Genomic DNA, 72,089 nt, shown 5'->3' with positions numbered 1-72,089 from the left:
CGGATGACCTTTCGTTGACCTCTGCAACAACAGAGACTTGGTGTGGTTGTGCAGGTTCCCGCTCCTCGTACTTCTTGAGCATATTTATATGAAAGATCTTGTTCTTTCCAGAAACTCCAATTACATAATCAACGTCATTTTTCCGTTCCTTAACCTGGAACGGTCCTTTCCATTGCATTAAAAGCTTGTTCGAGTCAGTTGGCAACAAAATTAGCACTTTGTCGCCTGGATATAATTTCCTAGGGCGACTTTTCCTGTCATAGTAAGTTTTTTGTTTGTCGCGAGCTTTCTCTAGCTGATCATGTGCAATCTGGCATGTTTCCTCCAGGCGATTGCGCAAATCAAAGACATAAGTGTATGTCGTTCGCGTTTCTCCATCCAATTCCTCGTTCGTCCACAGTTCTCGTAATACCGTCAACGGTCCTCGAACGTGCCGGCCGTAAATGAGCTGAAAGGGAGAGAATCCGAGGCTTGCCTGCGGCACTTCTCTATATGCAAAAAGCAGAGGAGCAAGGTATCTGTCCCAAGATCGCGGTCTCTCTTGGCACATTCTCTTTAGCATCATCTTTAGAGTGCCATTAAACTTCTCGACGAGACCATTCGCCATCGCATGGTAGGGTGTCGTCTTGAGTAGCTTCACTGAGAGTAATCGACTAACCTCTTTCATTAATTCTGAGGTAAAGCTTGCTCCTTGGTCCGTGACTATTTCTTTGGGCAAGCCGACGCGAGAAAAGATCTCGATCAGCGCTTCTGCAACATGAACTGCGTCGATTGCAGGGAGTGCCACAGCATCTGGATAACGAGTCGCAAAGTCGATTAACGTAAGAACGTATCGGTTCCCACGGTCCCACTTTGGTGAAAATGGCCCGATTAAATCAACAGCGACCCTTTCAAAAGGTGTATGGATCAAAGGCATGTTGCCCAGAGGAGCGACTCCTACTTTCCCTTTAGGGTTTGTCCTTTGGCATTGGTCGCACGACTTCACGAAGCGTTTGACGTCTCCGTGTACATCTGGCCAATAGAATTCTTGTAGGACGCGATCGGTTGTTCTCTTGATACCTTGGTGTCCTGCCATGATGCTCTCATGTGCCACTTCTAATATGCCAGATCTAAATGCTTTTGGTATGACCACCTGCTTAAAGGTTCTGCCAGTGGCCAGGCGGTAAAGGCGATATAGCAATCCTTTTTATTCGACGAATTCGTAGCTGTGCCCCTTTCCAGAGTGAAACGACTTGCTCACTTTGGCAAAACTATGTTTCAGCGTCGGGTCTTTGCGCTGTTCTTCAATGAGTTGGTGTTTTGTGACGCCACGTAAGACAATTGTCGGAACGCACAAGGGACGAATCTTGCCTTGTTCTTGTTCTTCAATTATTGCTTCAGCCACGCTCGATACATGGGGAGGCTTCCTAGGCGTCTTATTACGCTTCATCCCTATCGACGACGACTCCTCGTTGGGAGCATCGGGGGGTTTCCAGTCAGAGTCTGGATCATATGGTCCTCTGACGCCTGGAAGATTTCCCAGAACAAGGTCGTAGAGGGGCTCGTCCATACATGTCACTGTTAACTTGCCTGAAAAATACGGCGTGTTCACATGTACGACAGCTTCAGGCAGGTAACTTGTTGAGCCGTCCAGAAGAACAACGTTGTTCGTTCTTCCCGTCATATACATCTCGGGAACGAGTTCTCGTTTGACAATTGCGGTATTACAACCGGTGTCTCGCAGTACACGTACACTTCTTCCCAGCAGCCGGCCTTCAACCACTGGCATCCCGTCGATGAGGAAAGTTACAGCATTATCAGGTTTCTCGTCGTCGCTGTCACTTGATCGGCGAGTCTTCTTTCCTGGACGCTTTGATTCTTTCACTGGACGAGTCCGGACTGGTCGAGATTCGGTGAATGCACACGCAGAACTTGGTTTGTTGTCCCCGTACCGAGTTCGGCAATTTTCAGCTGTATGTCCCGTTCTGTCGCACAACTCACACTTCAGCATACGCTTAGGCGGGGCACGGCAGTCAGGAGCCAAATGTCCAAACCGGTGACAGAGGGTGCACATAAGTTGCGGTTTCCTGGGAGCTTCAATGTTTTTCCCACCAAAATCCTTTGTGTTGTCGGTACCTTTTCCTAAGTTTGTCCAGTTCTGCGCGTCAAGAAAGCGATCCGTCAAGCTAGCAAGTTCGTCAAGGGATTTGCACTCTCGCTCCTTCAAGAAAATGACTAGCTTGGGCTCACAACAATGTAGAAACTGCTCAGAGATCATGTGATCTCGTAGATCTTCATATGTTTTAGGCACATTAGCCATCTCAATCCAATGGTCGAAATATGCTGCAATTCTTGCTGCTAACTGTCTTCCAGTTTCGCCCTCTACTGCTCGTGCTTTCCGAAACTTCTCTTGGTAGCCTTGAGCCGTGAATTGAAACCTCTGTAGCAAAGCTTTCTTTACCTTCGGGTAATCTAATGAATCGGCGGCAGTCATCCGACCGATCACAGTTAACGCTTCACCAGTTAGACACATGCTCACAGCAAGAGCCCATTTTTCTTGTGGCCAGTCCTGTCCTGTTGCTACGCGCTCAAATCGCTGCAAATACGCGTGTAAGTCATCGCGTTTCTCGTCGAACAAAGGAAGTAACTTCTGTGGATTGAGGGATGCCGAGGACGTGCTGGGCGCTGTTAAAATTTCAGAAGCCGCTACCGGCACATTCCGAGCTCCTTCCTGAAGCTGCAGCTTTAGCTGGAGGATCTCACGCTGCCTCTCGTCAGCTAAGCGCGCTAATTCAGCAGCTTCCTTGGTTGCCTCTCGCTTCGCAGCTCTCTCGTCCCTTTGTTTTGCCTGTTCGGCCTCAATCCATCTGCGAAGTTCTGCGCCTGACAATCCTATTTGGAGTCGTATAGCCGTGATTTTCTCTAAATCCATGGTGCCGTCTACTAATGTGTGTCTGCGCTCAAGCGAAACTGCCCCTTTCACTGTATTTACGAGTGAATCCTGGCAGGCTCGCCAGTTTGTGATGTTATTGGGGCCGGATCACTCCAGAAAAGGGAGAAGCAGCACGCGAAAGCACGAACACACATCGGACTTGTATTCACGTACACGACACAGATAACGGCACACACACTTGACAATGCCTCATAGGCGACATGCACTATCTCTATGGATGGGTGGATTATGATTGGCCTACAGTTCCGGCGGAAGCGTGTGGCGCCTTGTCTGAGACCTCGCGGAACTGATGCTGGCCAGCGGGGTCGGACAGCAGTGTCGGCCGGCGGGTCGGACAGCCGTGTAGGACGTCCGGGTCGGACACCTGGGTCGGACAGCCGGGTCGGACGGCCGGGACGGACGGCTGGGTCGGACAGCCGGGTCGGACCGCGTCGCGGGGCTCAGGTAGCCGGCCGCAGTCACCGGGTCGCGTCCACAGCTGGCGGGGTAGCCCTGTGGCCGCTCACCCGAACGCTCGACCGCCCCGGTACAGGACCGCCAGCCTCCTGGACCAGTGCCCAGCGGAAGAGCGGGGCGAGGTAACCTCCCAGCAGTCACCGTGTTGCTTCGGGTGTGGCGTATTGGCGCGGGCGGCGATAGCTCCTCTGGGCCAGACGCCCAGCGAGGAAGCTGTTTTCCGTCGACCGCCGAACCTCGCGCACTGCTCACGCCACGGGCCACGGGCCACACTCTCGCGCCACGCTTTTTTGAGGCGCCACTGTCGACGCTCCCGAGTCGGCGTCGATGATGATGATGACTCTCTTGCGGGTATTTGCCCAGATTCGTCCTCTTCGCCCCCGCACGGCACACCGTATGTTTGCTTCGCACTCCCGCATAGCACATATTATAACAATACCCCCCATTTCGAGAAAGTTGATTGCAACTATTCTACACAAGGACGCGGGATGAAAAACAGAAAAGGAAAATTGTCACGCACGTTTGGCAAATTGTTCATATGGGCACATGACACATTGTTCACAGGGCATTGCGCTCAGTTAAAAAGCACAGGTCTGTTCGCTTTCAAATACGACTGAGCACTTGAGTGGTTGCATTGTCCAATCGCGTTTTGTTATAGAACATGTGATTACGCGCGACTCAAGTAGTCAGCTCCGACATTGTCACAACCTTTTATGTAGTGAACAGTGAAGGAATACTCCTGTAAAATGAGACTCCAACGCAACACTCTGTTGTTGACGTGCTTGGCGGAATTTAAGTACTGTAAGGGTTGGTGATCTGACTGAACAACAAAAGGCTTGCCATATAGGTAAATGTGAAATTTTTGTACAGCCCAAACGAGTGCTAAACATTCCCGTTCAATTGTCGAATACCGGGTTTCTCGGGGTAATAAGTTACGACTAGCGTAAGCAACAGGGTGCAGCACCTGGTCGTCTCCTATTTGGAGCAAGACTGCGCCCAGGCTTGTGTTGGAGGCGTCCGTGCGCAGTACGAACTCTTTCGAAAGGTTGGGAGCAAGGAGGATGGGAGCCTCACTGAGCTTGCTCTTTAGTGTCGTGAACGCTTCTTCTTGAGTTGGGCCCCAAACAACAGTACTGCTTTGTCCTTTCTTTGTAGGGTCCGTCAACGGCTTGGTCAGTTCGGCGTAGTTCGGGATAAACTTCCTGTAGTAGCCGGTCAGGCCAAGAAATGACTGCACTGCTTTCTTGTTGGTAGGACGCTTAGTGGCAAGAATCTTGTCTAGTGTTTTGAGAAGTGGTTCAACTTTAGACTTCCCAATCCGATGACCCAGGAATGCTATGCTGCTCTCTCCTATTTCGCATTTACTTGGCATGATTGTTAGGTTGGCTTGTTTGATTTTCTCAAAGACTTGTCTGAGGGTATCTATGTGTTCTTGCCATGTATCGGTGGCAACGACAACGTCATCGAAATAATGATGGACGTTCGCCAAGTCTCCCAGTACGGATCTCATGAGGCGCGCAAATACTGCAGGGGCCGTTTTAATACCAAACGGCATGTAGATGAAATGGTAGAGACCAGACGTGCTGGAGAAAGCAGTTTTTTCTCGACTTTCGGTAGACATGGGTACTTGCCAATATCCCTTAGTGAAGTCAAACTTGGAGAAAAACTTTTTTTGACCCACAAACGCAAGTACTACATCAATACGTGGTATTGGTTCGCAATCCGGGATGAGTATCTTATTTAGTTCCCTGAAGTCAACGCACAGCCGCATAGTGTTGTCCGGTTTCTTTACGACTACAATTGGCGCGTGGTACGGGGACTTTGATCTCTCAATGACACCCATTTTCAACATCTCTTGTACTTCTTTTTCGACACTTTCCTGCAAAGCAAGGGGTATAGGGTACTGCGGAACGTGCACTGGTTTATCAGTGGTTAGACGAAGCGAACATTCGAAGAGCGCAGTTTTCCCAGGTATGTCAGCAAAAATGTCTGTATACACTTCAAATAACTCCTGTATTTCCTGAATTTGTTCATCCGTAAGATTTGTTGCCAACTTAACGTCAGTAGAAAACTGTGTTCGATGAAGGCTTAAGACAGGCATTTGCTTCACTTCGTCCTCTTCCCTGGTGTCATCTTCGGATGACCTTTCGTTGACCTCTGCAACAACAGAGACTTGGTGTGGTTGTGCAGGTTCCCGCTCCTCGTACTTCTTGAGCATATTTATATGAAAGATCTTGTTCTTTCCAGAAACTCCAATTACATAATCAACGTCATTTTTCCGTTCCTTAACCTGGAACGGTCCTTTCCATTGCATTAAAAGCTTGTTCGAGTCAGTTGGCAACAAAATTAGCACTTTGTCGCCTGGATATAATTTCCTAGGGCGACTTTTCCTGTCATAGTAAGTTTTTTGTTTGTCGCGAGCTTTCTCTAGCTGATCATGTGCAATCTGGCATGTTTCCTCCAGGCGATTGCGCAAATCAAAGACATAAGTGTATGTCGTTCGCGTTTCTCCATCCAATTCCTCGTTCGTCCACAGTTCTCGTAATACCGTCAACGGTCCTCGAACGTGCCGGCCGTAAATGAGCTGAAAGGGAGAGAATCCGAGGCTTGCCTGCGGCACTTCTCTATATGCAAAAAGCAGAGGAGCAAGGTATCTGTCCCAAGATCGCGGTCTCTCTTGGCACATTCTCTTTAGCATCATCTTTAGAGTGCCATTAAACTTCTCGACGAGACCATTCGCCATCGCATGGTAGGGTGTCGTCTTGAGTAGCTTCACTGAGAGTAATCGACTAACCTCTTTCATTAATTCTGAGGTAAAGCTTGCTCCTTGGTCCGTGACTATTTCTTTGGGCAAGCCGACGCGAGAAAAGATCTCGATCAGCGCTTCTGCAACATGAACTGCGTCGATTGCAGGGAGTGCCACAGCATCTGGATAACGAGTCGCAAAGTCGATTAACGTAAGAACGTATCGGTTCCCACGGTCCCACTTTGGTGAAAATGGCCCGATTAAATCAACAGCGACCCTTTCAAAAGGTGTATGGATCAAAGGCATGTTGCCCAGAGGAGCGACTCCTACTTTCCCTTTAGGGTTTGTCCTTTGGCATTGGTCGCACGACTTCACGAAGCGTTTGACGTCTCCGTGTACATCTGGCCAATAGAATTCTTGTAGGACGCGATCGGTTGTTCTCTTGATACCTTGGTGTCCTGCCATGATGCTCTCATGTGCCACTTCTAATATGCCAGATCTAAATGCTTTTGGTATGACCACCTGCTTAAAGGTTCTGCCAGTGGCCAGGCGGTAAAGGCGATATAGCAATCCTTTTTATTCGACGAATTCGTAGCTGTGCCCCTTTCCAGAGTGAAACGACTTGCTCACTTTGGCAAAACTATGTTTCAGCGTCGGGTCTTTGCGCTGTTCTTCAATGAGTTGGTGTTTTGTGACGCCACGTAAGACAATTGTCGGAACGCACAAGGGACGAATCTTGCCTTGTTCTTGTTCTTCAATTATTGCTTCAGCCACGCTCGATACATGGGGAGGCTTCCTAGGCGTCTTATTACGCTTCATCCCTATCGACGACGACTCCTCGTTGGGAGCATCGGGGGGTTTCCAGTCAGAGTCTGGATCATATGGTCCTCTGACGCCTGGAAGATTTCCCAGAACAAGGTCGTAGAGGGGCTCGTCCATACATGTCACTGTTAACTTGCCTGAAAAATACGGCGTGTTCACATGTACGACAGCTTCAGGCAGGTAACTTGTTGAGCCGTCCAGAAGAACAACGTTGTTCGTTCTTCCCGTCATATACATCTCGGGAACGAGTTCTCGTTTGACAATTGCGGTATTACAACCGGTGTCTCGCAGTACACGTACACTTCTTCCCAGCAGCCGGCCTTCAACCACTGGCATCCCGTCGATGAGGAAAGTTACAGCATTATCAGGTTTCTCGTCGTCGCTGTCACTTGATCGGCGAGTCTTCTTTCCTGGACGCTTTGATTCTTTCACTGGACGAGTCCGGACTGGTCGAGATTCGGTGAATGCACACGCAGAACTTGGTTTGTTGTCCCCGTACCGAGTTCGGCAATTTTCAGCTGTATGTCCCGTTCTGTCGCACAACTCACACTTCAGCATACGCTTAGGCGGGGCACGGCAGTCAGGAGCCAAATGTCCAAACCGGTGACAGAGGGTGCACATAAGTTGCGGTTTCCTGGGAGCTTCAATGTTTTTCCCACCAAAATCCTTTGTGTTGTCGGTACCTTTTCCTAAGTTTGTCCAGTTCTGCGCGTCAAGAAAGCGATCCGTCAAGCTAGCAAGTTCGTCAAGGGATTTGCACTCTCGCTCCTTCAAGAAAATGACTAGCTTGGGCTCACAACAATGTAGAAACTGCTCAGAGATCATGTGATCTCGTAGATCTTCATATGTTTTAGGCACATTAGCCATCTCAATCCAATGGTCGAAATATGCTGCAATTCTTGCTGCTAACTGTCTTCCAGTTTCGCCCTCTACTGCTCGTGCTTTCCGAAACTTCTCTTGGTAGCCTTGAGCCGTGAATTGAAACCTCTGTAGCAAAGCTTTCTTTACCTTCGGGTAATCTAATGAATCGGCGGCAGTCATCCGACCGATCACAGTTAACGCTTCACCAGTTAGACACATGCTCACAGCAAGAGCCCATTTTTCTTGTGGCCAGTCCTGTCCTGTTGCTACGCGCTCAAATCGCTGCAAATACGCGTGTAAGTCATCGCGTTTCTCGTCGAACAAAGGAAGTAACTTCTGTGGATTGAGGGATGCCGAGGACGTGCTGGGCGCTGTTAAAATTTCAGAAGCCGCTACCGGCACATTCCGAGCTCCTTCCTGAAGCTGCAGCTTTAGCTGGAGGATCTCACGCTGCCTCTCGTCAGCTAAGCGCGCTAATTCAGCAGCTTCCTTGGTTGCCTCTCGCTTCGCAGCTCTCTCGTCCCTTTGTTTTGCCTGTTCGGCCTCAATCCATCTGCGAAGTTCTGCGCCTGACAATCCTATTTGGAGTCGTATAGCCGTGATTTTCTCTAAATCCATGGTGCCGTCTACTAATGTGTGTCTGCGCTCAAGCGAAACTGCCCCTTTCACTGTATTTACGAGTGAATCCTGGCAGGCTCGCCAGTTTGTGATGTTATTGGGGCCGGATCACTCCAGAAAAGGGAGAAGCAGCACGCGAAAGCACGAACACACATAGGACTTGTATTCACGTACACGACACAGATAACGGCACACACACTTGACAATGCCTCATAGGCGACATGCACTATCTCTATGGATGGGTGGATTATGATTGGCCTACAGTTCCGGCGGAAGCGTGTGGCGCCTTGTCTGAGACCTCGCGGAACTGATGCTGGCCAGCGGGGTCGGACAGCAGTGTCGGCCGGCGGGTCGGACAGCCGTGTAGGACGTCCGGGTCGGACACCTGGGTCGGACAGCCGGGTCGGACGGCCGGGACGGACGGCTGGGTCGGACAGCCGGGTCGGACCGCGTCGCGGGGCTCAGGTAGCCGGCCGCAGTCACCGGGTCGCGTCCACAGCTGGCGGGGTAGCCCTGTGGCCGCTCACCCGAACGCTCGACCGCCCCGGTTCAGGACCGCCAGCCTCCTGGACCAGTGCCCAGCGGAAGAGCGGGGCGAGGTAACCTCCCAGCAGTCACCGTGTTGCTTCGGGTGTGGCGTATTGGCGCGGGCGGCGATAGCTCCTCTGGGCCAGACGCCCAGCGAGGAAGCTGTTTTCCGTCGACCGCCGAACCTCGCGCACTGCTCACGCCACGGGCCACGGGCCACACTCTCGCGCCACGCTTTTTTGAGGCGCCACTGTCGACGCTCCCGAGTCGGCGTCGATGATGATGATGACTCTCTTGCGGGTATTTGCCCAGATTCGTCCTCTTCGCCCCCGCACGGCACACCGTATGTTTGCTTCGCACTCCCGCATAGCACATATTATAACACACAGAAGCCAAGTCACATCCATTCACGAAAAGGGAAACAACACTTTGATTAACATGATAAATTTAAATATTGAAGTTCTTGAGTAAAGTTGTAAAGTTGCCGCATGGTATGCTGCTCCACTGATCGAGCTGGAGCAGGTTGTTTTCCGGCGCAGTTGCAAAATATGAAGTTGTTGAATCATTAACATGGAGACGGTTCCCGTGTACCACTCGTCATCTTGCAATGGCTCACTCCATGGCGGTACAATCTTTCTTACTCCGCGATTGGTTTTGGATTTAGCTAGAATTTCAACGGAGCATCACATCGCTTTTCTCAACGCCTTTATTTGCTTTTTGCAGTTTACATAAATATCGGCAACATGGTGACTTCAGCATAATGGCTATAATTCATGTTAGTGCGAGGCTCTGCTGGTATTTATGAAATGTCGTGTGGAAGAGCACAAGTGCAAATTAAATTATACTGAGGACGTTTTCAATAAAACTAATGAATCGAATGGATTAAGTACTATTACCGAAGCTTGTCATATTGGCAACTTCTGTGTTGGTGCAGATTTGCATGGTTCCTTAAGATCACCGAGCAAAATTAACGAATAGGTTTTTTAAAGCACCCTCTTAGGGGCCCGTTCCTGGGTTGAGTGTCGGCATCCCTCAGTTTAATTAATAAAGGGAAAATGAGACATCCACCCAAGCGTAGCTAAGTGCTACAAAGGAAACTCACACGAGTTCCTCGAAAGAAAAGCTTCGCAGTTGAAGAAAAATTCGTCCTGGTCCGGGACCCTTCAGCGGTCACCGTCAGCGTAATCGCACAGACGCGTTGGTACCACCGCTCGCGCATTCGTTGTCGTCTTCTACCACAGCTGGCTCATACTACAGTTGTAAGCATGCCTACGAGTGAATAAATTTCCTTGTCAGCTGGCTGACTCTATCTTGAAAGCGATCGTCTTACGCGAAGGAGGGACGGGAGGGCAGTTTTGTCGTTGGGTAACCGTAGAAATGCTTGCACACTTAAAGAAGCGTCCGACGTTTACGATGCTCCCTAATGGGAACTTTGAGCACAGCTTGATACGTCTTTTCATTTCGCGATATATTGAGACCAATAATTTGATACAGAACAGGCATTTTTGTAAGGTCGACGGCGTCTGATGGGCTTGTCGAACCGATCGATGAACTTCTGCTTACGTACCTACCAGCTCCTAAGTTCCTGTTCGTGGTTGAGAAACCACACTTATGCCGGGCCCGCCAGGTAAAATATTATGATCGCTATGGCATCATGGTCGGGGCCCAGTTATTGCTAGTGCTCACCCGTTCGTACAGTTGAAGCCAATCTTCGACGTCTGTGTTGTCAGAGCCGGAAAAGGACCTGGGTCACGTGGTTGTGTGAAGACGACGTTGCGGTTGGCGGCAGATGGTTGAGGCACGGTTGCTGACCGGCCCGAAGCATTCTCGTCCCCGTCTTGCGCCGGCATTGTAGATGCTGCCAAGGAGCGCTCGTTGCGTAAATCCGTCTTGAAACTTGAAAACCCCGCACCTTCACCAAAATGTTACGGGGAGAAAAGACGCTTGACCACATATTTAGGAGACATATACAACGGGCAGAAGGCAGAAATGTAAGACGCAGATATAGGGCGCGCAATTATCGGAAATCGTAGTCTTCATCAGTCCTCTCATCATCGTTCGCTACAGCAGCGCATCGTAGCAATATTTAAATATGTTCTGTCTCTGCACGGTGTTTACGGAGGAAATAAAAAAAAAACTTATGTGCGCAAATACGAATGAGGTAGCGGCCGCTGGTGATTTTAATTCACTTTTCCTCCTATTGCCAGGATTTGTGGAAATTAAGGGTTGGTATGAATTAAAAGCCGTGCACATCCTCGCCAACAATGACGCAGTAATCTTTTAGCCGCAATGGAATATTAAGTGAAAAGGCAGAGGCAACTCAAAAGAAACCTTAAATTATGTGGGTAACAAAACTCCGGTAATGACACTTTAGTGGGAAGGCTACGGCAGCGCACGGAGAGGGGGGCTTGCGCCCCCCCCCCTGAAAAATTTGGGAGGGGTTCGGTCCCCGGAGCCCTTCCGTTGTCGTCTCCTATTCGCCCGAGCTATTCCTGGAAGTTCATTTACGTGAGGTACAAGGGTTCCCATGGCAGTGTCCACGGCACGTCGACAGCTTTTCTTCAACCCTTAGAGCAATCCCAAAAAACCGCATATTAAGTCAGTTTTAGTAATGTCCTGGTGAAGGTGGGTTCATATTTATTTATGTTCATGTCCACGCCACCGTACTGTGGTAATTGGAACGTGGGTGACAATAATTATAGAACAAATGTTTTTGCAGGTGCTGAATTTATTTGAAAGAAAAGGTAATTTATTGCATCAGAAGTAACCAATATGTTGGCATAAGAAAACAGCAGAAGATGAAACGTCAGAACAAGTTGAGCATAAGATGCAAAAAGAAATAAAAGTAGGAAATTCACATTATCTGCTGTCTCCATGTCACAGATATTGAATAAATATTGATTCGATAGCATTTGAGGGAGATAGAGATAAACTTTTACTTCTTGGAGCGGTAATTTGAGTTAGGACCAAGTTCACGCTAGGTCAGAGGATTCCATGAACCCTCTGGCTTGGGCGACGAGAAAGCGCTGGCCGTCCAGGTAGTCAGAGAAAAGCTTGGTCTCCCACGTTGGAGCGGTGGTGTATAGAAGTGCGTTGGGTTGAGGTGCTCTTGCGCTTCTATAGGAAGGAAACTGTGCAAATACGTGCGGATCTGTATTTTTCCGTATAGGCGGCGGAGGACGACTCCTCCCGCTTTCCTCAGGTTCCTGTGGGATGAAGTGTGTGTTCTTTTGCTTAGTCGGTGATGTTACACAAGGTTCGTATAGCTTAGGGCGATTCCATCAACGTTGGTGGGCGGCCTGGTCTTGGATGGCAGGAAATCCCGGCTGGTATAGTTGGGGGTAGCGTCGTGTTCAGCCTCATTCCCTGCCACGTACTGGTGTCCTGGAACCCAGTTGATGCGAGCGTCGGGGAGCGGGGCGCTTGCGATGAGATTCTTAAGTATTTTGAGTGTCTTTTCTGATACGCGTCTTCTTTGATAGTTGCGGGCTGCTGCTTGGGAGTGTGTGCGGACTACTGCTACTACTTCAGGGCAAGTTGTTATCGCCAGAGCGATTTCCGTTTCCTCTGCCGTCTCGTCGACTCAACTGCGAGCTCTTTGTCTTGGTGATCTTGGACACATATATCGCAAAGGCATTTCATTTAGTATACCGGGCAGCCCCCCATCGGTGCACCTCTTATCCGGGTGTTTCACGCATTTCTTGCTGAGCACGCGGCTGGGCCTTTTCCAGCGCTCCATGTGGCCAGTCGGATGTATACTGTGCGGGGTACGTGCAACGCAGTGCCGGTGTGATTCTTGCTTTCTTGTCTTTTTCGGTAACGTTGCTTTTACTGTAGGACGCGCAGAACTGCATGGCCGGTGGGTATGCGTCTGAGCCGCTCTGGTTCCTTGATTTTATGAGCCTCGGTGAGGTCTGTCCCCTTGTTGTGCACGCTGAGTTTGTGGAGCTTCTTCGTTGATGCCATGGGTGCGAGGGTCAAGGCGACTTTGATTGCCTTTCGAATGACGATATTTAGTTCCTCGATTTCTGCCGGCTTGAGTGTCAGGTAGACAGTTTCATAGGTTATACGGTCAATTAGAAGAGCTTAGATTGTCCTTAGCGTGTATTACTCCTTGTGCCCGCTCCATTGGCTTGTGATCCTCTTGACAAAGTGTGTAACTTGTGACGGTGCGCGCTGGAGACTCGGGGAATATAAAAATAAATTATTGGGTGCCACGTGCCAACACAACGATATGGTTATGAGACACGCCGTAGTGGTGGAGTCGGGAGTATTTTGACCACCTGGGAATCTTTAACGTGAGCCCTATGCACAGTACACGGGTGTTTTTGCATTTCGACTCCATCGAAATGAGGCTGCCGCGGCGGGGATTTGATCCCGCACCCTCGAGCTTAACAGCACAACGATGTGAGCGCCATGCCAACACGGCTGATTTGAAGAATATAAATTGCTGAGAGCATCATGAAGACTTTCACTTATCACTTTTAAGTGATCCCCGCTGCCCAGTGTCGTGGGCCGGGAACTAGCATCAAGCGCAAGGTGTGTTACCGGTTTGTCAAAGTAAATCAACAGCCGCCCAATTCTTGGCTGAAGCCACACGACGAGTATGTGTCATCTGTGCAGAAGAACAACAGATCAGCAGCCTTCGCCCCTTCAGCTTGCGGCGACAGAATAAATCGGGGAGCTTGTCTTGTCTTGTATCCTAAACAGTGGCGCATACCCACTATGGGAGGATTGGCCAAGAAGGAGGCGGTTTTTCGCATGCTTAGAAGTAAAGCGAAACTAGATTTGAATAGTGGAGCGTGGGACTACAGAACTGCCATTTAGAAGTGTAAGGAAAATTGGTGAGTGCTTGCCGCTGCGCGAAGACGAAGAAGTCGAAGGTGGGACTCGCGCAGCGCCGCGTGATGTCGACGGTTGAGGTTCCTGTTCGGCCGGGCTCCGACCGAGGCCGGGGTGACGGCGACCGCCAGCCGGAAGCACCGCAGGTGGCCGTCGTCGCCTCCTGGCGCAACCTGGTCCGCCTCGATCAAGAGCACGATGACGCTGCGAGGAACGAGCAGGTCAGCTGCGGCACTTACCGTTCTTGTGCGAGCCCTGTAATGCGCACCATTTCAATAGGGTCTGAATATTCGCGCACATTCCTCTTGTGCGTGTTTGAAGATGCAATGTGAAAACCTTATCGGATGCTTTGACCCCAATGTGTTTGCGATTGAAGAAAGCTAACTGGGCAGGGAAAATACAGCGATTCTATTCAGATTATTGTGCCATAATCGCATTTCGCCGGTGTTCCTAGCCACGCTCCTTATTACCGGGACTATTTGTTAGTTGGTCGGCAGCAGAGGTTCACAACTTAGTCGACCAGTTGTGCGCAACGACCCAGTTCCGCAATAGCGCTGCAGCTGTTCACGAAATGTCCAAAGAGAGACTTTCACTAACTTTTTTGTGACAGAAATACTGCATATGTAATGCAGATCATTACTGCCTGACTTGCGCTGACGTTGTGCTTCTCGCGCTTCATCTTGTCTAAATGAGCACCCGAAAATGTCCCTCTTACCGCATTGAGAACAGTTGCTGAGCCAGGAAACGGGGAAGAACAAAAGACGTGTCACGGCTCCACATTGACTTTCCCGCATTAACTACCTGTGACGAAACGGATTTAGACAGCGCCTACTCACAAGTAATTGAGATTGTGTCAATGAAGAATTGCACTACATAAGAAATAAGCTAAAGAGTGAACTTAGCGAGTTTCATTAATATTTTCTACGCAAGAACCGCACAAACATGAGACAATACTTTTAAGACTATGACACTAAAATACGGGTGCTGTATTATGCGTGCGACATCCAAAAGGAAAGACTATGGCCTTATTTTCTCTACTAAAAAGAATCGATCTTTATTTACTAAATATTGAAGTCAGTCTTGAAGAGATATACACGACAATTGTGAAACAATGTTGTGCTGTCATTAACGTGCCTTTCCCTAACCAGCTGGTTGTAGCGCTATACATGTTGTGCGTGAAAACAACCGCTAGGTAGTCGCACTGCTTTTTAAACTGCTACACTATCGAAGCTGTACTCCTGATGTGAAATAAAATGGCTGTTATTAACTAATATTAGTACCGTTATTCAAAATTTAAGGTGAATCTCTGCCAAATAGCGAAACGGGTAAAAAACTCCCGAATTAAGATGCGATCATCGCGAGAAGAAATTATCTGGTATACGACATGGCCGTACGTGTTAATATATGGTCTTGCTTTGACATTACAGGGTAGATATTAATTCGCCTGTAGTAATCGCTGCACTACAAGGCCTCATAGGTGTTTTTCTATACACCTATCATGAACAGTTCAACACCTATATGTAGAAGAATGGTGTTAGAAAGTTAGTCGATTCGGGGGTGACAATTGTGGGCTTTAAAGAATGCCTCGACGTCAAGCTGCTAGGTTGTCTCCGGATTAAAGCGGCCGCATACATGTGGTAAGTGTACCTAGAGAATATATTAACGTGAGATGTCAAGAAGACAAAGGGGGAGCTGGTGCCAATACGGTGCGCTTATAATTATAACTTCAACAGTCATTTCACTGGAAATGTGGACACGACATGCATATCTTATGTGCATTCGCACCCCTCCTGCTCAAAGCATCACACTGTTCCTCATGTCTTTATCAGATAAATTGACAGACGTTGCTCTCATGCATTTTTTACTTGTAAAAGCTTCGGTTCTTATTATTTCACATAATTACTAGTTTAGGTTTTTGTCTAGCTAGAATTACGCAACACTTAAACAAAGTACTAGTGATATTTAACACAGGATTGATCGTCGTGGTATTTCTTTACATTCAGAATAGGCTACCCCAGTTTTTAATACAACAGTCATCGCTTTGTCTCGTACCCGCCGTGGTTGCTCAGTGGCTATGGTGTTAGGCTGCTGAGCACGAGGTCGCGAGGTCGAATCGCGGCCACGCTGGCCGCATTTCGATGGAGGCGAAATGCGAAAAATCTCGTGTACTTAGATTGAGGTGCACGTTAAAAAAACCTCAAGTGGTCAAAATTTCTCGAGCCCTCCACTACGGCGTGCCTCATAATGAGAAAGTGCTTTTGGCACGTAAAACCGCATAATTTAATTTAATTTGTTTCATACCTTTGCTTTCATATAAGGTAATGGGAGATATCAGACAGCCGATTGCTCACATTCAAGAAAGTGATTGCGATGCTTGTACGACCAGGTAAGCACAATCTTGCGGTTTATGGGTCCATCAAATAACACCCCTTACTTAGCCTGTTACAGAAAAAGCTTTTGCGCCCACTGATCTAGAAATATTGAGACAATTTGTCGTTCAATGCAAATACGATCGATATATATCTCTTATCAGGCCCATATTCTCACTATCGCTAGTGTTAATTTCGGCACGAGTAAATAAAGCGAACGTGTCGGCTAGTCGGTTGAAGATCTTGAACTGGGGGACAGCGCTTTGTTTGACCGAGTGCCTCTTCTTCGCCCTCGTCTTTCGCGCTATTCCCTAGTTCAAGTCATCCCGTCTGAAGCTTTTTCAAGAAGACTTCTGCAGCCAAAGCTTGCAAGGCTTCCGGATACCGAGCTCCAGGCAACCATTCTTACTACTTCGTTAGGCTTCAGTGCGTTTTATTCCGGTACGAATTTTGGACATTGCTCAGAAACGAGTTAGCAACTTCTCTTTGAGTACGGTTCGCAATCGCAGCTCTGTGGTAACACGGGCTTATGGACTCTACGAGGATATGGTCGCGTTGTAGCGACGGCGAGAATGCAGACAGCAGCGAGAACTGTGATTTACGAAACTAACTCTTCAGTGAGCGCACTCGTGCCCCGAAAAACGAGGGACACTCAAAGCACAAAGATAACGATGAGTATACAGTCGGCGATGGATCTTAAGATTCGTTAGGCGGCTCAAGCACGTCAGCTATATTATACGCGACTCGTCAGAGATTACAACGTACAAATGGCTGGTGCTGACGTGCCTCTCAGAACGCACAGCACTGTCGCGTCGCGCATGCAATATGATCACACTAATCGCGGCGGCAGCAATTGAGCATGTTCTGATATATATGCCGGCGCGCTCTGCACTGACCGATAATATTAAAGGCCAAACTAAACGAAAACTTGCCGGCGCGCGAAAGCTCGCGTCCACAGGCCTATACGGGTGCGCAGACAGTGTGGGGCAGATAACACGCGTCAAAGTGCGGCGCGAGCACAGATACCTTCTGAAAATCAAAACGAAACAAAAAAGCTTTGTTGGATGATTGAGCTTCGCCTTTTAGAGTGGAACGCGATAGTATTCAGAGCTCCCTGACTGCTTCTCACGCTTCCATGCACTTGCAGTTTATGTAACCGTAATGTTTACCGGGAAACGCTGGCGGTGAACGCTATGCAGGAAGGCGAGCTTTCCGGTAGAAACGCGGACTCTTGCATGGGCTGATCCGGGAGGCAGTGCACAGCTGCATAAAAAATTACGTCATTTTCACGTTTCTGTTAGTGTTTCGCACTTTTAGTATTTAAGTCTGAGAGGATTTAACAGAAAAGGCATGAGCTGTCGGTGTTTTGTTCCACGAGGTTTATTTTGTGGGTTGTCATTCTGAAACTTCCGAGGAATAACTTCGTCAAGAATGTAAGACAAGGTATCAACAACTTTAGTGACAGAATGGCGTAGGAATATAAACCGCATATACCCCATGTGATATAACAAGGCGTGTCATAACATATACATAAATATACACGAAGATTTGTCGCTCACGGACAACTGCGCCGGCGCCGACACGAGATTTTCTGCGACACGCCACCGTTCACGCTATTGCGTTAAAATACGAAACGTTGTCTGCCACGATGAATACAGTGAAACAACTGAAGCAAGCGGGCGCGCGCTTGTAAGTTCAAAACGTCATTGTTCGCGAGGCGGGTGAATTCGCGCGCGCCGAATTCGAACTTTTGCGCGCTGGCAAGTGTACGCGGATTTGGACCTTAGCAGTTGTTAGCAGGTTGAAGAGCGGTCACCTGAAAAAGGATTAACAATGTCTGCGTGTAAATTTTTTCCAACAAACATGGCGATCACTGAAGTGAGGGCTGACACGTCGAAGATGAAGGCGAGGCGATTCAGCTTGCAATTCGAACTTCAGAGATAGAGGGTGAAGGGTTGCTGTATAAAGCTGTAAAAGGTCGTTCTCCCTGGTGCAAAAGTTCAGGCAGAATATAATCACAAGCGTTATTGGTACCTCAACATACTGAGAATGTTGAAGCCGTTCAATGTGTCTCCTAAGACTCTAGGATGGTGGAGTAAGAAACATAAGGCTAAGTAAAATCTTCAGAACAGGTTTCAACGCATGGCACTTGCTTTTGAATAAAAATGTCACTGTTCCATTCTACATATGGCAACTTAAAATATGAGCTAACGTGAAAACCCGCAAGAGTAAAAGCAACGCAGTTCTGAAGCTCAACTGCGCCGGTAATTCGGCAAGGCAAGGAATCGATTTTTTTTCCAGTGGGCTAGCGCGGACATTCCTCGCAAGCGTTCGCAGATAAACAGCAAAATGTAGCGAGTTCTCTAGGAAGAGGCAACATTGCCATGTATTGTAACGTGCACTTATTTATCCTATTCTCGAGGACTGCACTTCGTCCGCTAGCAAATTGAAGTAATCGCTTGGCGCAAGACGCGCCTGCATGATTTGGAACCTACTCGAACGTTATCGTTGAGTCTATCAGTAGCGTATGTTCGCGCCGCACCTTGTATAATCCGATTGTACGCGAGACACGAATTGTGTAGTACTCTCTGGGAGGCACGCGGACACCAGTGAATGCCTTAGAACCTTTGACGCGTCGTGTGTAAAAACCGACGCGCTAGACCGGCAGGTCAGATGTTCGACGATCGCCGACTGGGCTCGCCTTTATCGTTGTGGTTTTAGTGTAAGCTGTTTTATGGGCACAGATTCCCCCAACAAAGAGTTCGTGTCGTGATTCACAGTTTTTTGCTACTGTGCTTTTCACCGTCACTTCAACGTGACAACTTAGAGGCAGAGGTTTCTGTGTTCGCAGATGATGCCTGAAGCTGGATATGCGCTCCCGTTTGCGATTGCGAACAGAATGAGCACCGATATTGCAAGCAATTTTATCCCTTTGTAAAGTGGGAATAATGCGATTCTTAATTGGGAAGACCGATTTCTCTAGTAATTCAATTGAAGGCTTGGCGAAGCTATGTTCAAATTGCGTCAAGTAATTCCGGCACATTTTGACCAGTATGAAATAATACGCCACAGAACGTTCTTTGTAGGGGGCGTGAAAGTGCGCGAGGGGTTTCTAAACGTGTCAGCCTCTCTGCAAGTGATGTTTCAAAGAATATCACATTTTTTCTGACTTGAAAATGTGCAAATCGGTGTAGCAGAATTATGCATATCTGATTATTCAGCAGTCTAGTACAAGGAAACTTTACGTTGTCATTGCCCTGTAGGTAACGATGCAATGCTATGCGGGCAGCGCCGAAGAGTCAAAGGACAAAAGAAAACACACACACACACACACACACACACACACACACACACACACACACACACACACACACACACGCACGCACACACGCACACACGCACACACGCACACACGCACACGCACACACTCACACACACACACACACACACACACACACACACACACACACACACACACACACACGCTGCGAATTCCATCTCCTAGCCAATTTAGTTCCAATGGCGAAATACAACCGATTATTTACAAAACTTAGTTGCAAGTTGGCTGGCGTTCCTAGTTCGTATCTTCGTAAGTTTTGCCCGCCCGTAACCGCAGGAATTTCGTTATGTGCAGCCCGGTGAAAGGCTGCTGGACAGGATGGTGAACCACAGCATCACGCTGTTGCGGGGTGGTCGCAAGGCGGCCACATTTCTGGCCATCCTCTTGGGCGCCGCCATGTTGATCAAGTTGATGACTCTGGCCGACGAGACGGTCGCTGCACGTCGCAGCCTGGTGCGCGGCAATTACGACCTGCTGTCGACGTTGCGCGCAGTGTGCGACAGCCACGCCTGCCAGAAGTACGGCTGGGAGGTGCAGGCGTCGCTGGACGCGTCGCGCGATCCTTGCCGCAGCTTGTACGACTTCGTGTGCGGCGGCTGGCGACGAGGAGCCGCCGTCCCGTCCGTGCGCGAGATGGTCGAAGCAAGACTGCTCAAGGAGGCACTGAACACCATCCTCGCCACGAAGTCGGTCACGCCTTCGGTCAGACCGGACACCGTCTCCGACAGGGTGGCTGGCCTCGTCAGTTCCTGCTTGCGGGCCGAACGGGATCCGAGCGAACTGCGAACGTTCCTGACGAAGCGCGGCGTTCTGCCTCATCAGTGGCGTAGCAGCCCTCACGCGGTTCTCCGCACACTGGTAGACCTGTCTGCAAACTGGGACATTCACGTGTGGTTCCAATTGCGCATTGATTCGTACGAAAGCGAGTCGGCCACAGTTTTCATTGGGCGGAGCAAGAGCCTGCGAAAATGGGCAGATGTTTTCAGAAGGACCGGAAAAAACAAGAAATACAGAGCTGGCGTCGAGGGGGCCTTCAGAGTGCTAGGTCTGCTGGACAAAGAAGTAGCCGCGGACATGGCGCAGAAGGGGTCTATCGACGCGCTGGTGAGCACTCTTCTCAAGAACGCCGAGATGATCGCCGAAAGAGGGCCGCTAGACTTGCACCTTGAGACAATGGCAGAAACGTTGACGCCAGCAGTTTCTGCTAAGGCGTGGGTCGATGCGCTCCGTGCGGCCGTGCCTCCAGCAGTGAACATCTCGGAAAAGACATTTGTCCGTGTTGAGAGCACGAGGGTCCTCCGCACTTTGAACAGCCTGCTCGAATTTGGGGGTCGGAGGCCAAATGATGTGGCACAACACATCGCCTATCGGACATTCGCCAACCAGCATCGGCAGCCCTGCGGACGCGTCCGTGGAGCTGGGTGACCTTCCAGCCCCTCAGCACTCGTTCTTCGCCGAATGGGTGGCGTTCAAAGAGGCGAGGCGCCAGCTGACAGCTTCGGGACTCTACGACATCCTCGGAATAGACGGCGTGCAAGGTGACTTGTGGCATGGGGAGCGGAACCTGACGGTGGAGCCACTCGTCTTCTCTTACCCGTTCTTCCACTCCCAGCTGCATCCCGTGCTGAACTACGGCGGAGCTGGAAGGCTAATAGCGCGGGCTCTCCTCGGCCTCGTTTCGCCTAACGCCTCGGCGAAAGTGACCGAAGCGCTGGCCGTGTCAATGGCTCTGCGCGCCCTTCGGGGTGCTCTGGGTGGTCACGTGGGCACATTCACCAATAGCGCCGCAGTAGACCAGTTGTTTTTCATGGCTTCGTGCTATGCCGTCTGCGACGCAGAAGATGCAGCGGGAACGGCACGTCGCATGTGCGACGCTCCCGTCATGAAACTGCGGGCGTACCGCACAGCTTTCGGGTGTAGCCCTCCGCGAGGGAGAAAATCGCGGACTGCGCATAAAATGTTTATCGACTTCGGTCGCTAGACACCTCACCGCGTGCTTCTGTCCTTATGTTTATATCGCTAGCGTCACGTTTCCGTTTCTTAAAACGAAAAATGAACGCGTAATATATGTACGAGTAAAATTCGTAAAATGACTAAAAGATTCCTAAGGCACAGTTTTTGAAACTTCAAAGTTTACTTTCTCTTAGAAGTAGCACACAGGTACTATAGAGGAATGTTCCAAGTGTGCTAACGCAACGCATTTTTGTCGACTGTTTCGTGCCCCCACTGACGACGTACTCAAGTGTGATGTAGGTGACCAAGGCGCGACATTTCGCAGTAATAATGTCGTAACGCTAATTCTGGCCTTTTGAAAGTTGGCTTACAGGTGTTGTCTACGTAACAGGATTGAAGGCTGTACGCATCTTAACAACTAAAAATGCCGTAAGTCGATAAACAATGAGAAAGCATACAAAGGCGGAGTACAAAACTGAACTCGTTAGTAATTTTGCGTTTATCCGTAACGCAGTCGCACAGGCCGTGAAGAATGCGCGTCTTACAACTTCTATATAAAGAAGTTCAAAATCAAAACTTATTAGGATTGCCAAATTGGGCAAGTTGGAAGCATTCATCCCTTTTACAGACCCACTCTTTGACATGGACAGGTGAAGTGACACGGGGCGTGTGCTGACTACCAACTGAAGTTATTACGGTGAATATGAAATTTTTAAAGATAAAATTGTGGTAAATGCAAAACTAAATATATTCCGTTGGTAGTCAGCACATGGTTTGTATAACTTCGCCTATCCGTGTAAGAGAGTAGTCTGTAAACGTGAGCGGCGTGCAATAACAAGGTTGCTATGACTACCAACTGGGCTAGTGCAGAGTAGGGTATAACCCCGGGTCGACGCTTGGCCAGCGTCACGACGCGTTAAACCGTCGTTTGCCGGCAGTTCGTTCAAGTTATCCCTATCCTATCCTATGACTACCATTGCAAACTTCCACAGATTGCAGGAGAAAGCAGTGCGAATAACCGTAAATGTTCCTATCACTCCCACACTAAGCCTATTTTTGATTACCTGAGATTGCTTCCTGCATTTGATTTATATAAATTCATTCTTATGAAATGCTACAATGTAGGCGTTGAACACAATCTCCCATTTATCCTAGAACTTGCAAATTTAACTAAACGAACAAGTATGCATAATACACGCACCCTTGGGAACTGGAGAGCATATCCTTCTCAAGGACCACCTATAGTAAGCAAACGACAAAGTGCATGTTACCAACTAAACTAAACAATTTGTAATTCACGTAAGGAAAATTGATCACGTATTCGTCTAGTTTCTTGTTTATTAATGTGTGCTAATTTTCGTCTTTTTGAGTGGACTTCTTCCTTAATTTTTGTACTGTAAATGCTAAATGTACCAAAGATATATTCTACAGGAACTTAATTTGTGAGTAGATTGTAACCGGACAGTGTCACTTGCAGCATCCTGCTGCCGGTGTCCTTTAAATGGCGTCTAGGCCTCTGTCGATCCTTCTGTGGCCCTTCGCCTATACGGCGCTCAGCGTCGTTGTACTTTTTTAGTGCTGGGTGTTGAAAAAAAGTGAACTTGACTTTGTCCTAGTCGAGAATGTGTTGTAAGTGCGTGGAAGTGTGGCTGTAGTTGGAGATCGCCCTAGTGTGTGAGCCAACCAGCGGCCTAGATCATCCCACAACCAGGCATTAATAGCCGATAACTCAGCGCCACAAGAACTCTTAATACAAGACGCGCTTCCGTGGAAACCCGTATGGTGGAGGGAGTGTGATGAAAGGCAAAGTTGTCATCCACACAGGATGAAGGAGGAGGCTGCAAAACGCTAAGATGTGTGATCTGCTGTCCCTCTGGTTTGTTCAAAGGTAAAGTGAAGAATGCTGAAGGCTTAGCAGAACAATGTACAATCCCATAGACCAATATAGGGGACGCGGAACGGCACTGCGAGCGCTCTTCTGGCCACTGGTGCTTCGGTGGGAAATGGTGTGCCCATGCGCAGTAGTCGTGATGTGACACTCACGAAAGACGTGGTGGGCGGCATCCTTATTCACTTCCTGTTACGACTTTCTTGCACACTGACGCGTGCTCTGTGGCGAAGCGTCGAGATACATATCGCAATTTTAACTTTTTGTCTGGGCAGGTCTTTCGTAACGACAGCTTTCGGTAGTTACATTTTTCCTTGATAGCTTTTCTTTGCCAGCAATTTTCTGGTTCCGCCTGGGTCGGTCAGCCGCTGCTCGGGCTCTTGCTGCATAGATTCGCATTCACTTTAAAAAAGTAAACGCCTTCGTCGGCGCGTTTAGAACCTCGGCCTCACAGCGGAGCTACCTGATGCTGAAGCCGTTAGCCCACGATGACTACCTTGCTTCTCACGTTCCAAAGCCAGCCGGCTCTTTGAAACATTTGGCGCGTGTGCCCTGTGCCACTTGTCTTCCTTTTTTGTGTGCGTGAGAGCTTGCATTTTGAGGTGCCGCGTTAGATTTGCACTATCTTCGGGACAGGCGTGCTGTCCTCGTAGCCGCTTACGCTATCTAGAAACTGCGTCACATTGTACCGACTTCATGACCGCCCAAGGCCTTAACGTTTTTCCGGTGGAGTACAAATGCCGTCGTCGTTTTGACATAGACCACATGACATGGCTATAGGGACGTTCGATTGTATAACCCCTATAAGGTGTTCACATCCCAATTTGTTTTAATAAAGTCTTTACTGACCCACTCACTCACTCACTCACTCACTCATCACTCACTCACTCACTCACTCACTCCCTCACTCACTCACTCACTCACTCACTCTCGCTTACGCTGGTTCGCTACGTATGTAGAACGCAATGAGCACAATGTTGTAAGCTCGCGTCAAACGACCGCCGTAGAAATCACGCACAGGATATCAGTCCACAACCATCATACACCTTGTCGGAAACATCAAAAATAAGAAAATTCTCCTGAAATTTACATCGCGAGCAGCTACAACCATCCTCCAGAAGAAATCGGCTACATAAGGGAGCCATTGAAATGTGCCCATGTACCTACTTTTGGCACCTAGTAGGGAGAGACTTCAACACCGCACATACTGCTTGGGGGTACACAAAAAACACACCTCGGGAAAACTGCCTCCAAGAGCAGATACAAGACACAAAATTTCCAATATGTACTAAACAACCTCAACTTGTCAACCGTAGATAGCAACATGGTTGAAAAGGACACCAAACCCGACCTCATACTCAGCAAAGGGTCATTATCAGCTTCATGGCAAAATACGTGTGGCACGCTCACGAGCGACCGTACTCTATTCTGCATCATGCTCGACACGATATGGTTTGCCGAGAGGGTTAGAAAGCAGTGGGTCGCGGAATGGGACAAGGTGAGGCACGAGAGGTCGGCGGTCAGGGAGCACAGCTCCCAACAGGAGTGCATCGATATATGTTACACCAAAAAACGCAGAAATACATTTCACTCAAACAAGAAGACGCCAAGCAACCACACATGGATAAGCACCTGCTACATCTCTGGAATGCTAGGCATGGCCTTCTCAAAAGATTGAAACACCTTAAGATAAACAGCAGAAAACTCAGGAGTGATATCGACCAGATAAACACAGAAATATGTACTGCTCAGCACAATTCATGATACGGCAACCTATATGTAAGCCTCACCTCCATTTCACTCCTTCCGAAGGAGATGACTTTCCTATCTCATTGATTACAATTTATTGCACCGGCGCATGCTGAATTTCTGTCTCTTTAGTGTATTTTTGTTTTTTCTTCGCGATAGTGGTAGAGTACATGTGTGCTGACTGAAAAAAAGACACTTGGTTGTTAGTCAGCGCTGTGGTTTGTGTCCTTCTCTTTGTCCTGCGGTTTCGCATTGATTTTTGATCGTAATAAATGGATTACGATCCAACGGGCACTTCTTTCTTCGCAATAACAAATTCAATGCTCCAGACTGCATTTTGCCCGGTTTTCTTTTGAATTGTCAGCCGTAACTGCACTATAGCTACCAAAAGTAATTAAAATGGCATAGCAGAATCAACAGAAATGTCAGGACATCTCAGCTGTTATTTGGCAGGTCTCGTCAATGATTTTGGTTTTGACAATATTGCATGTTTGCTGCGCAGGTGAAAGTTGTTCGTTTCCAGTGACTTCTTAGGGCATCACAGCAGGCATGTCTTTGCATGTCTGTGTGCGCGGTGGGTGCATATTGTCTGGATCACTTGGCTGTCACTGTATCGTTGTGGAGGAAGCTACCTGTGCTCCAGGCATCAGCTGCGTTCAGGCCCAGTACCAGATTATTTTGGCTGTCTGATACATGTGTACTAAGCACAGTAGCATCACTGACTGCTGGCGTTTCAGAGCAATTGCGGCTTCATGTAAATTCTCCATGGCAAGCGCAAACTGTGGCGACAAATAAAGTCAGTCAGATAGAAAACTTGACTTTGTTTTGCTATTCTAAGCTATAAATAGCCAATATTGTGAATTTATGAAACTGTATAGGCTCTCTCTTTAGCTTTTGGGTGGTACTCCTGTTTGATTGTGAAGCAGTTTAGTGTGCATTAAAGAGAAAGCCAGGCTGCTACATGTATTTTATAAGAATTCCATAATGGTTGAGTTTGTGCTAGAATGCTGAATAAAAAACAACAGGTCAGTGTAACATATAAAACAGATAATTTTAGCACACACGTATCACTCGCACACCTAATTAAACATCGTAGAGAAAGTGCAGCTTAAAAGCATGAAAAATAAAGAAACACCAGCAGAATAGCACAATTTTAAGACCAAGAATGCAGGATCAGGAGTTCTTTAAATTTATCTTTGCTTGCAAGGCCATGCAGTCAAAAGTGAATTGAACAAGCGAATGACTTATGGTAACATCGAGAAATTAGACGCATCTGGGTTTCCAAACATGTGAGTAAACCTTAATTATTGAGTCTTAATATGCAACATGCATGTTGCGGCAGCAAGGTTACGACTTAATTTTATGAACATAATTATGGAGCACGGACTCAAGTGTCCAGTCACAATGACTGCTAAGTGTACGAAGCGCAAGGTCAAGTTTTACTTACGCCGGACTAAGGACTGAAGTTGCAGGAAATAGATTCACTAGCTTGATTTCGTATGGCTTCCAACATGCAGATTAAGTACTCATGATGACACGACCATTTTGAAGGTGCAAACTCAATGTGTGGACGGACAAATGTTAGGAATACTAATATGTGGAGTTATGCAAGTTACGATGAATGTCACCTAGTGATTTTGAAGCATTCGTTCATAAGGTTGGGATATGAGAGGCCCATACTGTAATGGGCATTTCAAGATAGTTATGGCATACTGTGGGAACGCAGTATGCCATACTTGTATTTTGTGCGAAAACAGCAGACCTAGTAGTTTCATAGGACTCACTGGTAATCTTTCATATTGGTGTGTAAGCACTGCAGACACGAGGATATATCACCACTTGTGAAAATTCTGGGTCTTTTGTTTTCGCATCTTCTAAATCCTTATACACATTTCAGTTGAGAGGATTGTTATCTGATTTATATTTATTGAGCCCAAATGATTAATTTCTTGGGCATAATTGAAGGCTTGGATATGCTTGGTACGCCAAACATGTAACAGCAATCCGGTCACTGTTTTGTTGAGGGTAGTGCTTTTCTCAGAAAGCTGAGAAATCACTATATACATCATTACTATAATATGGCACTTTTACATGTGGGGCCTGTTGATGTGCATCTGCCAGAAAACTGCCTTTACTTGTACAGGTTATCAGTGGTCCTTGTTTTTGCGATTGTATAATAATGAAGCAAGCGCTGTGTTCCAACTTCCCATGCATCATTCTTTTCTTCAGAATTCCCTATTTATTCGTGTTTGCTTCACTTGATAGTTGTGCATTTGGTGCATGCTCGTGACATTGCACGATCTTGCTTTGACCTCTACAGCACCACATTTGCTTGACAAACTTGTTTGCACATTTTGGTATCAAGTTGATGCGACTTTTTGTGATGTAGATGTACATTTTTGTTTACGCCTATATCTGCACATTGGCTGAATTCTGCAAATGTCTTGAGGCCACTCCTATCTGAACAAGGTTGTACCAGTTTATACATGCGACTGTCTTTACACGAAAGCATGTTTCCTTTGACACATTGCTTTTGTACCTTGTGGATGTAGTGCACGGATATTTAATAGCTGATGGTGCAGTAAGAATCCTAACATGTTGCTTCAGTTGTACACCTCAAGAAGGTCTTTTGACATGCTCCTCGTTTCACTCTCCTACACTGCTTGCTTGTTCACTGCTTCCAAAATGTCAATTAGAAAGTGCCATGCAGAAAATTTGTTGCTTCATTTGAACACCACGTAATTCTAAGCACACGTCCAGAAAGGCTAATATAGTTACTGGCCCAGCACATCTTTTGAAAGGAATAAAAGCTATGTACCAGGAGATAGCAGGAATATTTCAGTCGAGAATAAAAATAATAAGTCCAAGTGTTTTATATTATTTTAACACTGCTTTCAAGTTAGTTCAATAAGGTAATATCCTGCATCAATTATTGACTGGTTTTAAGTTCGACAACCGCAGAATCCTCGTATTACATAGTGCATGTCGATGTTAGACATTGCCTTCACAATAACAGCTTCCAGCAAGTTTTTAACTATTTGTGGCTGTAGTTGGTCTACCTTTTAATCGCAATGCCCGTATATATCAGCGTAGTAGGTTTTTCTTAGGAATTGGGTGTGGCTAAATTGAGGTTCACAGCCACTGATGTTCCGAGCCAGCCACTCTTGGATTGTGTTGGCCCTGCTGGAGCTAGCTAAGCGTTGTGCATGAAAACTTGGCTGTTGATTCTGGTACTTGAAGCTGCTCATACAGCTGCCAAAGAAACTCAACTGACTTGACATCTATCAGTGCTCTTTTCTGTGACTAGATTGATAATTGGTCAGGAGCTTCGGTCTCATGACAAAAAAGAAAAGCTTTGGACATATTAAAGAAAGTGGCAATCTCCAAGTCGCTGTGGCCTGATTGTAAAGGCAATTAGGACAGCGTATGGCTGCATCTCCGGTGTCGAAACAGGAAGCTGATATTTTGAAGTAGGCTAGATAGTTGACAGGGCGGTTCGTGATGATGAATTTATCTGCCTAGACAGATAGAATGAGGACGTTAATGTCTATGAAGATTTGAAGCTGAATTCTCCAATACCTCGCATCTGCGGTATACATTACTGGCTATACTATGGCAACCTGTACGTCACTTTTGCAGGTCCTCAAACCACTGTGACATACTGGCAACAGGACAGGCTATGTGCAGCTGTCAAGTTAGCCAGCCTTTGGTTTATCCAGCTTTATTACTGTTGATTTCATCTATAAGCCTGAGATCAGCTCTGTTGGTCATTTCCGAATCTTTTCAGGTGCCTTTTAAGTCTTATTCTGCAGAATGTGTAAGGTTCCCGGAAACTGATCTGATGTTTATGGTCATTTGGCTTAGAAAAATAGGCCACTTCTGCTTTCAACAGCATCAGAAAGGGAAATGATCTAAGTATACATACTCATTTAAAGCTTTCGTCTTGTTCACTACATTTTAGAAAATTAGTATGGTTTTCCAAAGAGATGAAAGTGCTGCCACGTGCATGAACGCTGCAGTGGCTCCAAATTTAGAAACGACGTGCAAAAAACACTTGTGCCTGAAGATGTGCTTAAGCGATATGGAGCACTACACCAAGACAACACCTTTTTATGTTCTCCCTCCTGCTTGGGCCGTGATGGGCCTGCGGAATGTTCCAATAAAAAAAGAAACATTGAATAAAACTGCTTGTCCTGTATACTCAGATTGTGCCGTTACTCCGAGAGCCACAAGAGAACTTCTTGTTGGGCAAGTTGATATCTATTCGCTATCACTATTTTAAAGCGCCACATAACATGCAGCACACAAGTGAAGACAACGAGGAGGTGCTCTGTCCCGTTGTCTCCTCTTCTGTGCTGTTTGTTATTGGGTGCCTTAACATAGTTATCTGAGAGTCATATGAGCAGTGCTGCCATCAGTAATCCGATTGAGAAACCATCGCAATTATTATACAAATATTCAAGATTGCACATTACTGTGACATGATAGTCATTTTGCTGTATGGATGTGCCATACGCTTGACGTGTGTTATACTCCAGGGACATCATGAACAGTGTTGAGCGTGCTGAGAAGTACAAGCTATGCAAGCACAGTCGAAGACTTTCCTCGACAAAAAATATTAGTGCAATAAATTTTTACCCCAAGCACCTCTTCTTTCTATAATTACTGGCAGCGGCAAAAAGAAAGATCTAAAGTTTTTGCTTAAGAGTGGCTGTTTTCTCTTCACACTTCCACAGTAATCCAGAATGTAAAAGAAATACAGTATTATGCCACACACGAAGATGCATTCGGTAGAATGGAGTCATGTTTACTTGCACTGAATGCACATTTGTTGGTGCACAAAGAGTGGCCTGATTGTGTAATCGGGAGGGACTGCAATACTGCACGCACATGCCAACTTCACTGTTTTAGCCTTCATCTAATGAAAATTTGCCATGTAATGCATAGTGCCATAATGCATGAGCAAGCAACTGCAATTCCATTCTTTTCGCAAGCACTAGGCTGTGACATGCTCAGTGTCTGTGTCAAATTATATCACCAGTTGTTCTGAAACTTCCCAGTATGTGGGACTATTTAGCCATTTTGCAATTACAGGAGCTGTGTCCACCAGTGCATATATGCATGATGTGACCAGATTCCTCGAGGGCCAAAGCGGCACAGAGGAAGAGGAGGGGAGGGTACGTCGGAGATAAAAAGAAGATTTTGCATTTGTTCCAAGTTTTGGTTGTATGAATGGGAACTCTTTTCGAAGCTATCCGGCAAATTTTCACTTGCGTTGTGGATATTATTCCACGTGCTTCCAATACCTCGTGTGACAAGCAAGACTGCATGAAGCACTTTGGCTTCAACCGCTTGTTAGCACACACATTGAGAAGTTTATTGTAGCACTGTCATATGTGATTGTGCATTCTAGGTGGGGTGAATTCTTAACAGCTTAGAAGGATTGCCCCCCCCCTTGTGTCTGCCATGTGGCAGCAACGTTGCATGAGCGCTGTGCCTGTTGTGATGAATACTACTCGGAATGCTGTCTGCACATGCCTATTTTTGAAAGGTAGGCTTTATTCTTAAAGATAGCTTAGTTTTTATTAAAAAGATATTAAAGACTGCATGAAGTGCAACAGAAGGAAAGTCTTGTTAAAGCCTGCTTAGAAACTTAGTGCTGCATTCATCCTGGACTTGGAGACAATTTTTATCAGTTGCCCAATGATAGAATGCCATGTACATATTGGCTTGGTTGCCACAAATATGTTAAAGTTTAAATTCTGAGGTTTTAGATGTCAAAACCACAATCTGATTATGAGGTCTGTCATAATAGGGGGGGGATCCAGATTATGCCTGACCACCTGAAATTTTAACATGCACCCGTAGCACGGCGCATAGACGGAAAGCGGGCGCCCGCCGACAGGATTCGACCCCGCGCCCTCAGGCTTAGCAGCGCAACACCATAGCGACTATGCCACCATAGCGAGTCACAAGTATGTTGACTTAAAAAGAAGATGCATCCTCAGTTTTATGATATTTGCCAGTGTACAGAACGCACTTTGGTGAATGCTCAAAAAAGTTTCAGATAGTAATGCAACCAAGATAAAGACAGCATTTATTAAAAGCTGGAAAGTTAATTGAAAATTGAAATTCTTTTGAAGTCTTTACTTTCATTACGGTAAAAAATATGTGGCAGATCAGATGACACGAAAGTAGATCTCAGCTGCTCTGCCAATGCTACAGCGGAAAATACTGCACATGGAAGGCATGGTTGCATCTATTATTGGCAAATCCCATGTTCTGTCATGTTTGCAGCAGCAGAAGGGTGAAGTTGTGAACTTGCAAGGCACTATTTGGCATTGGTGCGAGATGAAGGAGCGGGGCACTGCAGGGCTTGATGTGAAGTGTTGGAGTACTCGTACTCGGTAGCATTTATTGAATGGCATGGCATGAAAACTAAGGGTGGATGTAGAGTGATCGGTCGTGTTGACTGACCCATGGAGAGGAGGGGCAGCCTTGAGGAGAGTGCTTGTGGTGTCAAGCACTCAAGGCAAAGCAGTCGGCACAGTGCCACCATTATCAAGGGCTGTGGCAGTGGCCACTATAGGGAGTATCCTGTACGGCTGGCACCTTGTGTTTGAGAGAACAGCAGAAAGGTTCAGAAAGTGGTTAAATAGATAGAGCCTTTTAGTTCCGAAGGGCAGACTGTTAGCCAGCACAAAATCCCAATAAAGTGAACATGATATTCAGCAAGGCCACTGGAGTGTTGTATAGCAGCAGCAGCAGGTTAAATGCATCAAACTTGCAGGATGGTTGCCCGCAGGGTGTCTAAAGGCCAATGTTAAAGCAGCACAGAGGCGATGCAAATGTTTGCTGGCAGCATCTCCCACAGCACATAGTGTTTTAAGAGCTGCGCCATAATGTCATTGAAGTAAACTACTGACAAAAAATTGTGGACACCAGGGAATTAGTAAAAAAACTAAAGCTTTCTTGATCTTTGACATCGAACCCAAATCTGCAGTTGAAAGTTGGCACTGGAACCGTTGTAGTGCATTCATAAATTTAATGTTACAAGTCGGAGTTGTCAAGGAATTTCTTTATCTACAGAACACTTTGACTTCCTAATTTTGATCGCAGATGTATGTTACAATTTATAAGCTGTTCCAACAAGTTGTCAACACTGTAGGACAAAACATGCAAGATGAGGGCTGATATATGGTCCAGCAAGCCCTTCAAAAACCTGACTGCTGGGAGAGTGTCTGCTGAGTACTTGTAGCAGGCAAAGTTGTTTCAAGTGTCCTTTCAGTATGTGTTGCAGAGGGTCAGGGTCCCCCAATAAACCTCGGCATTGCAAGTCGTATAACTCTGCAGAAGTTGGCTGCAGAGAGAGGCCATTATGTGCAGGAGCAAAGAGCCATTCAAGCGAGCCGTGTGACAACACGAGTGTCCCAGCTTTATGTTACCTTTCCTGTTGGCTAGAGCTGTGTTCCTAGCTCAGAGAATGCTTTTCACGTTCTACAGAAGGATATTTGTCTGCGGTGTCCAAGATTAACAATGAATACTTGGCCTTTGCAGATGATTTTAATGTGCTTGCTTTACTAATATAGACGAATGACAATCGCATTACACCAAGCATTTTGTGCTACAAACATTACTGATTCCGTGCTTCTGCCTTGTTGCTGTGGATAGTAGATAGAAGAAACAAGTGCAGTAGCTGTTGTGGCAAGATTGAGCAGCTGAGGAAAGCGTCTACAAAATGGCAAGATTAGCAGCACCCAGCTGGGCACAGAATTGAAAGTGGCAATTTGTACAGCCGGACATGCCAGCTATTAGAAGATTACTTGTACCATTAAATATTTTGGAGGTTGGCCTTAACACCTTTAGCATTTAGTCATCTCTTCCAGGTTGAGGAACGGATAAATGGCAGATGAAAAGGTGTTCAAATGCAAAACGGCAAGATTACTTGATGAAAGTTTGCTTCAAATATTGCACCTACATCGACCAGAAGCAGCAGTAAGAATGTTGACAAAGTTTCAGCGAATCATATGAGCAAGGGCAGTAAACTCATGCAAAAACAACACGATTCCACTAGAATCATGATCAGCAATGCAACCTCGACTGCAAACATTCTTTTCTCTCCTTTTTTTCTCCTATGCCACATACGTTGCTGATTGAAACTGAGTTACACCGTTATTCATTTTTTTGCAATGTATTTGACAATAGCCGAGGTCAAATTATTATGAATCAACATGAATTGGCACAACTAGCCCGAATGTTCCTGCGGACCTTTTTACAGCATTCTGGAGCCACCAAATTATACGAAAATTGGCACAGTTTTCAACACTTCATACTTTATTTGCAATTGAACGTTAAGGTATAGGTCCTGCGAAAGGGCAAGGACATGCAAACGAGAATATGCCCACCGATAAAACGATCTGCACTGAAGATATGGAACAATGTAGAAGGAAATGATAGCTTAAGGGGGCTGGAAATATGGACATTTGTTCACAAGTTAACGATGTGCACTACACACTCTTAAAAACGTTTGCATTGAGGCTTATCTGGTCACACAACGATAATCATCATCAGAGTTTCGTGCGTTTCTTTTCTTAAGAACTATACACTCGCTACTTTCCTATCAAGAAGTCACGTTGATGACGTGCGCATAAATCAGTGCCAGGCAAGCAGCGTAGAAGAAATTAAAGGCGCGCAAGATGATTATTGTTATGGGACAAGATAAAACCCCATAGGGTGCAAGCTTTCACGACAGTTCATGCGCGGCGAGGGCATTGACCAAGGGATCCGTACATGTGGCATCCGAGGGAAGCGCGCAGCACCCGGGCATAGTTGAGGCGAGGGCACGTAACACCCACTTACGCGTTTCAATTGCGAGCATGATGTTGCTTTGCGGTATGCGAAATGACCTGAGCTAGTTTTACGATACATTCACATGGTGCAGATTTCCGGCTGAGAATCACAAGCGATGCTTCGGCCTTAAAGTCAACCATAAATACTGGTAGCGCGTCGTTATTTGAAACGTTTCACTCACCACCTTGCGATTATACAATTTTCATATGCACTCACTGTGACAGAGAAAACATGATTTATTACCGCAGAGCACGGCAGAGCAGCGAATGCAGCAGGTCGCAACTTCAGTGTAGCGCACGTTTCAAGTTGTGCAGACAGCGTTGTCTAGGGACGAATGGATCTAGGGGCGTTTCATGCGTTCGTACCAAGGCAAATGGCATTCTTAGGGAGCAAAAGCACCCAGAGGCGCGGCGCCGCCGTGGTTCGCGTTCCGCCGAGCGGCGGCACCATGGTCGAGGGCCATGCTGCCCTGGAAAAATGAATTACGTTTGCGAATTGTGCAGATGTAAATGCGCCGCCGGGCGTGCTGGAGCACGCCGGTCTACTGCAGCGCCATCTGTCACTGCAGCCTGGAGTCATCGCTGGCAAGAGGAAAAATAAAGGTGCAACACAGGGCCCCCGGGATCAGCTGTTATGGTTGTAGTGGAGGTCATGCGTGCGTCCGTGTATGTGTGGGTGTGAGTGTGAGTGCGTGTGTGCGTGCGTGTGTGTTTCTTCAGTGAAACCTGGCGATCGCCTTTATGGCTGATGCAACTTGAAAGGAATCCCGTGCAACCCACCAGGCACAGTGCAGGTATCCTTCCGGGCTTCTTATCGCCGTGTGTTTCGAAATACTAAAAGCATATACGTGCTTACCGAACGGAACGAGTAGACAAGTGTTTGTCTTCTGCAACTGAAACGCTGAGCATACGATCAGGAACACTACAAGATCTGTGCTTGGAAACGTGCAAGCTTAGTCGGCGTTATTGAAGTATCCCAACAGTTTGTAGTATTTATTTTTTGTGAGTTATATTAACTTCAATTGATTTCAGACCGTTTCAATTTATAAATGCGGGGTTTCGCACAGCATGTATAATTTCCCGCTCTAGGCACGCCGGTCGATCGCAGCGCCGTACTGATGGCGTCATCGCATAAGCGTCCTCGGTTCTCCCATTGTTCTGTTGCACGCACGATACACTGGCCTATTCCAATACACCTTACCTGCACTACAGGCCGTGGACCCATGGCGCCGTAGTTGCCGCTGGCCCACGGGATTCCGGGATTCCCGCTATAGAAACAAAGCCACGTGACCATATCGAGACACCTAAGTTATCATTTTAGCCACAGGATGGCGCCACAAACCTAACGGGCAGTCAGGCATGGTACGTAGATTGTTGTTTCAAATTGGAAACGTTATAAGTAAAATCTATTGCGATTTAAAATAAAAGCTACATTGCGTACCTGTTATGCATATAGGGAAATGTATTCTTTTATTGTAAAATTCGGCCAGGTATTTGAGAAATGCAGTTCTCCCTCGCACTTCGCTCGCTCCATATTGTAGGTTTGTTTCAAGCGGGTTACATGGAGACGTGAGCCATAGCATCGCTTCTCGGCCTATCGGCTAAGATCAAATGTACCATCCAAGCTTTGTATTCTCGACCGACTTCTGCTGTTCTCATACGAGACCGCCTCTCGGAGGCGTTCATTGTGGGACGTGGTGTGCGACAGGGGGACCCGCTCTCACCTGCCCTCTACGTACTCGCTTTTGAACCGCTTCTGCAGAGGTTGTCTTGTGACAGCAGAATTGGCAGGTTCCTACTTCCACCAGGTTCCCCCCCGGTTGCACTCTTTGCCTATGCAGACGACTTGTCCATTGTCGTCCCGGACGAAGCATCAGCTTGCGGCGTCCTGGAGGTCATGGACAGTTACTGCGGGGCGAGCGGTGCAAGGTTGAATAGGTCGAAAAGTGCAGCAATGTACTTGAACTCCACTCCTTCCAGTCCGCAGCCCGTTCATGGTCTCCCCGTGAAAACGCGGCTGCGGATTCTAGGCTTCCAGTTCGAACCAGATGGTCTCTCTCCCGAAAACTGGCAACAGGCTAAGGAGAAGCTTGAAGCCAGGGTTCAGGAATTCAGCGCGTTGTCATGCCCTTTGACTGCTCGAGCGACAATCCTTCGCTCACTTCTGTTTTCCTTTCTGACGTATGTGGCGTGTGTGTCTCCTATTCCAACCCGAACCAAGCTTATCTTGGAGAGGGTCTTGTTTCGCTTCCTCTGGAAGGGTACAACTGGTTGTGTAGCTAGGCGGGTGCTCAAGTTGCCCAGGGACAAGGGAGGACTCGGAATTCCCGACCTGGGCATCGTGGCTACTGCACTACACGTCAGGTGGACCCAGGTCGCTCTTAACTCGGATATGCTCCTAACTCGAAGCTTAACTTCCTTCTTTCTTAGCACCCGACTCCGCTTGTTCTCGCAGAGCACATTTTCCCACTGTGTTCCTCGTTCAGGTACCCCGTCCACCATTTATGCGGCGGCTGCCAACTCTTTGGTAAGCCTCCGCAAGGTTCACCCAGGCATCGACGTAGTTTCAGCTCCACTCCAAGAGTTAGTGGATATCCTCACCCCAGGACTCCCCCCACATTGCCAAAGGTACGACCTGTCGATTCACAGGCCAAACTGGAAGCTCATTACGGCCGGTTTCCTCGACGCCAGGCGAGCCACCTTTATGTACCGCCTGGCGCGAGGGTGCCTGCCGTTGAGCTACAGGCCCTTCACAGCCATCCCGGCTCGTGCAGTGTGTCCTTTCTGTGGCGCTCGTGAGGACTCAGTTCATATCTTTACGCAGTGTTTGCTTCCTGCAGCTCTTCTCCAAAGAGTTGCTAGTCTATTTAGGCTCCCAGGCGTTCCTTATGAGACAGTCCGATTTTTGCACCCTTTGCCCAATCAGGCGATCAACCAGTTCGTGCTTCTCCTCGCCGAGTGCTCATACCAAGTTTGGCTGGCACGCTGCGATGCAATTTTCGGGGGTCGGGCACCGGGCCTTCACGAAGTGCTTGCGAAAGCACGGAAGGAGGTCTGGTTCCACCTCACCCGGGAGCGGCACCGCTTGGGCGAGAAGAAGTTTCTCGAAGTGTGGGCTCGTCCTGCCGTGATTTTTGACGAGTCAGGTGGAAAGCTATCCATTAAGTTATGATGCATGCTCCAAAGGTCGCACGACTCGGCCGTGTGCGCCAGTCGATCTACGGGGTTTTGTTTGGCTCAGTGGAACCCAGAGCTGGAACCGGTGGTGGTGCACCCTCAAGTGGTCGCGCTGCTCCGCGGACGGCTTTGGTGGTCTCCATGGTTGTATGCCTTGACCTCTTTTGCGTCAGGGCAGTCCGAGGGTCAGTCAGGCTTGTGCCCTGCAAGACCGACATGGCTGTTTGTGTGTTGAGTGCAGTCCCTCAGTTGGACTGCACCACAACAGCCCCCTTGTCCGGGAAGGACCGTTGGCCCGAACCAAGTCCCCCCACCCAGTCAGCCCGGGTTGTGGGGGAGTACCGGGGTCAATGTATCGAATGATGCTGGGTTGATGAGTACATGAAAGCTCTGGGACGCGGCGCCTCTGGTTGCCAAGTCCTCTTCCCATCTGACAACGGTACCAAAAACCCAGTCAGGGGAAAGTGATGGAGTGCGTTGCCGCCGACCGGAGCAGTTCCCACTTTGTACGTACCGGCCAATTCACGAGGTTTGCCGACTGGCGTTTCGTTCACCGGGCCCGACTTAACGTCGTTCCCCTGAACGCAGCGAGGCCATGGGCTACGGCCGTGGACCAACGGTGTAGGATTTGTGGCGGTCAACCAGAGACCCTGCCACATGTCCTGTGTCACTGCATGACTCACAGTCAAGCATACACCAACCGCCACAACCAGATCGTGAACCGAGTGAAAGCCGCTGCCTCCGCCAAGTTCACTGTCACCCACGAGAATCGTCCAGTAGGTAACACTAATCTCCGTCCTGACCTTGTGCTTTGCAGGGGCGAGGAGGCGATCATCATTGATGTAACCTGCCCGTTCGAGAACCGGCCTGCAGCCCTGAACGCGGCCCGCCAGGGGAAGGAGGAGAAGTACCAGCCAGTCCGGGAATACCTGCTGCGGAAATTCCAGAAAGTGACCGTGGAGGCCATCATCATCGGGGCACTTGGATCGTGGGATCCCCAAAACGACCGGGTTATGCGCCGCTTCTGCAGCCGCAAATACCTGCGGCTGTTCAAGAAACTTGCCGTGAGCGAGACAATCGCTGCATCACGAGACATCTATGCAGCGCACATCACAGCCAAGTGAAGAACAGCACTAGGTAGACACACACTACACCAACACACACTTCTATGCCAGCACAAAAACTTCCAAAATACTCAACAAACACTAAACAAACACACACCTCCATGCCTGCCCAAAAACTAACACCAAAACTCTAGTAAATTCACATCAATAAAACCGTCTTTCACGGGGAAAATGTAACAAGCATTTTTTCAAAAACCTCTGTTCTTATCAGCTTAATATCTGATACGGCCCTTATATGGGTCTTACGATATTAATCCTATTTTTGTAAGGCGGCGCTAGGACGGGGCTTGCCCCTCCAGCGCCACGGGTTGTCCTGGTATTGCACTGCAGCCGGGTACAGCCCACACTATAAAGTCTAAAATAAGAACCACTGTTGCTGTGCACTTTTGAGTGCATGTTTCGCATCCCGTGTAGGGAGTGGCTGACCACATTCGTTTTCCCCGCGCAGCCGACGCGTTCATTGGCCCAACCGTACCACGTGACTTTCGGGGGCCATATACCTTCCAAGCGCCGGGCGGGCCGGCTGAGTTAAGCGCAGGCAGCGCAGGTTCCCTACGTTTTCTTTGTGTGTGTGTGTGTGTGTTCCGATTGTCGCGCTGGCGTTTAATAATAATAATATTTGGGATTTTACGTGCCCAAACCACTTTCTGATTATGAGGCACGCCGTAGTGGAGGACTCCGGAAATTTTGACCACCTGGGGTTCTTTAACGTGCGCCTAAATCTAAGCACACGGGTGTTTTCGCATTTCGCCCCCATCGAAATGCGGCCGCCGTGGCCGGGATTCGATCCCGCGACCTCGTGCTCAGCAGCCCAACACCATAGCCACTGAGCAACCACGGCGGGTGCGCTGGCGTTTGACTGCAAGGAAATCATTCCTGGCTGCTGCGCCTTCGGATGCAGCAACCGAACCGAGTCTGGAAAGACATTTTACTCGATTCCGACCGGGAAAAATGACCGAGAGCGTCGTTCTGCGTGGTTACACATAATCGGCCGGGAGAACTTCAAGCCTACAAAAAACAGCCACGTGTGGGAGGTATAAGTAGACCTTGCTCGTGCTTTTCGCACTGTAGAAGATATTTAAGCGAAGCGCACGCGGTGTTATTGATGCTACGAAAATAGGAGTTCATTGCAGGGATCAATCGCGTCTTGCACGCTTGATGCGGGTACACGTGCACGCGTTTGTTGCTCAACACACGCGCTTATTCCGTGCTCGTGGCACGCGAAGGCACACTTGTTGCGCGAGAATTCCGCGCTCTCGCCTAGAGTCACTCGACCCATATGGGACTTGTTTTTCGCAGATCGTGACGATCGCAGTCAATAAAAACATGGTGAATACGAGGCCCATGATACTTCCTTTTTTTCCACTTATCCTTTGCTCATTTATACGTACGCATTTCGAGCTTGAAACCAATGGCCAGGTGATATTCACAACACTTGCTTCAAATTTTGAGTTTGTAAGCCGAGCGCATGCAATGAACTGGAGTCAGCATACATATTATGTTTTATGTTGAAATGCTACGTTGCATACCCAAATAATGTTGTGCTTGATGCATAACAAGAAATACAAAACAAGAGAACACACAGTAGCTTTAGTTTCACTCTGTCACTATTATTGTTACACAAACCTCTCTAAAAGCACAAGAATTTTATACATCGCCTATGTAATTTAGAATAAAAAAAGTACTGTGTCACCAGCGGACGTTCCTGCTTTTGATTTTACACAGGCAGCAAATCTTCGCAGTCTAAGAAAACAGTCATAAATAAATTGAGAAGAGTAGCCGCTCATGAACGGACTAGACAGCCGCGTTCATAAATCGCAATGTAGCCAACTCTCGCTCATTATCAGTGTACAGAAGTACATATACGTTTCTGTAATCACGCAAATGTCTCATATTGGCCTTCCACAAGATTTAGTGCGCAAATTGGTCATCGAAGTTGGTTTTTACGCCTGCTGTGCACATGTTTGTCTTACCATCACGGCCAAACACCGGTGCGCACACGGCAGTCGGAGGGTGTTGGGCGCATACGGCGGACGAAGTCGCCCGGCAGAGTCGAGAACGCGCAGTAGCCGATTACAAACTAAATTAAATGTATCCGATTTAGCTTGTGAAATTATACAATGAACGTACGTGCCTGTGACACTGTCAGGTGTTAGTTTCGTCCTGCTTGGAAACATTCCATAGAACCCGACGGCGGTCCACGATGTTCATGCCCAAAAGCACAAGCTTGCCTCATTGCGGCTCGAAGTGACGAAATTTTTCATTCGTAGCTCACTCCGCGGAAGGGGGAAAAAACGCGTGCATAAGCTCCCCATAGCAGCGCTAAGCTGCTGCCCACAATCGTAGCACAGTTCCGGCAGTAAACACGATCGGCGTGCAAAACAACCACTGGCTGCATTACTTCGCACAAAATAACTGTCTATTTTCGTTCTTAGCAACCATTATCTCCGGGCACAAAGTATTTGTACTTCAGTAAACACTCAACCCGATGTGTCACCGAATGTAAAGCTCTTCCAACACGGCGGCCTTCCAGCGACGCAGTCGGCTAGGAAGGTATATGGCGGAGGCCGCTCAGTGTTGCCAGTCAAATCCCGACCTTTGCGGTACTCTGAAATTTTTTCCAGTGACTCTAACCAAGATGCTCTCGCGTAGCTGCCACCCCCTCCCTCGTTGAGTTAGAGGAAAGACGGCGCACGTCGAGCCATTATGCTTCGTGGTAACCCGCTCGCGCTTTCCCTCGCATTCGGTGTATAACGGCGGGAGGTTCGTGCATTTAATCCTAGTACAGCTTCTCGTGTTTATCACTTGTGTGCCCACACTAACGAGGGACGACTGGTCACAACAAAAAGTCGCAGCGTTGCCTGAAAGGCGAAACATTGTGATAGCAAAGTATGATTCACCTAGGTGAAGCAAGTTTCGTAGTTTTATCCGCCGTATAAATTGCAGTGAACATTCGCTCACTACTGTTAGAATTAAGTTTACATGCATGCTGTCGAGAGCTTACGGGGAAACGCGAACACATCCCCGTAGGTGACCGCGGGCACTCGCTGTCACAACTGCGGTGTGGTGAAGGACGCCAGCAGCAGCGGCGAGTGAATTCACCTTCGTGCTGCGTGTCACTTCAGCGCAAACACGGCACTCGAGAACACAGCACAGCCGAAGCCATCAGCGATTTCGTGTCGGCTAGTCTTTTGCTTCCACCACAGATTAATTTTAACATAGGGCGCGTGCGGCCGCTTTCAGCCTTGCCATGTGCAAACGCGTCCGGAGTAGGAGACGCGAATTAATCAGCCCCCTTGTGCGCTCATCTCTCCGCTCTGCTACTTAGCGCTCGCAAGAACACGGCGTGCAACCTCTTCCCCCTCCCCTCGCGCACTCATGAAGGATAGGATAGGAATAAACTTTATTTGTCCAACGGTTGTTGAAGTTGGTGCCCGGGGCTAGGCTGCCAGGGTTCCATCGCCCGAGGAAAATCTTCCGAGATCCTCGGCAACGGCCCTGGCCCGCTGGACGGCCCACTCCTGGTCTTCGGGTGCCTCGCTGAGGAGGGCGGCTTGCCATCTCTCAGCGAGGCGCCCCGCTTCAGAGGGTTCTGCTGTTGTATTCCCCCTTCCTCTTTGTCCTTGTTCCACGTGGCGTCGGCATTCCCAAAGCACATGGGCCATATCGGCCCGTTCGTGCTCGCACCACGGGCAGCCGGGCGACGGGTGCAGCGCGGGCCACAGGCGGTGCAGGTGGTAGGGGTTGGTGAAAGTGCCCGTCTGCAACTGTCTCAGGTCGACCGCCTGGGACCTGTCTAGGCGCACGCGGGGTTGTGGATATTTTCTACGTTCTTGCCTATAGTGACCAAGCACCTCCCGGTACGTTGCCGGAAACTCCTTGACAGCGCAGTCGGCGTCCTCGTGATCCCCAGCTCCGTCCGCCGCGATTTGTGTTGTATTGGTAACAACAGCGGCCGCGCCTGACGGGGTGGCAGCCGCCGTCGCCGTCACTCCTCCGCTGGGGTCTCGCACAACAACGGCAGCGGCTGCCCTCTGGGTGACCGCGTCGCGGCGGGTAAGCCGCCTCGCGACGAGGTGGGCGCGCTCGTTGTGGTTGGGTGGAGTGGCGTTGCGTCTTCGGCCGTTAGCATTGTTGGTGTCATTGTTGTCGTGGCTGTTGTTGTTACTGCCAAGATCCCCGACGTGCGCGGGGAACCACTTGAGGGACTTGTTTGTAATCGTGCCCATGAAGACGCTGCGCATCAAGGCACCACCTTCCGCTCACCCTCGCACACTTTCCCGTGCGTCTATCGCAAGCATACGGCGGGCGGCCGCGATCTTATCGCACGTGGACTCGATAAGGAACCTCACGGCGACGTCGACGACGGCAGAAATTAATTAGCCTCGACTGTCCATATTATTATGATGAAACACTGCATAGCACGCTCCAGCAAGGCAGGCTCCGAATAGAAAACTGTACGCGGTGCATAATATGTCGATACGAATGCGCGATATGCTGCGCCGACACCGCACAAGCCAGGTGAAATCCCCGGTGAATTTGCTGCTAGCTCTGACGACCCTGCTCCGCTTCGGAGGCCGTTCTCATTAGTGCGGGGCACGGAATTTGAGGAGGTGCAACCTTCTTCGCAAACAACCGCATGTAATTCAACCTTCTGCGCCCATGGCGGACTTTATTTATTGGCTCGGTATTCCATCGCGCGTTGCAAGTAAGGTTAGGGTATATTGAAATCGCGCTTGTAAATTGAACACACTCCGTCATGTTGAGGTTTAGCTTACATGGTGATCTGTGGACAAGAAGTTACATCAAGTTGTACTTCTTTATATAGAGAGTTTCGTTATATCGGAGTAAACTATATCGGGGTTTAAGATACATGATCGCGTTGGGTCAAAACTAAGGCGCCAAGAGCTTTTATTTACTGAAGCCGCATTGTGTTAACATGGTATTTCATTTTTTTCATTATTTTCGCTATGACCATAGGGACATTTGGCGTTGCTGAAATCTTTATTAAGAGTCTGAATGGCAAAACAGAAACTTGACAAAGCCACACAGGTCGTGCCTTACATACATAAAATTTTGCACTTTAATCATCTGGCGAGCAGCACAGAATTCACGTGGTACTTCGTGCCCGAAACTAGCCGGCCCATCTTTGCCCTTTATGAGCCATAGCAGCTGATATGTAATACACATTTCAAAAGAACCACACTCACCCATTCGTGACGGCGACTTGCACGGTTGTAGTATATAGCACATTATTATTTGTTTTGAACACATATATACAATTAACAGGAAAGGGAAAGCGAAATAAAGGACATGTCACTATCCTCTGGAAAGCACACATCACTAAACAGAATGGTGCGTAAATGACCATTTCAGACACACCATTTGAATACATTTACGCCATTATTGTGCCTCCACTTTTTTCTTGTCTGTATATCATTATCGTGTCATGTCTTCAATGCATGTGCGTAGTCATCATCGTGGGTTGCGCCTGGGTCTTTTTCGAGTCTCTTGATTGGGTTCTAGAAAGGTTGGTATAACGGCTGTCTCATCATATTGCAAGTGACTAAATAAATAAATAAATAAATAAATAAATAAATAAATAAATTACTCATACATTTGGTTGTGTACGTGGGCTCTTGTGGTTATAAGGGCATTGTTTTCAGGCGGAGATACTTGGCGAAAGGTGGAGTGAGCATGCCTCTTCATTACAGGGGGGCCTGAGTCACCATTTTGTTTCTATTGAATGCGAAATAGATGTGACTCTTTAAAGCAATCAGAACCAGCACATAGTCAACTTTATTCCATCTTTTGCAACCAGTGATATGTATCTATGAGGTCGTTCTGAAACATACAGTTGACAGTAGTGCCTGTCCGTTTATATTGTGATGTGTATGAACTATATACTACAGCAACATGCCCCAAAAAGCACCATTCTAAGTAATTTTAGGCCTTGCAAGACTTACTTCGCATCCCATTGCAGCATCAACTCCTCAGGTCTACAGCAAAAGACAAAGAGAATAGCCTTGCAAATGGCTTGAGCTGTGTAGGAATCTCAGCTGATCAGCCATAGAAGCGCACACAGTCATATGTGTACTCGACCAGCATATATATTGTACTGAAATCGAACAATGGCCAGTGGCGGGGTTATGTGACTCGTGCAATATCCTAGGTATTTATAAAACCGCATCATCGGCCTATGAATATTTTGCCATGTAGGTTACATTTGGACAAGTTAAAACTGCCGTTCGAATCACATATCGCGAAACAGGAAGATGTCATTTTCCTATTGCTCCAAATGCTCTGCTCAATAAACCATGCACTACCCAGTGAACCAAGTCGGCGGTAAATTGATTAGAGACCCTAGCTAGAGACCAAAAAGTGAGTGAAGTAGCTGAAGAATCCTGTTCGGGTTAAAATGTTCATTGAGAAGTTGTAGAGCCTATTGAGAAAATAAAAAAAATCAATTTTCGCCTGAATGCCGAAGCGCTTGCAGTAAAGGCAGGGTTCTTCATACTTTACCCTGGTCACAGCATGGTTAACGCTGTGCTTGAGCTTTCAGGATTCTCTCCTAACAATGCGCGGGTGCGCCAATATTTCTGTGGCCCTCAAAGCGGTACTGACATGGTATTTCTGACTATTCATTTTTTCTAAATGACGATACTATACCTAAACCCCTAGAAAAAATTGTAACAAGGCTACCATGAATAATTTAACATAACACTTTCTCAACAGCCATTTTCGGCTTCGTTTGCCATGAAGATACTGTGTCACTACGCTATTACATGGGCCCTCACAACAATGAGTAGCAGTACAGGAGGCAACCAAGTGAGAAGTGAGTGTCGGAATGACCTGCTCTTACATACTGTGTCGTGACATCCCGGTACAGCATCCTCCTGGAAGCGAAACTGAGACCCTTTGTAGCGACGCCGTCATATTAAGTTACTGAAGGCGCTCTGATGTATCTCACTACATTTTCTAAGGTTTGGAGGTCTAGAACTTTCATTTACCCCAAAATATGAATGAACGAAAAAAAACATGCCAGTACCTTTTTTAAAAGCTTCGAGTGAAGGGCCTGTAACGCCATCGCACAGGCGCCACTGGGCTGTCTGTAAAAAACGACGCCAGTAAAATCACATCGTTTTAAATTTATGAGCATTAATGATTTTTGCGCTTTTGAATAGATTTACAATAAAGTACATGCTTTGTGAAATATTTTGTGACTGACTTCTTCTTGCAGCCTGCAAGTTATAAATTTATGAGAAATAGTTCATTCAAGAACATAGCCTCAGTAACTTTGGCCGTTGGCCACCTAGCGGACACTTTCGAAACCAGGCTAGGGAGCAGTAGCAGACGACAACCCTTTGCCACACGGATGGCTGAAGCTCGCGGCTAAGATTTCTCCTCTCCGGTGACAGTTGCAGGAAAGGCGCGGGCATCTCTGAAAACTGACATATACACAATGTTAACGGAGTTTAGGACAACCCAGTCTGCACACGTGTCAGGCGCGTCTAGCAGACGAACGTAACAAAGGCCTGTTACCGAGATGAGCTCGGGTTAAGTAGCCGTTTCGTTGTGTTGACTAATGCGATGTCTCCATAGTATTCTTTTATTTAGCAATTCTACCCTTGCCGCATTACTGTTTCTGTACCTCAATAAGAAGCATACGTCGTTGAGGCAGACATACCTGAAATGATTCCGCACGTCAGGAGGCCGGTACACTCACAGCAGCAACTTACAGCAGTTCTCGCCCTGAGCTTCCTCTTTCGAAGATGTCCTCGTGCGAAAAGAACCAAGGTGTTGAAAATAAACTTGCCTCTTCTCATTCTGATAAAACCGCGATTTAACTCGGTATAAACCAGGTGACGTGATGATGATGATGTGTGGAGTTTTATGGCGCAAGGGCCAGGTGTGGCCAAAGAGCGCCATGTCTGTAGTAATGAGTTTGCGGTGTAATTATGATTGCTATGAAGTTGGTGTGAGGTGGCTGTAAAGAGGCCTTAAAATATACGCTCTAAAGTGCGTAAAATCTGTATGATAAAATTATGGCGATGGCGGATGGCTTGTACTATGAAAATTTAGATGCATATAAAAAGAATGATACGATAGGTAAAATATATCACGATTATAAGAAATGCCAGAGCACTACTGCCTCCTTAGAGCCCTTGAAACACAGGGGTCTGGAGGCATGTGCTATACCGTACAACTATTCCAGCGGCATCCTCTAAAGAGAGGAAGCGCTAGGAATGCATGGGGCTAATAACATGTAGAACCACATCTCTGAGAAAACCTAGGACTGTGTCTGTGTTAAAAAGCGGTTCTGGGCCGAGGAACATTACTGGATGAAGAGGGATGTGCTGTCTGTAAGCTAAGGAAAAATGTTTCATTCTTTCAGATTCGGCTTCCCGACACTCCAGAAGGACGTGGAGCATGGTCAGCCTCTCCCCGCATCTACCACAGGTTGGAGGTTCACTTCCAGTAAGCAGATAATTATGGGTGCCAAACGTGTGTCCTATTCTGAGACGACAGAATAGGACATCTGTTCGGCGCGATTTTGTAGTAGAGGGCCAGAATCCTAACTGTGGTTTTATCAGGTGGAGCTTATTATTCGTTTCCGCGTCCCACATGCGTTGCCAGTGTTCCCGCAATCTCCTTCGCAAGAAAGGCCTCAGATCTGTGACAGGCACCGCAGCGGTAGGCTTAACAGTTTGCGATGCGATTGACGTGGCCATCTCGTCCGCCAGAACGTTACCCTCAATGCTCCTGTGGCCAGGCACCCAGCATATAATGATACGCTGATTAGACATGTACGCTTTACACAAGACGGTGTAGAGTTCACTAAGTACAGGATTTTTGTGTGTGTAGACTGACATCAAGGCCTTCACGACGCTTAGGGAGTCTGTATAGATCGCTGCTTTTGGATGTTTTGATTTTCTTATATGCTTCACAGCAGAGAGTAATGCGTAGGCCTCAGCCGTAAATATGCTTGTTTCCGGATGCAGTACGTCGGATTCCGAGAAGGATGGGCCGACGGCTGCATAGGATACCCCGGCATTTGACTTCGAAGCGTCTGTGTAGAACTCTGCACAGGAATGCTTGTGCTGGAGTTCTAGGAAATGCATTCTGATTTCGGCCTCAGGAGCGTGCTTTGTAACTTTTATAAAGGATATATCAAATTGTATCACCTTCCACTCCCAAGGAGGTAAGAGCTTGATTGTGTGCATTAAGCGATGCTCGAGGAGTGGGACATGCATTTCATTGCTAAGCTCCTTCACACGCAGGGAAAAAGGCTGCCTTATAGAGGGACGGTTGCTGAAAAGTGTAGCGCACGTCATATCGGTAACGGTATCAAAACATGGGTGTTCAGGATTAGAGCGTACTTTAAGGAAATATGCAAAGCTGTTGTATGATCTCTGTAGGTGGAGAGACCATTCATTCGATTCGGCATATAAGCTTTCAATTGGGCTTGTTCTGAAAGCGCCCGTGGCTAAACGGATGCCTAGATGGTGAACCGGGTCTAGCATCTTTAGTGCGCTTGGGGCGGCAGAGTTATATACCACGGCACCATAATCTAATCGTGACCGGATGAGGCTCTTATACAGATTCATTAGGCACTTCCTGTCACTACCCCACGTAGTCTGGGATAGAAGTTTCATTAGGTTCATTGTTTTCAGACACTTTGAGTTGTTTAATGTGTGGGACGAAAGTGAGTCTATTGTCGAGTATAATACCTAGAAATTTGTGCTCTTTGTTTACAGGAATCTGTTGTCCACATATTTGTAAGCAAGGATCCGGAACTAGGCCTCTCTTCCTTGTAAACAGGACACAAGAACTTTTTTGAGGATTGATTTTAAAACCATTTTTCTCTGCCCACCCTGACACCTTGTTCAAACCATGCTGTACCTGTCTCTCGCATACTGCGAGGTTACAGGATTTGAAGCCTATTTGAATGTCGTCCACATAGACGGAATACAAAATGGCTGGTGGTAAGGACGCACGAAGCGTTGTCATTTTAACAATAAAAAGTGTGCAACTGAGCACGCCTCCCTGGGGTACACCAGTTTCTTGTGTAAAAGGACGTGACAGCACATTGCCGACTTTCACCCGGAAGGTACGACTGGACAAGTAGCTTTTTATTACGTTTAGCATATTACCATGAATGCCCATTTCCGACAAATCTCTCAAGATTCCGTAGCGCCAGGTCGTATCGTACGCCTTCTCCATATCGAGGAATATCGATAAGAGGAACTGTTTGTGTACAAGCGCGTCACGAATATGTCCTTCAATACGTACAAGATGGTCGGTTGTGCAGCGCCCTTCTCGGAAGCCACACTGAAAGGGGTCAAGCATTTTGTTTTGTTCAAGGAAATGGATGAGTCGCCGATTTATCATTTTTTCAAATACCTTACACATGCAGCTTGTGAGGGCTATCGGGCGGTAACTTGCCACTGAAGAAGGGTGTTTCCCTTCTTTCAAAACAGGGACCACAATGGCTTCTTTCCATGCCGTTGGAAGGTACCCTGCGTCCCAGATAGTGTTGAAAAGTGTAAGTAGTGTTACTTGCGTGTCATTGTGTAAGTTTTTGAGCATTTCATACATGATTCTATCGGATCCCAGTGCAGAGCTCTTGCATGCGCTCAAGGCATATTTCAACTCGGCAGCACTAAAAGGGCAATTGTACGGTTCATTCTGTCGGCATTTATTGACGAGTGGTTTGCATTCTTCCATTTGTTTATATTTTAGGAAGGATTGCGAATAATGTTTTGAGCTTGATACACTCTCAAAGTGCTCCCCAAGTGAGTCGGCCTGATCTTTCAGTGTATCGCCCTGCGTATTTACTAGAGGGAGTGAATAAGTTTCTCGTCCTTTTATCCTGTTAACCCTGTTCCAGACTTTCCCCTCCTCAGTATAAGAGTTGATACCCGATAAAAACTTCTGCCAGCTCTCTCTTCTGGCCTGTCGGCGCGTTCTCCTTCCTTCAGATTTTGCTTTCTTAAAGTTAATAAGATTCTCCGCAGTGGGAGAGGCGCGTAGCAACCCCCACGCTTTGTTTTGTTTCTTACGGGCGGTCCTACACTCGTCGTTCCACCACGGGACGCGCCGTTTGCATGCGAAACCACTTACTTCAGATATGCATTTTGATGCGGCATCTATAATGAAGGCTGTAAAATATTGAACGGCAGCATCAATTTCTAAAGAGGCCATGTCATTCCATGAGATCCTGGTGAGAGTTCTGAATTTCTCCCAGTCGGCTGTATCTATTTTCCACCTGGGAGCCTGTGGTAGACATTCGTTTTCTTTATATGTTCGTAGTAGTATAGGGAAGTGGTCGCTTCCGTAAGGATTGTCGTTTACTTCCCATTCAAGTTCAGACAGTAGTGACGGGGAGACTAGGCTAAGATCAATTGAAGAAAATGTTCTGTTTGCAAGAGAATAGTATGTCGCTTCCTCCTTATTCAGAAGACAAGCACCAGAAGAGAAAAGGAACTGTTCAACGAGACGACCTCGCGCGTCTGTACGAGAGTCGCCCCACAGGGAACTGTGCGCATTGAAATCGCCGAGAACAACATAAGGTTCTGGCAATTGATCTATATAGGATTGAAATTCTTGTTTCGTTAATTTGTGATGTGGGGGTATGTAAAGAGAGCTAATGGTGATGAGTTTGTTTAGTAGGACAACTCGAACCGCCACTGCTTCAAGGGGCGTTTGTAGCTGTAAAGGTTGACACGCAATACTTCTATGAGTGAGATGGCAACACCACCCGATGATGCGACGGCATCATCGCGGTCTTTGCGAAACGTAACATACGTGCGGAGAAAGTTTGTGTGTTTAGATTTTAAGTGTGTTTCCTGTAAACACAGCACTTTTGGATTATGTTTGTGGATGAGTTCTTGCAAATCATCAAGGTTTCTAAGGAGACCTCTGATGTTCCATTGAATGATTTGTGTATCCATGTTTAAGGTAAATTGGTGCTGTGTTTACGGAAACGAAAGTGATGCCTTAGTTTACAGAGCCCTTTCGAGGCCCTGTAATAGGTGTTTTGTTCTTTTTGAAGCGTTCGAGCGATTCTCGACGCTCCTTAGGCGTTTGGTGCGCCTTGGGGACAGGTGTAGTGTCCATTGCCTCGTGTGAGGCGCCGGACAAGCGCTCTTGCGAGCGAGAGGTTTTCAGAGGGAGTCCCGCATTGGAGGGCAAGACCCCTGCGCCCACCAGCCCGGAGGTCGATGGGGCTCCCTGAGGGATTTGGCTGCGCTGGCCGTTGCCAGCGCTGGAAGGGGCCTCGGAGGTTGGGGCAGCGTTGGCTGCACCCACCTTCGGGGTGGATGGTCCCTTCTCTTCGGTTGACGGAGCAGCGCTAGCTGCAACCGCCGCGGGGGCAGATGGCGTAACTGCCAACTCACTGCCTGTGGGTCGGACAGCCGCCGGAGGCCGTTGTTACGCTGCCCCCTTACGCGCCACATCGGCAAAGCTGCTCTTAGACAGGTATGACACCCGCCTACGTGCCTCCTTGAAAGATATATTTTCTTTGACTTTGATTGTCACAATCTCTTTTTCTCTTTTCCAGGACGGGCAGGCGCGCGAGTATGCGGCGTGCTCGCCATCACAGTTGACACAATGTGGAGTCTTCTGGCATGTTTCGGAGGAATGTTCAATGTCACTACACTTGGCACATGTCAGCCGGCCTCGACAGTTCTGTGAACTGTGGCCGAACCTTTGGCACTTAAAGCATCTGAGAGGATTGGGCACGTATGGCCTAACACGAAGTTTGATATAACCGGCCTCGATGGACTCGGGCAGGACACTTGAACCGAAAGTGAGTATCAGGTGTTTCGTATTGATCTCTTTACCGTCTCGCCTGATCTTAATTCGCTTAACATTTATGACATTCTGTTCACTGAAGCCCTCCAAGAGTTCAGCTTCAGTGAGCTCTAGCATGTCATCATCCGAGACAACGCCGCGGGTGGTGTTCATGGTACGGTGCGGGGTTACTGTTACTTGGGTCTCCCCAAATGACACAAGTTTCGGCAGCTTCTCATACTGCTTCTGATTTTGGAGCTCCAAAAGGAGATCACCACTTGACATTCTCGACACCTTATATCCTGTACCGAAAACGTCGGTCAAGGACTTGGAAACAAGGAATGGTGAAATGGATCGCACTAGTTTGTCTGGCTTTTCTGAGTGAATCACGTGGAATCGAGGAAAGTTCTGGACTTGTCGTCCGAAAAATTGAAACAGATCTTCGGTGCGCCCTCGTTTCTGAGGGCGATCAGGAAGTTTGGGGAAGGAATTTTCCATGAAAATGTATAAAAATTCGGCAACAGCGCCGACCGCCCACCACGGAGCCCAACGAGGGGACGCGGCAGAGCTTGCATGCAAGTCTGCACGACGCCAGTCGCACGCCGCCACTATAACCAAATATGGTGTACCCAAGGTTCGGTAGCCACACAGGGTTAACCTTTGCCGCCAAGGAGAAAGGAAGTAAACAGAAGAGAGAAGGAGACAGGAAAGGTGGAAAGTAAGGGAAAGACGAAGGTTGCAGGGAGAGAGAGACAGGAAAAGGCGACTGCCAATTTCCTCCAGGTGGGTCAGTCTGGAGGTGCCGTCTATGTGAAGCTGAGGCCGAAGAGGTGTGTTGCCTCCGCCGGGGGGCCTTAATGGTCCAAAACACCCAGCATCGGCTCAACCCCCAGGATCCCCTTTTCCCCAGACACGGCTAAGCCGCGCACGGCTACACGCGGGAGGGTCCAACCCTCGTGTGCTCGGGTCCGTGGTGTCGCAACACACCAAACGCCTGCTGACGCAGACTCCCCTGCGGGGGAGGTGACGTGAAAAACCCGTAGCTAAATAAATGAAGAGCAGTTGTTCGTAAATGAACTAGAAATAGTTCAATATTCGCGAATATACACACAAAATAGACATACAGACGTGAATTGCATGAAAGCCGGCGCGGCAACCAAACGGGACGCATAAAGCCAACAAAGTCAGTGCTTGCCAGCCGCAGCAGCTTTAGTGCACAGCGCAATGGACACAGAAATTGAGTGGCGCCATTTTCAAAGCACGGTGGCGCGACCTGCTGCTCCAACGACTCCGAGCTGCCAAGCGAGGCGACCGCAGGTAGACGCAGTGCTTGCGCTGTCTGCACTTTAACATTTCTTTCATGTTGTCACGAAGGACGGGATGGTGAAATTTAGCCAGCGAATTTAGTTAGTCAACTTCAGCTTCTCGGAAAGGTTGTGCTGCAAATCGGAATGGCTGTGGCAAGCGCAACGTCCGCAGGTGGAGCGGATCGTCCGGGTGGTCCGTGGTACCTTTGCGTGCAGAGACATTGGTTCTGCGGCTATTCCAATTTGACTTGTACGCCTGACAATACGTCATGCACTAGTAGAAGCCTCGCAGTACGCGATATACTTTATCTCCGCGTTGTACTGCCTGTAAAAATCTCGCGGATCGCACCTTGAAAGCTGGCGGCATGTCGCAAGTTCGAGTTAGCGTATACCGTACGTGCCCGGATGCCTAGATGTGTCCGTTTTTTTGTCTCGGGAGGGCGGAAGAATGAATTAACATTAGTTCAGCCGTGTCGTATCTACTGTGCAGTGCATACATACTTTTTAAAGAAACATCGCCGCCCTTGCCCTCTAGCCTGTAGTTGAGGTAAGCAACACAAACCAGCTTTCACACACAAAGGTTTCGAATAGTTGCTGAAAGGTATTGCGAAATTTCGTGGCCACTAACGCCAGTGCACGGAATTCAATCTGTTACGCCCATGAGTTCGATTGTTATGAGCGTCAAACATTTTTAGCGGTGTGAACAATTTCGCGTCATTGACTTATCAATCAGGTGCGGAGTTCTATGGCGAGAGCAGCTGTACGAAACCCACCTCAGGCATTTGTGTAATCGAGGCCCGTAGACAGACACATACACATAGAGAGACACGCACAGATACACACATACAGAGACAAAAAGACATGCACGGACAGACCCACACAGACAAACACGTACATGGAAACAGACAGATACCGACGCACGCACGCACGCACATACACTTGATCTCACTTTACATAAAGAAATGCAATGTTCCCTTGACGAAAGTTGACAAAAGAAGAATTAAAAATAAAGATATCTCGCTAATGGAACACACAAACTTCCAGTACACAGCAAAAGTTGGCTGCAGCCTTTAAGCAATGCGGAAACAACATGTGTGTGCGGCATACTTCGCAAAGTATGGAAAGCAAACGTGGCCCAGGCAACGCCACACGTTTGTAGGCTAACTGCCTTCTGTAGCAAAGAGCGAAGAGCACAAAATTTCCAGTAAAAGATACCAGCGTGGGCTCTATTTCCGTTTCAAAAACATGCTGCCGTTGTATCATCCCTGACGGAAAAAAATGTCATTTCTGTGAAGCGAGTATCGCCGTGACGCGATTTCAACGATACAGCGTAGGCCGGCGCCGCTAACCTATGCACGCGGCAAACTCGTGCGAACAGCAAGTTGCGTTTACCTTCTTAGCGTACCCAAGACGAAGCATTGACACTGGATTCTGCTTAGTTGGCCGCTTGTCGATGAAATGGTCCGAGCACACCTGCATAATCTCATACTGGAGTTACCGGGTGCCAGTGTATTCGGAAGTGTAGCGCGGCAGTGAGCCTGTCGCACCGAGCCGTTCAAAAAAAAAAAAGGAAGAACAACTTACTCGGACATTCAGCCTTGGCCCGTGATTTTTCCTGTGCACCACACTAATCCATCTGTGACTATCCTCGGCGATTTTTTGTGGCTGACAGAAAGCGGTGCAGGTTAAATACGCCACATCGGCACAGCTCTCGACGTACATCGTGTTCGTCGCAAACGGTGCTCTGCAATCTGCTGCGTTTTCGCTGGTTATTTGCACATCCATATATGACGCAGTGACGCGCCGATGATGTTCTGTACTTGGATGTCGCGGGCACAGACATATTTACACATTGAACACCCCGTAACACACACACGCACGCTACATGCACGCGAACGCATCTTGGCAGCTCAGGGAAGACGGCAGCTGTCCGCCGGGTTCCGGGGTATGCGCGATGCCCTCCCGGTTCGAGACTATCGTGTTCTGGTATATCACGGAGGAAGGAAACTATTGAGAGGCCCTGACGTCACTCTGCGAAGCTAAAGTGAAGCCGGAAGTTGGCGTTGCTCATGGCGCTGCTCCGCCTATCGGGCCAGCTCTCCGCTCTTGTTTACATTTCTCGCGAAACCACACCGCGCTGCGCGAAACCGTGCTGCGCGGACCCGCGCGCTCCGCAGCAACACTGAGCAATCGTTAGCACGTTAGCATGATTCCGCGAAAAAGGGCAAACTTTCCCGCGGATATTCCTTCGTCCGTAGCCATTGCCGTGGCGCGGTACATTGCGTACAGCGTTTCATGCGTGTTCATTTCACGAATTTTAGTTCCTCCTGTCCCACCTGGCCACAGCAACGTCCGGGAGAGCACGGTCCAGATAACGCGGCGCAGCAAAACACGGAGACCAACGCAAACCTGCCCGCACGGCGCCTTTGCCACGGTACGAAACCTACGGAGCAACACGTGTGAGCGCACAGAACCAAAACAAAGCCGCCATTGTGGCCCGAAAGGTGTTGCCGCTACGGCAAAGAAATAAAAAATCAGCAAGAAAGAGGAAAACCTACTACGTCATTTCCTCCACACTTTTCTCCTAGCGCGCGGAGGGGGTAGGGCCTCTCCTCAGTTTCCTTCCTCCATGTCTGGTATATAGCGTGTAAGCACTTCACGTCATCATCCGCGAAGAGCGCTGGAATCATCCACGGTTTGCACCATATTGCCGGCCGCTACTTTGAGCGTTCGCGTGTTTTGTGTGTGTGTCACATTGTGTTGAAGCGGACGTACCGTCCTTTGCCCTCGTGTGGCATTTAAGGCGAAGCTGTGTGTAGCTGCCCGCCGGCGGTGGTCGATGTCCGTCCGTCTACGCGTCGCGTCGACACGAAAATAATTCCGGCTCCAGTTTCTCGCGAATGCTCTGTGGCTCTCAATATAATGTAGGTATCTTGGAAAAAATCATACTGAAGTTGGCCGATGAAATAACGATATCATTACGCTGAGTCTTATTTACTTGTGGTAATTGGGTAGTTCACAGTGAGGTTGTAAAGGTTACATAATTCCCGTCTGATGTGAATAGATGGCCGTTTACGGACAGAGTATGGTCACAGAAAACGGCTCTAACTTGTTTTATCGAAACTGTCCCAAAGCTGAGTTTCATCGACTTTTCATAATCACATAGTTCACAGTGAAGTTGTCAATATTGTGGAATCCCTGTCTGTGGTTCGTCATCGTCATCATCCCTTATGTCGATAACGAAAGACGGGGAGCCTCTTCTGCAGTCCGATGTTGCGGAAGAATTAAACGCTTTTTTTTCTGTTCGGTTTTCACATCAAAAGAACCAGTGCCACCAGATCTGAACTGTTTCAGCTTAAATACTTCAATCAATGACCTCATAGTCACTCGCGAAGGTGTACAAGCCGCTATAGATCGTCTACCAGTTAATTCGGCACCGGGACCGGATGACATCTGCGCAATATTGCTAAAGCTTACAAAACGAGCTGTATCACGTATCTTGGTTGCTATTTTTCAACAGTCTATTGATACAGGATGCGTGCCTGACGCCTGGAGGTGTGCAAGTGAGATTCCCATTTTTAAATCTGATGATCCCTCCTTAGTCTCAAACTACAGGCCCATTTCACTAACAAGCATATGTTGTAAATTACTAGAGCCCATTATATCACCCACCGTCATGAAATTTGTAGCAGATCACACTTTCTTCTCTAGCAATGAGCATGGTTTCCTTCATGGTCGTTCCTGTGACACTCAACTATTCGAATTGGTAACTGACCTCCACGAAGCCGTTCATGGTGGACCAAAAACAGAAGCTGTATTTATTGATTTTGCAAAAGCATTTGACAAAGTTCCGCACATCCGCTTATTAATGAAGCTAACGAATCCTAACATAAACTGTAGGATTATATTTGGGATAGCTAATTTTCTAACCAAACGAAGTCATTCAGTATAGGTGAGCGGCAGCGGCGTAGCCAGGGGGGGGGGGAGACTTATGGGGCTTCAGCCCCCCGCCCCGAAATTTTTTCGTGCTGTCCATGCACCGCCGACCAAAGCAACCCCCGGCGCTGGAAATCATTCTGGATTTTGTCTAGAGCGTCTTTTTCACGCTCGAAAAGCCATTTCACCGCGAAAATTGGGAACTCAGGCTGGATTTCGCGGCAACGTCCGTGCATCGGGATTCACATAACGCAAGTAGCCCCATCCGAGCACAAAGTTTCAAGGATATTTTGATGGCGAACGGGCTCGCCGCGGCATCTCGCGGAGGCCGTGGAATCTAGACTCTATCATGGAATTTACGGAGCGCGTGGATGTCCATTCCGAAACATTATGGGTATGAAGTTCTCATAAACTTTTGATGTGAAAAGTGCATTGACATTTCCAAACGTGTGCTTTCCCAGTTGAAAAGGACAACAGAGGTTGTGTTCAGTACTACAGAAATTTCTGTTGTACAACAGGATTTTTCTATAGTAACTACAGATTGCTGATGGAGCGACAGACTTTTCTGATGTACAACAGACATTTCTTGTTGTGACTACAGAAGTACACTGTGTCGTATGTCTGTTGTTACAAGAGAAAGCTGAAGCTCTACAACAGATTTTTGTAGTACTACAGAAAAATTTGTCATCACTACAGGTACCCTATTGTCCCAACAATATGTTCCCTAAGTAACCCGACAAACTTCTGTAGTGCTACAGAGAGCTGTTGAAATACTACAGAAACCTATTGTGGCAACAGGCCCCAACAGACGTGTTCCTGAAGTAATGCGACCAACTTCTGTTGTACTACAGAAAAATGTTGTACGACAGAAACCTATCATTGCAACAGGCCCCCAAGTGTCATAACAGAAGTGTTCCTGAAGTAATGCGACAAACTTCTGTTGTACTACAGAGAACTGTTGTTCTACAACGGAAACCTATCGTCGCAACATGTACCCAATGATGACAACAGAAGTGCACTGAAATTGTGCGATGCGACAAGCTTCTGTAGTGCCGAGTTAAAAAAGACACAGGAATTCCTGTCGCAACTACAGAAATTCTGTTGTACGACAGAAGTTCCTGACGTTTCTTAATTGAGAGACATTTCTGACGTTACGACAGAAATTCTGATGTTGCGACAGAAGCATTCTGTCGCGAAGGCCAAGAGTTATGAAGTCGCAACAAGAAAGGTTCTGTCGCGACAACAAGAATTCTGCAGTCGGAACAACAGCTTTATATCGTGACAGCGACTCCGACGTTACGACACCAATTCTGATGTCGCAACAGAAACATTCTGTCGCGACGGACAAGAGTTCTGAAGTCGCAACAGAAGCGCTTTCCGTCGCGGCATTTTAAAATTGTATGTCAGTTTCACATCGGTGATGTACATTATACTTTTCTCTTGCGCGTTATTCAATCGTGCCTCTCTGAAGCCGGCAATGCTGATAGCACCGACACCGGTATTAAAGTCGACGTGGTCAATAGTTTTAATTGTACGACGCGGCACCAGCCCCCCTCCCCCCCGCCCCCCCAACGTCCTACCGGCCTCCTCAAAATCGGCCGCTGATCAAAATCATACCATCTGCGGGAATGGCTGCGTATCCGTTTTGTTTTATTTGGTAAAATGTGGCACACAGGCCTGTGGACTTACATGTGCTGTTACACTGACACATTAGTTAGTTTCCCAGGAATATTTCACAAGCGTATGCGAAGCGGAAAAGAAGTTTTGGGTGGTTCCACAAAGTTGCGTGAAAAGCTGAGCAAAGTTTCGTTCGTTCTCCGTCCTCGCTTCACCGCTGGAACTTGAAGCTTCTCGGACGATGATCGGCAGTTGTTGATGAAACGCAGACAGGAAGCGATGCAGATCAGATGTACAAGAAATATTTATACGTAAACTTTTCTATATACATGGCAGGTAAAACAAATACATTACAAACTTGAACAACTGAGAAACAAAGTCTCACTCTCCGACTGTCTCAATGACTGTTAGAGACGAGACTCGTTTTAACGTACATAGTACGGAGGCTCACTGATCTATCAGCAATCCTGATTTCAGCCAAGTCTGAGGGACAGCATGTCGTCCCGATTTTTATAGCCCAAATATACAAAGAAAAAAAAGGCGGTAGGGCCGTTGGCCCGTCCCACAGGTTCAGTTGCCAATCAGGGTCAACCGTTTGTTAAGCCACAACCCACAGGGATGGGCTTACTCTTAAAAATAAACATATTGGAAAACAAAGCTCTTTTCCTTCTTCGCCAAAACTCCGTTGCCCTCTCATTTCTTCGTAGTTAGTGACGGGCTCAGCAAAACACGCCAGGCCCGAACAAGTTATCGCTAGACCGTTTCAAATCCCAACGGCGTCTAGGCCGCAAATGTCTCGGAAGCAGGGGCATCGATACCACGTAGTGAGGCCGTACTCAAAGTTTGTCCGCGTGGGAGACTGATGGCCCTCCTTGTCCTTCAAACTTATTGTCTACAAGACAAAGTTCTCCGAGTGCGTGTTTCCAAGACGCCGTCGTCCGGATGCACTCTTTACGTGTGCACCGCATTCCTACAGCGTGCACTGTAAGCTGGCCTTCGACACCACACCGGCAGCCGCACCCAACAACAAGGCTGGCGATTGCGTTCCGGACGCGTAGCAGATTAGGTCCATGCTCACTGCATGCGGAACGGGGTCAGAGTTGCTAAGCCCTTCTTAACCTCGGCGGCGCCTCCAATTAGTCACGCACTCGGGAGCCACACTCACAATACCTTGTACAGCGGTCCCTTTCAAGGCTGGTCTGTGTGGACTCGTGTGACCGTCGGCGGACTGCCAACACCGTGCGCACAATGCCGACTTCCCGGAATCGGCACTCGCCCACCTGGCACCTGCCGCGACGCGTCACCCAACACCGCGCGGTGCCTGTGACCCCACATAACACAGCAACTGTCGCCCGGCTGACACGGGGGCAAGTGAACCCCCTCTCTATGCACAAAGCACGTGGCCGATTCGTGACACTTAAGAACCCGAACAATCAGAGCGACCTTACACGTCCCTCCTAAAGAGTATACTGGGCTCACAATGTGCCCAGCTATACTACAAGAGCCAAAGGGCGCTGTATCGTAAAATTTAGGCTCTGAAGGTTTCGTCAAAGAAAATTGACATACGCTGCCCAACACGGGTGCTGCGGAGCCCGTAAGCAACAGGAAAATGAACTAAAAGGACCACGAAAAAAAAAACTTTTCTCAAAGCGATAAAAGAAAAGGGCGAAAGCTCAACACATTCATGGCAGTGAGCATGCAAAAGAAACACTCATGTATGTACAGGAACACTCCAACGCACTGCACGGCACAACAGCAGCAAAGTAACATATGCAGGTTATATACATAGTATGTCCACAGTCTTATAACCCTCACACACGTGGACGACGACAACCACCGAAAGTTCCATCAAGGCTGAACTGTCCCACGCACACGTCCTTCGGGTGAACGGGAACATTCACGCCTGTCGTAGCTGGCATGGCTGTTTCTGTCTATCCTTTCTTTTCTGCTCTTTACTCGGTTGGCTCCCATGAACGATTCGAGAGCCTTGACAATGCATCAGCGTTGGCGTTACTTGTTCCTTTCCGGTGACGCACCGTTACATTGTAGCGCTGTAGTGAAAGCGCCCATCTTGCTAACTTGGCCCCCTGCGGGGTGCTGGTTGTCCAATATGACAATGGGTTATGGTCAGAGACAACATTCACCACTGCTCCGAAAAGCCAGTAGTCAAATTTCTTGAGTGCCCAAATAATAGCAAAGGCTTCTCTCTCTATAGTCGACCAGCGCGCCTGTGTCGGGTTAAAGCGATGGCTAGCAAAAGCGATCGGCTTTTCTTTTCCGTCCGCTGACATTTGAGCTAAACAGGCACCGGCCGCCGTCGCCGACGCATCAGTGAATAGCCAGTACGGCTGATGAGGCTCAGGAGTGTTCATGGCGACAGCCTGACAAAGAGCTAATTTCAGACTTTCGAACGCGCACTGCGCTTCTTCCGACGATGGAATTGAATTAGGAACCCCTCGCCCTAAAGCCGTAAGCGGGCTCGCCACGTCGGCGTAGTTTGAGACATAGTCCCGATAATACCCACAAAGCCCCCAAAGACTTCTCAACTCTTTCTTTGTGTGAGGTGGCACAAGACCTTCTATGACAGCTATCTTGGTTGCCCGATCTGTGTCAAAGCGGAGTACTTGGTCCGCGACATTAAATTCTTTAGTCCGTGCCTTCCTAATGTAAACTTCAACATATTTGCTCTGGCACTCGGTGCTTGTCAACTCAGCTACACTCGCGGCTAGTTCTAGTTGCTCCCGCAGCTGCTGCAAATACTTGGCAGGTTTCTCTCTCAGAGTTGAGCGCACCGCGATCTCACCCGTCCAAGTTTGCTGCAATATTGATAGGGGCCCATTTGGGTTTCTACCGTACAATAGCCTGAACGGCTCCACCCCGGTGGTATCATGCGGCACTTCGCGATAAGCCCACAGAACAAATGGGATGAGCTTGTCCCAGTTTCTTCGGTCCCGCTCCATTACATGATACAATATATTTTTGAGGACTCTGTTCCATCTCTCAACCACTCCATTGCTCTCAGGGTGTTCGGCAGTGGAGAACCTAGGTGCACAGCCCAGTTTTTCTAACATTAAATGTGTCAGTAGAGATTTAAAGTTAGTTCCTTGGTCTGAACAGATCGTTTCCGGCACTCCAGTACGACTGAAAATTTCCAGTAAAGCCTCGCATGTGGCCCTCGCTGTCAGGGATCGGAGCGGCACTGCCTCATTGCGTCTTTCTTCTGGTAAGACCAGTTGTCTGACTTTGACTCCCGCTAGGGAATCCCAATGGCACAAAAGTCCGTCTGACACGAACTTGTCAGCTTTGCCGTTTCTCGCATTATTCCAGGCCTTTTTCAGGCTTTCATCGGCAAGCTGAGCAGCTCGAAATTCCTCCCGCTGACTGGGCACCTCATTGACATCTTGTATCAAACTGTTCCCTTGCAATTTAGGGATTTCATCTGTCGTTTCCTCGCAACTTAGACCGCAGTCTGGCTCAGTGTTATAGACCATTTCAACTGATCGGACCCCAACGTAATTGGCTACCCGCAGAATATTTTTCTCTCCAAACTCCTCTTTTTCCTGCGCCTGTAGTAGTTCCCAATCTTCCTTTGACAGCAGGCAGTCAACCCCGTTTGCAAGTTCGTCTGTAACCGCGTACACCAGATCGATCCTCTGCGGTTGTATCACAGCCCCCGGGCGATGCATGCCTACGGGCAGCGTAGCTAGGTTACCTCGAATGGTCTTTCCGAATGCCGACTCGAGCCTTACTGTTCGCGATGGCTCCTGTAAAACGACCGGCAACATACTTTTACGGACGACCGTTATCTCACTACCTGTGTCCAACACAGCTTCCGTTGCTATATCCCCGCATATGATAAGGATAAGGTCCAGCTTTGACCTCCCTGAACTAGCATTTTGAGCTACGACTTGTACTCTAGCGCTTAGCACCCTTTCTTGCTCTGGTGGAGGTTCTTCACTTACAACAGCAACCTTCTGTACCCTTTGTTTTTACACAGTCGGCGCCTTCCCCTGCGGTTCTTTATTTGAAGCTCTTGGGCAGTCTCTGGCTAGGTGTCCCTGTATATGACACACGTGGCATTTTAAATTTGTCCTCTGCAGGCTAGCTAGTTTTGCTTGCTGCGTCAATGAGGTTGTTGCGGCTGGCTTAGTTGCTCGTCCTTTCCCTTTAGCTTGCTCGAAAGTCTCCAGCACTTTCGCCACCTCCACTGGCTTAAACCACTCTTCGCCCTCCCGCAAAAGAACATATTCAAGGGCTTCTGAGCTTAGACTGGCTTTCATACGGTCAGCGACCATAAGCTCCGTCATAGCTTCTTTTGTGTTTGCATGGCGAGATTGAAGGTAATAGGCCAAATAAGTTCTAGCTCGGGACGCGAACTGAGCCCAAGTTTCCTCCATTCGTTTAGATGCCTTTTCAAACCTCCCCAAGTATTCAGCTGGCGTGAGCTTAAGTTCATCTAGTACCGCCTTCTTTACAGTCTCGTAATCCGTACATTCCTCATCATTGAGGCTACGCAACAGATAACGGACCCGCTCAGTCAGCGCAGGCATGATCAAATGTACATGGCTATGTGCTGGTACTTGAAAAGATGCAAACAACTTTTCGACCTCATCAAACCATATCGGAACGTCAGCGTCACACGGCAACCGGTATGCCTTAAGCACTTTAGCACATTGTGCTATTCCATCCGTGATGGCACCGCGCCGATCGCTTCCTTCCGACACCGAAGGCGGCCTGCCCGACTGCTCAAGCTCCACTCTCCGTAGAGCAATGCGCTCGCACTCTAGCTGTAGGCGCACCTTTTCCAGCTCCAGCTCCAGGCGTCTCACCGCCATGGCTTCTGGATCCGTCGTGCTCGGAGCCTGCGCAGCGCCTTGCGCCTCACTATCCATTTCAGTATCCGACGTCTCAGACTCGGTCTCTCCGACGCGTTGCAGCTCCTGCCGTCTCTGGCCCTCTATTTGTTCAGATGCAGTATCAATGTTTATGGTAGCCTCAATCGCATTTGCTGTTCTGCGCGTGAACACCATTAACCTCACTGAACAACAGCCATGCCAACCTCGACAAAACGCAAGGAATCCCGCTCACCCGTTGCTGCTGGGGGCGCCGCCTGACGTCCTCGTCCAGATGAAGTGCAACCCTTGCGGAATTGGCTGGTGGCTCTCTGATGCCTTGCGCCTGGCTCGCTGCTCGTTGTGGGGCTTGCCGATCCTGTCGTGCTGCGCCAGTAAAGTTTCGTTCGTTCTCTGTCCTCGCTTCACCGCTGGAACTTGAAGCTTCTCGGACGATGATCGGCAGTTGTTGATGAAACGCAGACAGGAAGCGATGCAGATCAGATGTACAAGAAATATTTATACGTAAACTTTTCTATATACATGGCAGGTAAAACAAATACATTACAAACTTGAACAACTGAGAAACAAAGTCTCACTCTCCGACTGTCTCAATGACTGTTAGAGACGAGACTCGTTTTAACGTACATAGTACGGAGGCTCACTGATCTATCAGCAATCCTGATTTCAGCCAAGTCTGAGGGACAGCATGTCGTCCCGATTTTTATAGCCCAAATATACAAAGAAAAAAAAGGCGGTAGGGCCGTTGGCCCGTCCCACAGGTTCAGTTGCCAATCAGGGTCAACCGTTTGTTAAGCCACAACCCACAGGGATGGGCTTACTCTTAAAAATAAACATATTGGAAAACAAAGCTCTTTTCCTTCTTCGCCAAAACTCCGTTGCCCTCTCATTTCTTCGTAGTTAGTGACGGGCTCAGCAAAACACGCCAGGCCCGAACAAGTTATCGCTAGACCGTTTCAAATCCCAACGGCGTCTAGGCCGCAAATGTCTCGGAAGCAGGGGCATCGATACCACGTAGTGAGGCCGTACTCAAAGTTTGTCCGCGTGGGAGACTGATGGCCCTCCTTGTCCTTCAAACTTATTGTCTACAAGACAAAGTTCTCCGAGTGCGTGTTTCCAAGAAGCCGTCGTCCGAATACATTCTTTACGTGTGCACCGCATTCCTACAGCGTGCACTGTAAGCTGGCCTTCGACACCACACCGGCAGCCGCACCCAACAACAAGGCTGGCGATTGCGTTCCGGACGCGTAGAAGATTAGGTCCATGCTCACTGCATGCGGAACGGGGTCAGAGTTGCTAAGCCCTTCTTAACCTCGGCGGCGCCTCCAATTAGTCACGCACTCGGGAGCCACACTCACAATACCTTGTACAGCAGTCCCTTTCAAGGCTGGTCTGTGTGGACTCGTGTGACCGTCGGCGGACTGCCAACACCGTGCGCACAATGCCGACTTCCCGGAATCGGCACTCGCCCACCTGGCACCTGCCGCGACGCGTCACCCAACACCGCGCGGTGCCTGTGACCCCACATAACACAGCAACTGTCGCCCGGCTGACACGGGGGCAAGTGAACCCCCTCTCTATGCACAAAGCACGTGGCCGATTCGTGACACTTAAGAACCCGAACAATCAGAGCGACCTTACAAGCTGTCTCGCTCGGGTCACATTAATCTGGTACAGCGCTGCCGTGAGAAGCGAGTATGCTGTCAGAAAGAACATTCATCCACGAATGTTTATGTAGCTATTTTGCATTGAACACTCCAATTATATGCGCGCTCGCAAGTGTAAAGAACGAGAGACAACTGTTGAAATTAGCAGTAACAACCCTAACAGTCACCGATGTCTATTTTCTGAATTTCTTATTTAATATGGATATCGTACCTCAAAATCGATGTTCTAGCACTCCACGATGTACCTGGCGATGGTAAGAACACTCTTGCTCTTCTAGAGATGCGGCACTTGACGCGGTGGAGTGATAGCGGATCTTGGCCCTTACAATGCAAATGTAAACATCAGCGCATCAGCACATCGTGCTATTGACATGGCCGAAATGTACACTCGAAAAGCATGTCAGCGGTGGTGCAGTGGTAAGATGCCGGGGTCGTAGACGTGAGGTCGCAAGTTCAAATCCTTGCCGTGAACGCTCTTTTTTTAAATTTCTTTTACTTTTATATTTTCCTTTTTTTGTACTAACAAATTTTCACAGCCTTAAGGAGGTCTCTGTCAATTTTTAATTGGATATTGATCAAGAATTACAGAACTTTCTACTACAGGGCGTCACACTACAGACAACAGAACTACAGGCAGCAGAACTACAGGCAACAGAACTACAGGAACAGCGTCCCAAAATACGACAGACTGTGAAAATTTCCCATTGTGTACTTCAAGTGGGTTAGATTTTCACTCGAGGAATTTTGTAAGTTTAATGCTCCCATAAATATTTGACGCCAAAGGTGCATTGACTTTTACGAAGTCGTACATCGGGCCATACAACACGACAAGCTAAATCAACATACTATCAGATAAGTTGACAAAGCCCGTAGCGAGGCCTGATGAGAGGAAGCGTTGTGGTGGTTCATTCATGGCGTCATGTCACGTAAAAAAATATCAACATTCTTTCTCACATGCGCCAACGCATCCAGTGAAGACACTAAAGCCAGCCAAGTGAACTACGTTCTTATTTATTTTTCTACTTTGACTTTTAATAGCGAGCACACATTGAGCGTCTTCGATTTTTTTGTTCTCGGTCCCCTACCCGCGCGCTGCCAGAGCCAGCCAGAGCGCATGCGTTTTTCTCGTGTTGCCCCGACCACCGCGCGGCGCACTTCGGTGCGTGTTCGGTTTTCTCTGGCCGAGTGCATTTTCGCCTGGCAGAGCTTTGGACGCTTGCTAGCTAGCAGACGAGAAAAGAAACAATGGTCACTAACCGCCATCACTGTGGGGACTCGACTTGATTGCACCGCGTTCGCTTGAGCGCAACCTCTCCAGAAAGTCTTCTCTCGCTGGTGTAGGATACCGACCAGTATGCGAATGGTTCTTCGTGGACCAAGCGTCTCGTGTTTTCTTCGATTTTCCTCTAATAGCCACATTAGTTGCCCAAAGTAGACATTAGATTGTGACCAACATACTTTGAGTTTTTTTTTTTCATTACCGTGTCCCCGCCCCACAAAAGAAAAAAAAAAGCGTTGTTGCGGTGCATGCAGCAAATTGTCGCATGGTGAAAGTTGTATTTTGTTACTTCTTTTGCGGAAAGTAATGCGCCATGGGACGCTTCAGTTGCCGGATACTCTTATTATATCATTGCGATGACAATTATATGGGCACTCTAGGCGCATTCCTGCCGTCGACGTCGCCCTCATGTTCCGCATAAAGTCCAAGGGCAATTTCATCCGCGCCGCATGCTGTATGTGCAAGTGAAAGCGTGTGGGGGGTGGGGGGGGGAATGAGTGAGCCGACGATGGTGGCTCAGTCTTGTGTGCGCAAGGGAGATAAGTGAGGAGCAAGCGCGCCGCCTTCTGTCGCGCGCGATGCATCGGGGGGAGGCCATGGAATGGGGGCAGGATCTATAGATTCTTTGAATCTGATTGCGCAACGTGTTTATTTGCCCTGTTTTACGCATTGTATACAGTTGCTTTTTCTTAGATGCGTAGCTTTATTGGAGACTTACTTATGCGTATGTTTAAATATCTTGTTGCGAGGTTTTGTGTATACGTGCAGTGAAATTTGTTTCCAGTGGCACTTTTTTGCCCTTTATCAAGCTGTATCTTCGCATTTTTATATTCCATTGTATGTTCGCATTTCTAATGTACGAGGGTGAGTCAAATGAAAGTGAGCCTACCCACACCACGCAATTATGGTTCTGTTCATTATCTACAAGGCCTGCGCGTAGCACACAGGCATCTCTTATTTACAAAAGTGACACGCAGGTGTGAGGATAAATATTCTTTAATGCTCTCATACACTGGGTTGAACATGGTTGCGTGCCGTAATGGACGCTACAGAAGTTGAGCAGCGTGGTGCCGTGAGGTGTTTGACAGCTGAAGGTGTTTCTCAAAAAGAAATTAGTTGCCGTATTGCTGCCGTGTACATTGAACATTGCATTTCATTGGCCACTGTGAAGAGTTGGAACAAACGGTTGAAAGAAGGACGTGAAATTTGCAAGGACGATCCCAGACCGGGCCAAAGCGATCGTGCAATCACCCCTAACAAAATTGCAAAGGTTGATGAGCTGATGAGACAAGAACGGTCGATGAACTGGTGAACATCAGTCACGGATGAGCGGGTGAACATCAGTCACGGTTTTGTTCAATCCATAATTCATGAACATCTCGGTTATCGGATCTAGTGTGCGCAATGGATGCGCAAGATTTTGAACCACGGCCAGAATACGGAGAAGATCGGCGCTGCCTTTACTCATCTGATCTGGCATCACAATAATGGGGATGATTTTCTTGTCTGCTATTGTGATCGGAGACGAACCATCATGCCACTACTACGAGCCTGAAACACGACGGCAAAGCTTACGATGGCAACATTCGAATTCACCATCCCCAAAGCAAGCAAAGGCCGTCATTTCCACCGGAAATGTGTTGACTTTAATTTTTCGATCGTCAGGGGGCATTACTGAGAGAATTTGCTAAATCTTGAGAGATTATCGATTGTTTCCGATATTGTGAAACGCCGGATCGGCTGCGTTTCGCAATCAAGAGCAAACTACGTGGAAAATTGACCAATGGGGTCATCTTGTTCCACGACAATGCCCATCCCCACGTCGCTGATGTCGTTAATACAAAACTGGCGAAGTTCAAGCGGGAAACGCTGCAACATCCGCCATCCAACTCAGACCTGTCGCCTTGCGACTTCCATATGTTGGGGCAACCAAAAAAGAAAAAACAGCTCAAGGGAACCAGATTAGTCTCGGACGATGACGTTATAGTCAATTGCAGACGTTTTGAAGCAGCAACCAAAGGAGCTTTATGAGACCGGAATTGCGCGACTCGGTAGTCAATAGGACAAATGTCTAAATGCTCATGGGGGCTACTTTTAATTAAAGTACCCCGTTTGTCATATATTCGCATTGGCTCACTTTCATTTCACTCGCCCTCGTATATGCTGCAGAACTCCTGCTTTACATGCGTGCTCTCTGTTGCCACTATAATTTCGGGACATTTACTCACGATAAATGACCAGTGACAGCTGCTGCTGCGTCATACATTAGAACAACTGACAGCGTCATTGAGATTTTTCACTGGCCGTTGCATATGTAGAAGAATCTGAATGGAAAGAAGTCCTCGCCCCCAATATAACGGAGAAACGTTGCTTAAATATGCAACAGGGTGCGTTTATACAAAGTGTGTTTGTTCTCTTTCGTCGTCTCTATTTGTACTACGCTTTATGTAAAATAGGCAGACTTGTAACAAATCGTTCAATATATGTATAGGTGGAACTTCTGCTTAAGTACGTAGCATCAAGTGAAAGTTTAATGGTATAATGTAGCGCTAGGACATAACCACGAACACAGACACATTCGCATACATCACAGGTTCTTGTGACCTTTGCATATCGGTCTTTGTGGTTGTCCCCTTGGCGTTGCATTATGTCAGTAAACAAGAACCAACTATCCCCAAAATATGTCCTCCTGCAAGTGCAAATTTTCCTCACTTAGTACCACATAAAACCGATGTAGCAGGGCAAAAAAATGGCACCTAGCCAATTAAAGCTCAGTGCATACAGCCGCCGCAGCGCCGCATTTCTGTGGTGGGTGAAATGCAAGGGTGCTCGTGTACCAAGCTTTGGGTGCACATTAAAGAACCCCGGGTGGTAAAAAATAATGCGGAATTCCTCACTACGGTGTGCCTCAGAATCAAATCATCGTTTGGCACTTAAAACCACAGAATCTAGTTTTTTTAAAACTAAGTGCATATCACCTTGAACCAGTAGTAAACATAAAATAAGTTTGTTCAAATCAGAAAACGTGCACGGCACCACATACAAAAAAAGGTGCAAGCAGAGCCGTTTGTGGTGTGCCAGGCTGCACCCACTTTCTGCAGGGTGCAAGGGCACAATGCATTGTGCCGGCACCTTGCCTTGCGCCCCCTGCAATGGAGGACAGGGCTGCAGGGTGCGCCACTCTACCTCAGACAATTAAGGGCCAAGGTGCAGCGCACCACAAATAGGCACAGAAAGCGCAAAGAAACTTGGCTGAATCGAATTGACGTAACGCTGTTTTGCACAGTCACCGGGTATGATTTCGCAATTTATTCTCTTATATACCTTGACATGGTGCGATACAACCGCATCATTTGTTCACAATGAGGAACTGGGGCAAGATGCTCAAGAATCTCGCTTTGCGAACGTTCGTTTTGCCTCCTGCGTCAACGAGTAGGCGGTGTTCAATTGGGGCTCCCGCCTGACCGAGCAGACGACCGCTGACGAATGCGCGGCTCCAGCGAATCACGAGGACGCAGGAGAACGCTTGGAAAGCGAGATGCTTGCGTGATCTCGCCCCTGGTCAAGACAATGGATTGATCTGCAACGCTTAAACAAGGGTTGTCTGTGCAGCCAACATTTGGCCAAGTGTTCAGTCCCCTTAGCCCGTCCCTGTTTCAAAATGTAGGTTACAAAGCGATCCGTTGTTTGGCCATTGTTGATCACTTAAAGCCTCCATTTCCTGTGTATCTATTGGTAGTGTAGTTTGCTGGGCCAGTTTGTGCATGGTGAACGTATAAGGGGTTCCAGCAAGCATGGACGCTAGCTCAAGTAAGAAGAAACGGACAGGACATCGCTGGACTTACAAATGAAGTTTAGTGTGAATGCATTCCACAAATCTCTGGCACGCATGTCTATACACACAAGAACAGTAACAGGATTTATAGTCAAATATCAACAAAAGATACAGACGTACACAGAAGCCAAGTCACATCCATTCCCGAAAAGGGAAACAACACTTTGATTAACATGTTAAATTTAAATATTGAAGTTCTTGAGTAAAGTTGTAAAGTTGCCGCATGGTATGCTGCTCCACTGATCGAGCTGGAGCAGGTTGTTTTGCGGCGCAGTTGCAAAATATGAAGCTGTTGAATCATTAACACAGAAAAGGGTTCCGTGTATTACTGGTCATCTTGCAATGGCTCACTCCATGGCGGAACAATCTTTTTCACTCCGCGATTGGTTTTGGATTTAGCTAGAATTTCAACGGAGCATCACATCGCTTTTTCCAACGCCTTTATTTGCTTCTTGCAGTTTACATAAATATCGGCAACATCGTGACTTCATCATAATGGCTATAATTCATGTTAGTGCGAGGCTCTGCTGGTATTTATGAAATGTCATGTGGAAGGGCACAAATGCCAATTAAGGTATAGTGAGGACGTAATCGCCAGATATAGTAATCGCCAGATATATGCCGAATAACTTCCTGTCATTCAATAAGAATGTCTCTCTTTCATGCAGCCTACCAATTCGCGCTAAACCGAGACAGCGCGAATTGGTAGGCTGCATGAAAGAGAGACATTCTTATTGAATGACAGGAAGTTATTCGGCATACATCTGGCGATCACTCAGGAAATGGTTGTTGTGGAACGACGAGCCAGTTCTGATGTACGTCGCTATAAAAACGCGCGAGATAGTGTCGAGCAGCCTATATTGGCTTTTGTGTGTGTATATATATATATCAATTCTAAATATTGTAAGGCAGTTTGTCGTGTGCGTATCATGGACACGCATGCTTATATCGCCTTCCGTTTCCCTACCACGGTTGCGCTTTAAAACCAACAGCGCGCGCATGCGATCCCATAGATGAGATGAATACATATATATAGAAAAGTATCAGTCATAGCTCTCGTAGTATAGCCTTCTGAGCCGTTTCCCTTTTTTTTTTCTTTTTTTTTCTTTGAAAGAAGTCCTATTAGGGTTATTATAATTACACGAAGGTATTTCGCCCTCGCCAGCAGCAGTACTTGAGATAGCTATTCCGGCGGCTTGCTTCCCACGCTATGCGTGCCGCCCTCGCACCTGTTTAAGCTTTTTCCTAGACGCTAGAGCTCTACAATGTCTGCACAACCTTGAGCGATCGGAAAGCGCGTTTTCCACCCTGGGCCGGCGGAGAGGGGAGACTTCGTTCCGGCCGCGGACAACATCAGTCCCTTTCCACATAAGTATGAGGCTCGGAGCAGGAGCTTTGGCGCTTGAAAGTAACCGTTGGCTTGACGAACCAACCGACTGAGCTACCTTTCCGGGCAACATTGAAGGATCACGAGTTCAAATCACATGTTATGTTCCTTTTTTTCCCCTTTTTTTCTTTCTTTTAATGTATTTTCCGTCCTTTTATCACTGTACGGAAACCCTCCAAAAAAAATATATATATCCTCAATTATGTGTGGCCACACATGTGCAGGTCATAAATACCAGGTTCTCTAGCCGAGTGCCATCCATGCGGTATAACCGAGCTCAGATTGGTCCACCTTGACTGATCAAATAGGGCACCACTGTAGGTTAAATGAGACGCACAACTCCTGCGGGACCCGCCGTGGTTGCTTAGTGGTTATGGTGTTAGACTGCTGAGCACGAGGTCGCGGGTTCGGACCCCGGCCACGGCGGCCGCATTTCGATGGGGGCGAAATGCGAAAACACCCGTGTACTTTGAATTAGGTGCACGTTAAAGAACCCCAGGTAGTCGAAATTTTCGGAGTCCTCCACGACGGCGTGCATAATCAGAAAGTGGTTTTGTCACGCAAAACACCATAATTCAATTTTTAATTTAACTCCTGCGGGGACGGTAGAGTATCCACCTCCAGTGCAAGAGGACCGTCATTCAAATCCCGGTGCCGCGCAATTCTCCACCGGAAAAAGAAAAACCGTGTGTTGAGAAAATTGCACAAACAGGCCTGGAGTGCGGCCTGATCCCGGTGACCAGAACCGGTAACGCACTCTCTCACCAGAGCAGGATTGGCCACCCTGGTGCAGTACTTGGCCACAACCTCCTATATGAATACAACAAGCAAACCCTGGCCCTCAGTCCCCAGCAGCCGCGAAGCAACTGACCACGGCGGCGGTCAGATCTGTGAGGCTGCAGAGGGTGCTAAGAATACCTGGCTCCGGACAGGCCGCCATTGGAATCTGAACCTGGCAACGTTTAACGTTAGAACGCTATCTAGTGAGGCGAGTCTAGCAGTGTTACTGGAGGAATTAGAGGGTAGTAAATGGGATATAATAGGGCTCAGTGAGGTTAGGAGGACAAAAGAAGCATATACAGTGCTAAAAAGCGGGGATGTACTGTGTTACCGGGGCTTAGCGGAGAGACGAGAACTAGGAGTCGGATTCCTGATT

General features: G+C 48.0%; 1 protein-coding gene and 1 pseudogene across 1 annotated transcript; one reads left to right on the top strand and one right to left on the bottom strand.

The window, feature by feature from the left end:
• Nucleotides 1–38,436: 38,436 nt before the first annotated feature.
• LOC142558675 (U2 spliceosomal RNA) lies at nt 38,437–38,604 on the top strand (annotated as a pseudogene).
• A 5,643-nt stretch (nt 38,605–44,247) lies between these two features.
• On the bottom strand, nt 44,248–62,844 carry LOC142558356 (uncharacterized). Its single transcript, XM_075670499.1, has 3 exons — nt 61,906–62,844; nt 61,437–61,869; nt 44,248–44,253 (listed from the first exon to the last, which is right to left on the bottom strand). Exons 1-3 carry the CDS (start codon nt 62,802–62,804, stop codon nt 44,248–44,250), a joined length of 1,338 nt encoding a protein of 445 aa, XP_075526614.1. The 5' UTR covers nt 62,805–62,844.
• Nucleotides 62,845–72,089: the final 9,245 nt, after the last annotated feature.

The sequence above is a fragment of the Dermacentor variabilis genome, chromosome 9 (assembly GCF_050947875.1).
Source record: "Dermacentor variabilis isolate Ectoservices chromosome 9, ASM5094787v1, whole genome shotgun sequence".
NCBI classification, from domain to species: domain Eukaryota; kingdom Metazoa; phylum Arthropoda; class Arachnida; order Ixodida; family Ixodidae; genus Dermacentor; species Dermacentor variabilis.
The sequence above is the reverse complement of the archived record's forward strand: the minus strand, read 5'-3'. Positions and strand labels throughout refer to the sequence as shown.

Coding starts and splice junctions, on each gene's coding strand:
- LOC142558356 (XM_075670499.1), bottom strand. CDS start 62,804: ATGGATAGTGAGGCGCAAGGCGCTGCGCAGGCTCCGAGCACGACGGAT. Junction 61,870..61,905: donor CAGGGGAAGGCGCCGACTGT/GTAAAAACAAAG, acceptor TGCTGTTGTAAG/TGAAGAACCTCCACCAGAGC.